The 72,089-nt window shown below is 38.4% G+C and overlaps 3 protein-coding genes across 4 annotated transcripts in view; 1 reads left to right on the plus strand and 2 right to left on the minus strand.

Moving 5' to 3' along the window:
• The window catches only part of rimkla (ribosomal modification protein rimK-like family member A), a 17,238-nt gene extending 16,635 nt beyond the window's left edge, over positions 1-603 (plus strand). Inside the window, exon 5 of the mRNA XM_017468599.3 lies at positions 1-603. This exon is cut by the window's left edge and continues 285 nt beyond it. Coding sequence (XP_017324088.1) covers positions 1-224 — 224 coding nt within the window. The 3' untranslated portion in view covers positions 225-603.
• Positions 604-2,585: 1,982 nt separating this feature from the next.
• zmynd12 (zinc finger, MYND-type containing 12) lies at positions 2,586-21,235 on the minus strand. 2 transcript variants are annotated; one of them, XR_001812765.3, is made up of 9 exons: positions 20,839-21,235; positions 14,515-14,656; positions 14,201-14,372; positions 11,988-12,157; positions 11,760-11,882; positions 11,592-11,673; positions 10,228-10,270; positions 6,084-6,259; positions 3,435-3,569 (listed from the first exon to the last, which is right to left on the minus strand). XR_001812765.3 is itself a non-coding variant. In XM_017468600.3 (8 exons), exons 1-8 carry the CDS (start codon positions 20,949-20,951, stop codon positions 3,432-3,434), a joined length of 1,116 nt encoding a protein of 371 aa, XP_017324089.1. In that variant the 5' UTR covers positions 20,952-21,233; the 3' UTR covers positions 2,586-3,431. The 2 variants fall into 2 exon arrangements, 1 of the variants encoding a protein (XP_017324089.1); XM_017468600.3 differs by lacking the exon at positions 10,228-10,270 and having other exon boundaries at positions 2,586-3,569; positions 20,839-21,233.
• Positions 21,236-27,085: 5,850 nt separating this feature from the next.
• On the minus strand, positions 27,086-54,282 carry slc16a1b (solute carrier family 16 member 1b). Its single transcript, XM_017468579.3, has 5 exons — positions 54,138-54,282; positions 38,692-38,984; positions 31,206-31,349; positions 30,183-30,977; positions 27,086-28,935 (listed from the first exon to the last, which is right to left on the minus strand). Exons 2-5 carry the CDS (start codon positions 38,906-38,908, stop codon positions 28,655-28,657), a joined length of 1,437 nt encoding a protein of 478 aa, XP_017324068.1. The 5' UTR covers positions 38,909-38,984; positions 54,138-54,282; the 3' UTR covers positions 27,086-28,654.
• Between the last annotated feature and the right edge of the window lie 17,807 nt (positions 54,283-72,089).

The raw sequence follows: 72,089 nt of genomic DNA on the forward strand, positions 1-72,089 counted from the left end.
GCAGTGAGCCTGAAGTGTGTATCCCCCCAGAGGTATGCGCACCTGTCCCACCCTGCGCCATCCCCGACGCCATCCCTGACGGCGTCAGCACCATGAGCACCAGCTCCACTTCGAGTGAGAGTGAGGCGGAGCTTGCCGAGATGAGCCACCCCCAGAGTGTTCCCGACCCCGCGTACAACATCAACTCCATCCTCGCAAAGGAGATAAAACTGTTGACTGAGTGAGCTGAAGAGAAAATGGCAACCACATGCACAAACGTGCTCATACACACACCGTACATACATATGCATACACATACAGTACATGTACACATGCAAGTAAGCATACAGTGGTCAAATGCGTACACACACACACACACACACACACACACACACTCACATTTGTGTTTTTGTACTAACCTATCCTGTAAAACCTGATGATGATGATCTGAGGCTGCTCCCCTGACAGGGACTGCAATAGTGCAGTGTACACTCTGACCGAGCTTTAGTACAGGCGTGCAAACAGTGAGTGAGTGATTGCCACTGTATTTCAGGGTGCATTGTACTGGAGAGTGGTTTTAGATTGGGAAAGATTTGAGAACACACACGCACGAAACACCCCCCCCCCCCCCCCCCCCCCCCCCCAGAAAAAAAAAAAACCTATAGTGAAATCCCGACGCTATTGGAAGGCTTCTTAAGCATGCAGTGCAGTGTGATGCATCGATTTAACATGAAGGAAGATATCCCAAACCCGTTCGTTTATGTGCGCTACGAATGGGTGTGTTTTCACCGTCCCAAACACACACGCACGGACATTCACACATCAGCATGAACACATGTAAAGAAGGACTGGAAAAGCTGTACATATTCTCTTCCCATTGCAATGGACTGGTACACAGTTGTACAAAGTAATGCGTTCACTGTTTTTAGCTTCAGCGCTTGTGTAGTAATAATTTAAAAAAATAAAACGTCTTGTCACACAAGCACAGGTGTCAATTTAGGTAATCAAGTTTTGACTCTTAATTACCGACCTGGAACAAGCCTTAAGTTTTTCTATTTTAGCTGTTCGATATAGAAGGTGGGTAGAAATCGGAGCAGGTGCTATATCAGCACTTGGATACACCAACACTTTGGCAGTTCACTTATTTTTGAACTCATTTGATGGGTATCGGGATGACTGACTTTGTACTGTCTCCTTACAGTATGCAGAAAGCAAAGTAGATTGTAGAAGATAACACCTAAATTGAAAATGTTTAACTGGCCCTTTAAGAAGAGCATCCTCCCCACCCCTCCCCAATTCAGTGGCTCTATGGGACAGCATGGGTAACGAGGCAGCCATTTTAGAGTACTATTCCCTGTTTTACACAGGAGTGTTGGAACCAGTCAGGGAGCGGCTGCATTGACGGACTGTGTGTTTTAAAATGTACCGCAAATTCTCTCCAAGTTCACACTCTCGTCTAGTCGATACCTGTACAGACCTGCATGTGCAGTATGCGCCACTCCCTATGTTTACTTCGCCCCTTCTGACCTTTAGCATCTGAGTAGTGAGCTACATAGAACAAGTATTATGTATGATGAATGCTTATTAGGCTTATGTGTACTGCACCGTATGACCACTTTTTTTTTGCCAACACTAAAACCTTAAAAGCTGTTTGAAATTTCTTTGTACGACATCAACAATAAAATGAACTATCAACTGAAATGGGTCCAACCCAGTGGTGTACAGACTGGTGCTTTGGTAAAGCTGGAAATGTCCTCCTCGTCTGCGTTTTTTGGAAGCAATTCTCTGAATTCAGATCCCATTTTCGATACCGTTTACCTCAAGAGTTCACCTTCACACTGAGTCTTAGCGTTTAACTCGTTTAAAATACGGACCAAACTCCTAGTCTGAACTCGGATCACGGTTTATGTTTACATGTCAGAATACGGACGAAGTCATTTACATTTACACAACAGTCAAAATCCTGATGAATTCGAAACATTTCAAACTTGAAGTAGAATTTTTGTTGTAGTAAACATTTTGAGGTGGATTTTAAACTCAGGGAAGCAGCCTGGATCAAATTCCTCCCCTGACCCATCCGAAAACAGATCTGCTTTTAGTGTGTATGAACCTACAACTAAAGAAATGCTTGTACCATTAATGTAATCATTTACTTTTTCTTTGTTTTCTATTGTGTTTTCATGGTTCTTTTTTTTAATGATAAAACTGGTTTGTGTGCACTAATCTCCGACTGCTGGTGAGCTTTAGTGGATTGCTTCAACAAAGCCATCTAACAGCTGAAACACACACACACACACACACACACACACACACACACACACACACACACACACACACACACACACACACACACACACACACACACACACACACACACACACACACACACACACACACACACACACACACACACACACACACACACACACACACCCCTCCCTCCATGTTGTGATTTGCTGTACCATGTGTGATGTGTTTCATCATCCATCAGCGGACCGAACGGTAATTAAGCAACCGGACATACTCGCTCGTTCCGTCTGCCATGCGAGCCAATAACGTGAGCAGGAGAGCTCCTTTTAGCTTTTTTTATTGTTTTTGTTTAAAGACCTGTCTGATTCCAAACCAATACATGTGATTAAAGGGAGTGGCAAGACTTTAGAGATGATCTAGTATTAAGTAAACATGATCAGAGAAATGTTGTGACATGAAAAGGACGGAGGAATTTGGTGCAATAATTTATTTGCCAAACCCAAGCAAGCACTATATTTTGGTACCACACCATTGCCCAGTTGACTAACAAGAGACATTTACTCACTACGTAATAATGTCAAATTGCTGCTAATGTTCAGTTCTGCTGATTTCCAGGATGTAAAAAAGGAAAATGAGCAGATTTCAGATGTTAACCACATTTCATTGCCTCGTCATCTGTTTGTTTGTTTGTTTTTATTATTTTTTTTCAAGTTAGACGTTCCACCTGAATGCCAAAAACCAGCAATGTTATATAATACTAGGGAACCTATTAGTGTTAGAACTCTAACATCAATGTTGTATGTTACGATATTCTAATAATAATAATAATAATAATAATAATAATTACGATAATAATAATAATAATAAAAAAAGACATTTAAAAAATGTCTGGAATATGAAACATGCATCAGAGGCTTGTGCTCTTCTTTAACGCCATTCTGACTTCCGATACACCATCAGCTACTAATCAATCGATCTTTACATCTACAGACACATGATTAAGATGTTTATGATAGTAATTTTTTATTGTGTTATTTGTATATTTGAGGACAGTGTGTGAATGCTGTGCACATCACATTTATATTGAGGTTATGAGTAAGCGTCGGCTCTATGAGGGCTATGTGCATTATGATTAGTCAGGGGTGTGTGTTGAGTGTACTGGTTATTATTAAGTGTTAGTATATGAGTGTTGAATGTATTAGTTAGTGGTGAATGATGGGTGTTTGTTCTGGGTTGAGGTGTGTTTCTGCTTGTTGTATAAGATCCTGGATGGACTCTGCCAAACTGTTGTGTTCACACTGCTGGCTAAACTCTGCTGCCTTCCTGCCAAACTCCAGTGCCTGTAAGCAAACACACACAAATGTTAATACTGGAAATGTAAGACATCCATCCATTTTTCATACTGCTTATCCTACACGGTCGCAGGGGGTTACAGGGTGTCCTTGTATCCCAGGGAATTGGGGGCACAAAGCAGGGGACACCCTGAACGGCGTGCCGACCCATCGCAGGGTGCAATTTCTAAGGTGGTCATATTGGCTTATGATTTGACTGAGATTAAGAGACCTAAAATTTGTATTGCATTTGAATTATCAGCACACCTGACCTTAGAAGTGTACATCAGGATTGGGATCCCATGGGGCCCAACAACAACAAAAAAAAAACCCTCATGGAAGCTTTAAGAACTGCTGCTGTAGTCAAAAAGGTTTTCCTGTTCTCATCCTATGACTCTTAATCACAATGTACTCATTGAACATAGTTTTAGCACACTTGATACTGTTTGACTTTACTCTAGTAAACCTGTATACTATAATGATTTATAATCACATTATCCTGTCTCCCAGAAGAGTCTGGTTCCTCTCATGGTTTATTCCTCATGTCGTCTAAGAGGTTCTCCTTGTCACTGTTGCCTCTGGTTTGCTCATCAGTGATCCAAATACAATTCTATATCCAGATGTCTGTGAAGCTGTTTTGTGGCAATGTCTATTGTTAAAAGCGCTATACAAATACAAGTAAACAGAATTTACTCTCGTCTGGGTGATCAGATATTAAATAGACTTCATGTGAAAACTATGATGAATTTCCTGGTTACACAATTGCACTATTTGACCACGTAACACAGTTATAAAAGGGAATTATTTATAACTGCATTATCCGGTGTCACCCAGATGAGGATGGGTTCCCTTCTGATTCTGGTTCTTCTCAAGGTTTCTTCCTCATGTTGTCTTAGTGAGTTTTTCCTTGCAACTCTGGCTTGCTCATTAGCGATACATTTTTTTAAAAAAGATATCCTGACTTTATATATTTCTGTAAAGCTGCTTTTTGACAATGTGCATTGTTAAAAGTTCAAGAAAGGCCACATGGGAGCATATTGGATGGCGCCCACGTTTTCCTAAATGCATTCATTCATCTTCAGTGTCTGCTTTATTGTTGTAACGGTCGCTCAGGTTTAAATGACTTGCTTTATACTATGGGAAATCTCAGTTTATTAGAAAATATCACAGGCGTCTACAGTGCAATATAAAAAACAGCCCCATCCATGCACACCTCTACAGGAAGTGGCCAATAGCTTCATCAATTGTTGCTAATCCCTACACTAGCCCAGGCAAGTTCATTCACAAAACATTAGATACAGCTACTGTATTAAACAAACGGACTTTTTGAACTGGGTGGATTTGGGATGTTTTCCTTGCTGTGTATTATGGAGATGCTTTCATTAATACTGCAACATGTATTTCCTTATGTAGAGGTTATGTTGGGGCATGAAGTCAGGAAACGTTTAGTTTGTACTTAAGAACAGCTCCAGACACAGAAGTCTGGGACAAAGAGGTATGTCAGTGAGTTCAGTGAGGTAGAGCAGAGGATTATGACGCCAAATGAGCTGGATATAGTAATGGTGTACAAGATAAGATACAGGACTACCAAGGGAAAGAGGCCACTTAAATATATCTAAGCTTAAGACAGTTACTCAGGGACATAGCACTGAACAAGTGATTCAACCAGTGTAAAAAAAAAACAAAAAAAAACTGCATAATTTGATCTGAAAAATAAATTAATTAATTTACAAAGGGAAGGAAAAAAATATACCTTTACAGATTTTTTTTTCTTCACAAAATCAGTAATACAAGCTAGGGGTGTTTCAGAACCTCTAAAAGCTATCACACGAAGGGTTACTGCACAAAATGCTAACAAATAAAGTGCATGAGGTTAAAGAGATTTGCTTGATTGCTCAAGTTTAGGATAAGGTTTTGGCTTTTCATTATCACTGCAATTCTCATGTTATATGCTTTTGAAAAACATGCTGCACAGAGGGGTACATGCAGTGTGAGAAAGTGTAAGAAAAATAATACATAAATTGATTATTTATTTATTTATTTTAACATAAATTGTCTTTTTGGAGTAATCCGGGAGAATTGGCAATTGAACACTGGTCATACAGCTTCATTCTGGATCAGTGACAGGGGTGTGATAGCACAGAGGAAAAGACCTGCTAGCTACATTAGTGCAATGTCAAGCACCTGAGTAGCCTATGTAGAGCCTTGTAAATTTGTAAGAGATGACTGAGTCAGCAACATGAGCAGAAAACGCCCAATAGGTCTAGAGTGTGTCACACACACTCTCCTACACATCACAGACCTGTCTATAAATGCTCTTCAACATGCTTATAGTTGTTGATTCATAATCTCTTTTGTATGCTTACCCTGTCAATATAGAGTATGGTTTATTGGAGAGAAAATAACAGGGCATGTGACTACATTGGAGTTTATATGAATATGCTGATTGTACAGGTGTGTGTTTGTTTATTCTAAGTAGAGGTGTGCATGTGTAAAGTCAAAAATGAATGGCCAGCAGTTTACCTTCTTGTGGTCGTTGCAGAGGAACCAGAGGATGGCGAGGGAGTGAGACAGCAAAGCCCTCTGACCTAGAGAGTTAAACGTGGTGGTGCTGTAAGCAGGATGTGTATTTACATCCTGCTGCTGAGCCTCCAACATCACACTCAACATCTGATTCACCTCTGCACATTGTGCCACATCTAAATACATAGAAACATCACATTTCTGCATAAGTGAAAGTGTCAGATGAAACACACACACACACACACAGTGATACAGTGTCTATAAGTCTACACACCTGTTAAAATGGCAGCTTTTTGTGATGTGACCAAGATAAATCATGTCAGATCTTTTTCCACCTTTAATTTGATATAGCATCTAACAGAATTCAAGTGATGAATTAAAAAAACAAAAACAAACGTACAATAACCTGGTAGCATAAGTATACAGACCCTATCACAATGGGGCAAGTGACTGTGCTCAGAATTAACGTATCACATTTCAAACTTGTGTACAAAAGTAATTATCATACATATCATAAATGATCATCAATGAAGTGATTCTGATGAACCCCAAATAAAGATGAGCTGTTTCTGTAGGATTTTTTTTTTTTTTTTTTGTAGGACTGCTGAAGCCATGATCCACAAAGAGCTTACAAAGCATATATAGGATATCATGGTCAAAAGGTATCCAAAAGAATTTCCAAAACTTTAGATGGAACACCATGAAGGCCATCATAAACAAGTGGAGAGAATGGGGCACTACAGTGACATTACCATGAATAGGACCTCCCACCGAAATTGATGAAAGGACAAAAAAACAAAAACAAACGTGTCAATACAAAAATATTACAGGAGCTGCAGGAATAATTTGGTACGTACTGGTCACTCCCTGCATGTGACAACAATCCTGTGTATTCTTCACATGTCTATGTTATAGGGGTAGGGTGGCTAGATGGAAACCTTTTCTTCAAAGTAAATAAATACAAACCTGTGTAAATGACTCTAAAACCATATGGCAAAATGTGTTATGATCTAATTAGACCAAAGTAGAACTTTTGGGCATAATTCTAAAAGAAATGTTTGGCACAAAAACAAAAAAGCTTATCACTCAAAGAACACCCACTGTGAAGCAGGGTGATGACAGCAACATGCTATGGGACTGCTTCTTTGCAACTGGGTCTGGGGCTTTAGTCAAGAGGGAACGAATTGATCGCTCCAAATACCAATTTATTTGGCAAAAAATTGCAGACCTTTCTTAAACATCTGAAAATGAATAGAAATTTCATCTTCCAGCATGACAACAACTCACAGCACAAATCAAGCCAACAATGGAATTGCTTCAGAAGAAAAAGTTCAACGTTTTGGAATAGCCCAAGTCAAAGCCCACATCTAAATCCTATCAAAAACCTGTGGAACCACACCTGACCCGGACAGGTTTCCTTCCGAATTTTATAAGAAATTTCATGTTGCATTGGCCCCATTACTTCTGGCTGTATTCAAGGAATCCTTAGAACTAGGTACGTTTCCACAAACATTGAGACAAGCACCTATAACACTATTGCTCAAAGATGGGAAGGACCCAACATTATGTAATTCGTATAGACCTATTAGCCTCCTCAATGTTGATGTCAAGATTTTAGCCAAACTTTTGGCCTCTCGTTTAGAGGGGATTCTTCCTAGCATTATTTCAGAGGAGCAAACCGGATTTATAAAAGGACGGCATTCCTTTTCTACTATTCGTACTCTACTTAGTATTTTGTATTCAAAACAAAACAGCGACTCCTCTGAAGTGGTCATCTATTTGGACGCAGAAAAGGCATTTGATAGGATAGAATGGGAATATCTCTTTATAGTGTTAAAGAGGTTCGGCTTTGGGGATGGACTGATATCACGGATCCGTTTATTATATGTGGAACCGCAAGCTTCCATATATACCAACGATGCTAAATCTGAATATTACTTTTTTTACTTTTTGCCATAGCGATTGAGCCTCTCTCGATAACGCTTAGAACTCTTCCTGTATTTCAGGGTATAATTCGCAAAGGAATTGAACATAAACTAGCGCTGTATGCTGACGACTTACTACTTTATGTTACAGATCCAACTGCATCTATTCCAGAGATAATACGCGTATTAAATGACTTTGGGAAATTTTCAGGGTATAAACTGAACCTACAAATGAGTGAATGCTTACCCATAAACCAATCTGGCCAAAAGATAAAACAGACTGAAATACCTTTTCATTTGGAGGATTCAAAATTCAAATATCTCGGAGTTAATGTCACCAGTTCCTATTCTGCATTAATGGCGGTGAATTTTACACCCATAATTTCATTAATTAAAGACTTCCTGTTCTTTTTAAAACTTGAAAAAATCAATTCAAATACAACGTCAGAGGCAGGGGTGACTCATTTTTGGGAAAATGGCAACAATTTATTAACTACTTCAACGCACCCTGGAGGTGGATTGAGGAGAGGTAGACGGTGAACACTGATCATCTTACTTTTTTTTAATGTGTGTGTTTTTCTTTGAATATTTGTTTGTTATTGTCTTTTGTTTCCCCCTTTCTCTTGGTTTTGGCTGTGATTGTTTTGTTGGGGTTGTTGGGTGTGGTGTTATAATTCTATGTATCGATATAAAAATTCTATGATCAAAAAAACCTGTGGAACCATTTGAAGAGTGCTGTGTACAAGAGATCCCCTTTGATAGCTCTGGAACCTTTTTGCAAAGAAGAGCAGAATAAAATTGCCAAATGAAGATGTACTAAATTGGTAGACTCTTACCAAAAAAGACTGAGTGCTCTATTTCAAGCAAAATATGCTTTAACAAAGTATTAGCTAAGGGGAGTACACACTCTTTTCTTAAAATGTTTCTTAAAACATTTTTTTAGATGATTTGTGTTGGTTGCTATATCACATTAAAGGTGGAAAAATATCTGATATCATTTAATGTTCACAAAACCTTCAGTTTTAACAGATGTGTGCAGACTTTTGACATGAACTGTACATGTGATTTTATTTTAGTAAGGAAATGATGAATCTATTTGCTGAACATGAATGCTTGGCCATATAAACACCATGAGATCGCTAGGCAAGCAAATACAATGTGACACAAGACAGAGCTATTTCCTGTTCTGGAGTTTCACAGGGTAAGTCATCTCTCTGTACTCTATCAACACACATGAGCCATGATTCTAAATAACACCAATAAAAGCCAATGGCAGTTACATAAGTGCAAAACTCTTGTAATTACTTACTATTGTCATAAAAGCTTTAAGAGGCCATGAATAGAAGAACAGATATGCTGTATTGTAGTACATTCTAGTATATTAGAGAAGTGGCAAACCCACGTTTTTTTCAGAATTATATTGATCAGAGCTCGGACTATTGGCCAAGACTTGATACTGATCTCCTCTTGGGAACCAGGCAGACTCGCTGTAAGTTTGGTTGCCACGTTATGCAAAATGTTGCAGGCGTGATAGCACCAGGCTTGATGACAAGTTGTGTCCTCTGTTCACACTCAAGATCTGGGTCATTTGCATCATCATCACATACTTTCAGGACAAAAAAACCCTGCAAAATACATTAAGCCTGATTCAGTGTAATTCAAGCATTTCAGGCCAATATCAGCCATAACATAAAACAGAGTATTTCTCATGTTTTGGGGTAAAACATCATCTCACAGTCAGGTAGTTCTGTTCTCATTAGAAATCAGTGAGGAGCTTATAGTGACCCTTTGAAAATTGGAGAGTCACTGTAAATATTTATACTAAAATATAAAATTGCAATTTATCCGATTTTCAGGTAAGGGTGGGTGACGACCATGTGGTACCTGATTGCTCGCAAACATTTTTCCTTTTGTTCTTTTTCTAATACTTCATTTAAAAAAAAAATATATTACTATTATTATTATTATTATTATTATTATTATTATTATTATTACTATTTTTATATTAAAATGGGACTTTTTAAAAATGAACTGTCATGCATGTTGAGTATCATGAGAACATGATGTCGCATGATATTGTATTGTACTATTATTTTTGGCACATCATCCACCCAAGTTCAGAGTGTGTTGAGTGTGTATTGATTGAGGATCAGCTTATGCAGTATCAGCAGCTCAGGGTATGCAGTGGGAGTGGTTGAGCGTATGGAACACACACTGACCTCAGCACAGCCTGGTTGTGGGAGGCACTGCACCACGCAACAACTGTGCTGAGAGAGAGAGAGAAAGGGGGGGGGGGAGAGAGAGAGAGAGAGAGAGAGAGAAAGGGGGGGAGAGAGAGAGAGAGAGAGAGAGAGAGAGAGAGAGAGAGAGAGAGAGAGAGAGAGAGAAAGGGGGGGCGGGAGAGAGAGAGAGAGAGAGATGGGGCAGGGAAAGACACACAAGGGACACATATTTGCATCCAGAATTAAGCTGTGTCAGGGTAGGTTTTGCTTATTCATCAGTATGGTGCTGCATTGCTGGGTTTGCTTAGGGTTATTGCATCAGAACGTGATAAATAGAGTCTTGGTCACCTTATTTTCACCCCGCTTTGAGGTTCAAATGAGACCAGGTGCTATGCTGGATGAAATCATTTAATAGTGGTCATCTGGAATGAGGTCATAGCTGGGATTGGTAAACACTTTCAGCCATAACCCTATAGTAATGGCAAGATACAAGTAATGTCAGGAAAGATTAGGAGTAGATACGCACTACTAGTACCAGGGCTGACTTCTGATCCAAAATATGGATGCATCTGATGTATTTTATGCTGTGGATGTATGTGATGTCTGGCATGACTCATGCATGTACAGAGGACGCAAACTGTCTTTTAGCAAGTCGCCGAGCATTGGGGCAACTTTTATTTTGGATTTGTATTACAGAAATTTCAAATAAAATGCATTTTAATAGTAAGGAGCTGCATCATTAATACTGCTGTATCAATATTGGTAGATCCTGGTTCTGAATGCCTTGAAACAATGCTTGCTACTTAGCTAAATGTCAGTTTTTAATTTGATCATTTTGTTGCAACATTCATAGCTGCTATATTGGCTTCATAGACTGTTAGATGCAAATATTTATCAATATATCCATTTCCTTTTTTTGCACAACCAACAAATTTAATAGTTAAATTAACCCTGTTCACATAATAAAACCTACACATATAACTAGTTCTAAAATTATTTCCATTCATACATTCATTCATTCATTTTATACTGGTCAGGGTCAGGCAGAATTATCCCCGGTATGGGAGGACAGTCCATCACAGGACCTTACGAACACAAAGCCGTACAGACACGGGTAGAATATGCACAGAAACTTGCTGCAACACTGTGCCATGAGCTGCAAAATTATGACACTATGAAAGGAAAAAACAAGCATTCTCCATGTATTTAGTTCAAATGAAGCACATTTCAAATCGTAAAAACAGATAAGAGAGAGAAAGTGACAAATAGAAATTGACCTAATGATCTCTGTGATTGTCTTGCTTCTGATCGGCTATTTTGAGATGAGCTTAGAGATTAGAGTGACGAGAGATCATGCTCACCAAAGTATTGAGCTCCCTCATGTTCCTTCTGACTGTAACACTCCATCAACTTAGACAGGTGAGCATGCCAGATACTGGCAACCTGCATGCACACACACACACACACTACAATAAGCAGAAGCGTAAAGGGAAAATGTTATGGATGGTTACCAGATGGTGTTGACATACCTCTGAGTAGAGTGAGTTTGTAATATCTGTCTTCTCCTGTTTCATGAACACATTTGCCATCAAGAAATAGCCTCGAGCTGTGACCACACTGTCCAAACCAAACTCCTCACTCGCATAGTACACCTGCATGCACAAACCTCTACGCAGTGCAAACTCCTCATTTACATAACACACTTGTATGTACAAACAAACCCACTATATACCATAGACACACAGGTGAAGACTAACATCATTGGCGAAGTGCAGTAGGGCAGTGCTGTAGTCTCCTTTGGCCGAATGCAGGTGGCCCAGGGTTCTGTGGAGCAGATGAAGAACTGTCCGACTGCAGCCCGGATTCTTCATTACCATCCACTCTGCCTGTGAGAGACAGCTTTCAGCCTGAGACAGAGAACCTAAACCTGAGGAAATACAGACACACAGACACGTTCATATACAGTGCTGTGAAAAAGGATTTCCTCTGTTTTTGTGTATATCTCATACAAAATCCTTTTAGATCTTCAAATGAAATACAACATAAAACAAATATAGTTTGCAAAATTATTTACAAATATAGAATGTACAAAGTTGCGATTGCATAAATATTCACTCCCAGTGCTATGAAATCCCTAAATTAGTTCTTGTCTATTACAGTCTATTGTTTACCTATGCAACTTGAGTGTCATGTGTATAAATAAACCTGTTCCTGGAAGGCTTCAAACCTTGTAAAACGTAATAACTAAACAAACAACTCCATGAAGACCAAGGAGCTATCAAAAAAAATTCCCATTGTGAAGCACGATGGTGGTAGCATCATGTTCTGAGGTACCCTTGGCCTCTTTGTTGTGTCTCTGATTAATACCCTGTGACTAACTTTTACTAAACAACTTCTTGAGAGGTGCAAAGAGTTGGTTGTGAATTATATATAATTTCCATTTTTTAAAAACATATTTAGCCCTTGTGTGTCCTTATGGACATTTTTGTCTTTTTCATAATTTATATATATATATATATATATATATATATATATATATATATATATATATATATATATATATATATATATATATATATATAAATTTTGTCTGTTAATGAAAACAGCATAGATTTTGCAAAAGGTGTATATTTTTATTGGTATATTTAATATTTCCCCCTCATTTGCTTTCATAAATCTATTTTAAACTAGCTACACAAAATAGTTACACTCAGGACCTTAAGGACAAGAATGTCCTCATTGAAACCCATTCAAACTACAATATTTAATCCCTGTGATGTTTAAGAATACAATCATGCATTCTGTATTAATAGGCTTTTATTTTGTTGACAACACATTGAATTTTTCATTTCATTTCTGAAATGTGTAGTATTTTCTCAGGTTTAGCCTCTGGGGAAAATACATGCTTTTCCTTTTTTCTGATTCTGCTGTATTATAGAGCGCTGCAGACAAACTGAATAAATGATGCAGCGATAATTGTGTGGGTGTTTCTGTTTGTATGGATATCAGAGTTGTGTGTGTGTGTGTACTGAAAATTTGATGTGTGTGTGAACAGTTTGAAAGAAAGAAATTATATTGAACTGAAAATCACAAATCCCACCCCATATATATGTCAAAGAAGGTTAATGAGTTTGGAAGATTTTTGCCTTATGTAATGTTTAAAGGGTTAATATTCTGAAAATGAATGAACACTTGGTAATTATGATCAGAACTGATGCTGGTAAAAAATCAAAGTCAATGACAATCAATGACAATTTTTGGACATGGACATTTTTGTCCTCTATGGACCTGTGTGTAACTTTTTTTAATTGACGCACAAGGGTTAATAGTGTCCCATGGGGTGGTACAGTTTAGGATATTTCTGATACCCAAACTCTAATTGATACCTTTCCTGAAGTTTTTACAGGAATTGTTTTGACCAATGGTGTTTGCTTAAGTATGATCGCTGGGGCCAGATGTATTTATATTGCAATCAAGTGAAACTTTAAATACACACTCCATTCAACTAATTATGCCACTTCTGATGGCAACCGGATGTACCAGAACTAACTTGGAGGTTTCATAGCAATGTGAGTGAATAATTACACAAGAAAACTTTTACATTTTAAAATTTTAATAAAATAATCAAAATTTAAAAATTTGATTATCGACTATTTTGTGTCGATTTGTGATATATAATCACTATTAAGTGCTTCAGTTCCAATGTGTAAAATTTCAATGAGTAAATATTTATGCAAGGCACTTTATAGACTTCTTATTACTAACACAGCTCAGACCATGACAGTAATCAGACACAGGCTGTAGTTCTGGAGAGCTCTATGTATCCTGGTTATAAACTGCAACCATGTAATTTGTCCTGATTAATTTACATAAGGAATAAGACAAAAACAAGCACAATTCACATTAAGTAGCGTCAGCTGCAGAATCGTGCTCTGTGGGATCAGGATGAGACTTGTGTGTGTTGGCTCACCTATACTGGCCTCGGCAAGCAGCAAGTAGGCTGGCACCAGTTCAACAACATCACGGCCGTAAATGTCAATAGCACAGCGCAGGGAGAGCTGAGCTGCTGGCACTGCCTCGCTGTACTTCCCTTCTGACACCCAGCTCTTAGCTGCAGCATGGGAGAGCTGTGTTATGTGCTCCTAATGTCAATCAAACACATGTCCAGATTAAAATGTGCCTTCTGCAGTTAGAAGCAGGGAATCACTACAGAGATACTGAGGGGACAGACTGTTGGTGTATATACAAATTGCAATCTGAGCACAGACTATTGTAACGGTGTACCAATCTTTTCAGAGTCTGCATATGATGGATGTCTCTGTCAGCCTGGAAACAGGAGAATGGTGCAGGGGTTCGTATAGAGCTCAGCAGCTCACACACTTTCTCATGGATGCTATTCCAATCTGCCTGCTGGTGAGCAACATCACTGCAGAGAGACACAGAATAATATTGCTTGTTAGGCAACAAAATATTGACCTTTGCAGTACTGATATCGCAGAAGGCTGCAAATGAGCCCATCACTAAATAATTTATTTTGTGCTAAGCATCCTGGGCAGCACAGTGACGAAGCAGAGGGTAGCACAATCACTTGACAGTTCCAGGGTCTGTGCAGAGTTTCACAAATTCTCCTCATGTCTGTGTGGGTTTCTGGTTTCCTCCCATCTCCCAGAAACATGACAGTAGATCTGAATGAGCAGTGTGTGTTGCCCTGTGATGGTCTGGTATCCCACCTGGAATACCTTTTACCCAGTGTTTCTGGGCTAGGCTCCACCATGACCATGACTAAGGGTGTGTCTCAATCAGCTCCTTAGTTCAGTAGTCAGGAGGCTGATCAGGGAGTCGGCCATTTTAAGGGCTGTCTCAATCACAAAATCCTTACAGTGCACAGGAACGTTCGCTCCTTAAAAAAATCCCACAATGCACTGATGAGTATCGATGTCCACTATGTTGCCTTACTGGAAATGACGTCATGTTTACTGAAGCCTCTCAGCTAAAATAAAATGGGGGACGAACTCAGCCAACTTCTGGCTGCAAATGTATGTACTGTTGCTTGTTATTGTTGTTGTTAACTTTATTTGACTATTTACGGTTTGTTTGAGTCTAACGACTTTTAAGTGTTTATATATATATAAAAAAAAATCATTAGCTAGGCTATGATCCTACTTGACATATAATGACAGAAAAGCATGTGATTAAGCTAACAAATTTGTAACAATATTGTAACAAACTTTTAAGTTTTTAATTTTTGATGACATTTTACAATGTAAGTACATACTCACGTCACCAGAAATTCAGTTATCAGTGATCCAATATGTAGCGAGCCGGGGTGCTTACCAGTGCCCGAACAATATACGATATACTGATAGCCTAGAATAAAGCAGATAATGCAGATGAATGAATGAAGGTAAAAATCTTGACTCTTAGATGCTCCAGATGAATGTTTCTGTGGGAGGTGCATTACAACAGCTACATGATCCAAAAAAGGTAAATACATTACATTACATTACATTTATTCACTTAGCAGACGCTTTTATCCAAAGCAACTTACAAATGAGAAAGATACAAGCAAAGCGATATCAAGCAGAGAACAATACAAGAAGTGCTACCATACAAGATCTATTAATTGAATTCCAGAATAAGCAAAGTGCAGAGTAGAGGTGTAAGTGCATTTTTTTTTTTTTTAATTATTATTATTTATTTATTTTATTTAGTGGTATTATAAATACAACTGGATTGCAGAAATGCTAGAAAGTAAAAGTATTAAGCAAAAAACAACAACAACAACATTTTTTCTCTCTGCCACCAGCACTTTCTCTGACTGTTTCTGAAAGGCTACATAATATCTAGCTGCATATTTTGTGGTCAGACAGGTGTTTATAACTGCATACAGCAACTGACAAGTAGACACCTCATAAATAGGAGGTTAGGATAGGAGAACCAATTCTAGTCAAAGTTTCAGAAAACTCCTGGTGGTTATGTTTGTGGTTCGACGAAGGAAATGTTTTTTTCTTTGTTCTAGCACACCTTCCAGGTAGTTTGCTGCATCTAATTGCAGATATAGAGACTTGGTGATACAAAATTCTGCCATCTTCTGCAAATCTCCAACCTTTGCCTCCTCAGTGTGTGTTTGGGTAAAATACACTCACATCTTCTTCCAGGCAGGTTCACTGCAGCTCTGGTTGTTTTAAACCTCTTAATAAACAATTACTTTTATAAGTTAACTAAGCACCGATGAGGACATTTTTATAACCAGTGCCTGAATTATGAAGGTAAACACATGTTCACCTTATTTCCTTTGTAAATTCTGTAATCTTCCCCATGTTGATGAATGACTAAGGAAATTGGTGTCACCTTATATGTATACCCCAGTGAAACAAGAAGTCATGGTGCACTCAGCTGAGCTTTAAAAAAGGACATTATTAATGGAACATGCTTCAGATACATTTTGTTCATAAGAAATATTAGTTTATAAGATTTTGTATATGGATAATCGCTGCAAATTGTTATTATTTTGACTTCTGGGAAACATATCTTGTAGCTTCTGAAGGGCAGTACTAAATAAAATGATAAAAACAAACAAACAAACAAACAAAAAACAAGAAAACCTTTAAACAAAATAATAACAATTTACACTGATAATCCTGTCCAAACCTTTACATCCCCCTGGCTCTTAATGTTGTATGTTGCCTTCTTGCGCATCAGTGAATGTTTGCACCTTTTGTAATAGTTGTGTATGAGTCCCTTGGTTGTCCTCTGTGTGAAAAGCCACTGTTAGAAAGGGGTAAAATATGCAGAAGATGCTGGAAAAACAAGGAATGTGCAGAATCTGGAGGATTTTTCTGAAGAACAGTGGGCAATTTAACTGCACAAACAAGGGACTCATGAACAACCATCACAAAACATAAAAACAATCGTTGATCATTCAGGTAACAACACACAGTATTAAGAATTAAGTGTATGCAAACTTTTGAACTGGTTCATTTGTGTAAATTTAGTTATTGTTGTGCCTTGTGGACTATATGTAAACATTTGTTATGTGGAATAGCGTATTCAGGTGCAGTACTACATAAAAAAACAACAATACATTTTTATGATCCGTCTTATTTAATTTTTTATCAGATTCTGCAAAGCGTATGTAAACTTATGAGCTCAACTGTAGACATATTCTCATGCTACGCCTGCAGTGTATTGTAACAGAACAACAGGATCCAGACTTTTTAATTCAAAGACCCGCAGAGGAACTATTTCTATGATGCACACACCGTTGACTCAAAAGAGCCTCACTGACGTCAAAGGTGTTCTGTGATTGGCTTACAACAGCTCACGTGACCAAAACCAGTGGCACCCCAATTACGTTATTTGCCATTTTGTAGCCACCCACTGCACACACTATACTGTTTATTATCGAAATGATGTACCATAAATGATGTAAAATACTCACAGTACACATGGCCTGTATTTATAGGCACCGTTTCAGACACAGAGAGTGAATCGAATGTTTTCTATGTATAAGAAAGCATGTGGTTTTTTTTCCAATGTAAAAGGTGTTTCAGTAACGGTTCTGGCGCATTATTTTCTCTGATCCACTCCCCCTCATACTGTCTTTACTCGTTATGCACAGAAACATCGAGCACACATACTGCGGGTTTAATGTCAGTCCCGTTTTCCCCCTCCTATTTAAAAGGACTCAGCTCTCAGCAGCTTCCCGCCCCTTAATTCCACCCCCGGCTGTTTGAACTAAATTGACCTTCCTGTGTCTGGAAAGGAAACGCTATGCATTGAGACTGTAAGAGGTAAATAAATCCGCATGGATATGCCGCCACCTAGCGTCCTTCACTTCACCTAGGATGCTGATTATGGGTGTGTCTCGATCAGCTCCCTAGGTCGTGAATCAGTATATAAGTGTATATGAGTTTGGGCACTGGTAAGAAAACTAGCTCACTACACACTGGGACACTGATAACTGAATTTCCGGCTACATGACTACTAACGTAAAACGTCACCAAAAATGTAAGTTTTATATGCCATATAAATATGTTAGCTTAATCAATGGTTCCCAAACTTTTCCAGGGCAAGGCCCCCCAAATGGCATTAACATTTGACTGAGGCTCCCCTTTTGCAAGATGTCTTTAAAACACATTAAAAATACAGACTTCTGAATATATTCCCCTTTTTTATTATTAATAATTACATCTTACATGTTTACATTACATTAGGAATTGATTGTGTGTGTGTGTGGTTGTCTGAGAGTGAGAATTTATTTTTCACACCAAATTGTTGAGGCCGCAGCCCCCACTTTGAAAACCACTGAGCTTAATCACACGTGTTTCTGTCATGGTACTTCAAGCAGGATTGTAGGCTAGCTAGTGGATTTTTAAAAAAATCATTAATCACTTAAAAGTCCGTATGACAAATAAAGTTTTTTTTTAAAAATGCTAACATAAGTGATCAACAATGATGACAAGCTGCTTACATTTGGCTTCAGAAAACATGAGGTCATTTCCAGTAAGTGAACACAGGCTGTTTCTCTTTTCTATGAACAGACTTGTGTTCTCGTGAACACTGGTCTTGCCAGGCTACCTTGAAAGAACGAACTCGGAAGGACAGGAGGACACTGAACGCATCTTTGCGAGAATTGAGATATGCTGTGCGCTTCCTGTTGTACAATGGACCGTCCCAGCACATTTCTAATAGTGGGACAGGACCATCGTCTCTTCCGTGCTCCCTAGATAATATGTTCCAGCTGGTTAATAGATTTACTGTTAACTGACTGATTAATCAAAAGTTAATTAAGCAGGTTTTAATGTAGTAAGCTCTCTGTTTGCAACTGCGACCTCACGCTAACTAAAAACTATGCCAACGAGTTTACCGTTACCTCAGGATGGAAGATAGCGTAGTTTAATTAAAATACTTCTGAGGGATAAATTTTACTTTTCTACACGCTCATATATATCTCAATCTAAATCATATATTAAAATCCTTCGGTTTAGATGCACATTTCAGATTTGTTTAGATTATTGTTGTTAGAAAGATAAAACTACAGGTATGGGCCAAGCTTCGATCATCCGCTATTATTTTGCCATAATGACTTCTGGGACTTCAAGCGGGTTCAGTGTGCTCAGGTCTGCATCCGATTCATCCTCGATATCACATGCGTAGAACACATCTGGGTAATTTCATGCGTCCCCGGTACTTGGTTTCTTGAGTATTGGAATTGAACTGGATGATGACGTAGAACGACTTCACAAGGACATAAATCACATAAGAACGCATACTGAGCCATACTAAGCCATATTGAGTATCGATTCTTCTTGGTTTTTACGGTGTGTTGTGGGATTTTTTAGGGAGCAAATGTTCCAGTGCACTGGAAGGATTTTGCGATTGAGACAAAATCCTTAAAATCCCAAAAAAACCTTAAAATGGCCGACTCCCTGATCAGTGCCCAGAGTACTGAACTAGAGAGCTGATTGGGACACACCGCACATCTTCTACTTTGCACTGAAAACCTCTGACAAAAATTCATTGTTATTTTACCACCTGGAAGATATGCTAACATGGCAACAATATCCTTAACAACACATATAACAATAACAACGCTTATCCTACACGGTTGTGGGAAATCTGGAGCCTATCCCAGGGTGCATTGGGCACAAGGCAGGGGACACCTTGAACAGGGTGCCAATCCATCGCAGGGCACAATCACACATCCACACACTACGGAAACTTTGGACGTGTCAATCAACATACCATGCCAGGAAACCAGAGTACCCGGAGCACGGGGAGAACATGAAAACTTACACACACACACACACACACACAGGGCCACAGCAGGAACTGAAACCCCAATTTTGGAGATGTGAGGTAAATGTGCTAACCACTAAACCACCATGCATCCAACAGCACAAAACCCCCACAATTCTGAATTGTTAATGAACACCACATTGTGGTTTTTTTTTTTTTTTTTAAACCCTTTATAGTTACATTTAATGTTGTCTGTGAAACAAGTGAGTTCCTATTATCGCTTATGTTACAGCAGCTATAGCAGATGTCGTAGGCTATAACAGTCGTTCCCTTACCAGCCTCTCTCTTTTTCATTTTAGTGAGAAACCGGAAATTGAAGACTTTCCCGTGGGGGAAAACTCACTGACCTGACCAATATCTAGGCTACTTACAGAAAACTTCGACATATCAATGAATATACGCTTTTATTTGCTAAATACGGGGTTTAATCAGTTATTTATTAGCCTTATGTACAGTGTACATCACGTGAATAAGCTGTTACTATAGAAACGATAATGCAGCAGAACAAACGCAGTAATATAAACCTGTGATTTGAATAACAAACGGTGTTCTCACCTCTCTACGGAGTATCTGCGCATGCGCACTTTACTTTCGCACTCCATGAAGTCATAGTTCGCGTATTTGAATTTCTGGAGACGTTTTCTGATCATAACGATAACCTATCAAAATCTTTGATCTATAGTTTTATAACGCAAGCATTTCTACAGTAATAGATATTTTTACAGTAATAAAGTAGGCAAAGCATCACAAACTACCCGTGCTGTTACAGAATATTAATGAACCTTCAATATTTAAGCTCGAACTCACCAGTAGAAAGTGACTCGGCATTTTGTGCACTGGAGATAAGCTGGTTTCTGACAAAGCTCGCACAATTTCTTCGTTCCTTTTGGGTTTGCAAGAGGAGAAATGGACATGGACATCTTGTCTAGTCATCTAGTCGAGTAAATAATCCGTAGGCTTAACTAGTTCCACTAATTTCTATTGCGTTTCTAACCTAATAGCTACTGTTTTTTAACTTTACTTTTATTTTACTTTTTACTATCTATCAATCAAGATATACAGTGTTCGCCAGCTAATTTAATACACCCCAAAACAACACAAAAGTGTACAGTGTCCTGACAATCTGTCTATCTATCGAGGGAAAATTGCACTCATGCTTTAGTTGATACTTTGTTTCTTCCGCCTCTTTAAAGTTTCTATGGTAACGACATTTAACCCGGGGAAAGCGGAAGGACTACATAGTGACGTTTGTGTTCCAGTGATGTATTACATTTATAAATGTGCATGTAAAGTAAAGGTGAGGGATATTTTAAACATTGGAAAGTGTCTTTCTTTCAACAACAACCTATGTACAACTTTAATAAACATAAAAAATAAAAATCGGAGCATTACTTGTCCAGCCCACATCTTACCTTGAAATATAATCAACACAAATAACACAAATAAATATATGCACATAAATTAGAATGAATCATTAAATAAATCATTAGCGTATCTCTAATGTCCTCAAGACATTCGTAAAGATGTAAGTTAGCCATATTTTGTATTTGATGATTCTATGAGAATTCCTAACTTTCATACTTGTTACTCATTTAGGAGCAAAATGCAGCCACTAAAAAATTAAATAAAAATACATTGGTGCTTGAGATGGGTTAAAATAGTTTTTGAGTACTTAAAAAGCATTTTTTCTTTGATTCAACATAGAAAAAGGATTCAAAATAAGCTTAAAGCATGACAAGAGCTAAAATGACACACCGATTGTTGAATCACTCAGCTTCATTCTTTCAGTTCAGTTTTTCTCTGGGTGTAAATGATTGATCCTTTCTTGTTGTGATTAAGTGACTCTTTATTCTGCATTTAAAACATCCATCCATCCATCTTCTATACCACTTATCCTACTGGGTCACGGGGAATCTGGAGCCTATCCCAGGGAGGGCACAAGGGAGGTACACCCTGGACAGGGTGCCAATCCATCGCAGGGCACAATCACATATGCATTCACACACCCATTTACACACTACGGACACTTTGGACATGCCAATCAGCCTACCATGCATGTCTTTGGACTGGGGGAGGAATCCGGAGTACCAGGAGGAAACCCCCGCAACACGGGGAGAACATGCAAACTCCACACACACAGGGCCACTAAACCACTGTGCGCCCGCGTTTAAAACATTTTCATGGAATTTTTTTTTTCCAGACTAATGGCATGGTGGTGTTCCACTGAGGTACATGTATTAGTCACAGCAGCAATGCTGGCATTATTAAATAATTTGGTGTCACTGCTGGGTAGAAAAATAGTCCTCACCAACCAAAAATATCACACCAACAGCAACCCTGTGGTCAACAAGTGATCTTGATGAATGTTGGGAGGATGATCAACACAAATCATTCATACCAAAAGATGAGCTATCATCTCCAACTGTACACTTACATCAGGGTGCTGGAATTTTAAGCAGCACGCATGTGAAATGCACCATGACACCACACCCAAATGACAGTCCAATCGACTTTTCTTTCAGCATAGAACGTATGTTGATTACAATGATATACGTACACTCACTATCTACTTTATTAGGGACACTTGCATATGCATGCAGTTATCTAATCAGTCAATCATGTGGCAGCAGAGTAATGCAATTTTTTTTTTTTTTTTTTTTTTTTTGAAATTCATGAAGATACAGGTCAAGCTTCAGGTAATGCTCACAAACATCAAAATAGGGAAAAAGTGTGAGCTTTGCAACTTTAATTGTGGCGTAATTGTTGGTGCCAGATAAGTTGGTTAGAGTATTTCAGAAACTGCTGATCCTCTGGGATTTTCACACACACACACACACACATACACACACACAGTCTTTAGTGTTTATACAGAATGGTGTGGAAAAACAAGCAAACAAACAAAAAACATCCTGTAAGAGGAGGGTCTGCACGCTGAAACACATTGTTAATGGGAGAGATAAGAGGAGAATGTTCAGACTGGTTTGAGCTGACAGGAAGTCTATAGTGCCCCAAATAAGCACTTGCTACAACTGTGGTGAGCAGAGAGGCATTTCAGAACACTCAAAACATTAAACCTTGTGATGAATGGGCTACAACAGCAGACCACCAGATCAGGTTCCACTAGCCTCAGATAACAAGAAGAATCTGAGGAAATTGAAATGGAAAAGAAACTGGACAGTTGAAGACTGGAAAAAGGGCCCATTAAATTGTTCATTATGATGGTCGATATGAACATTAACTGAAGCTCTTGACCTACATTTGCAAGATTTTTTGCATTGCACTGCTGTTACATGATTGGCTAGTTAATTAACTGCATGAATGTGCAGGTGTTCCTAATAAAGTGGAAGGTGAGCGTATGGTGAGGTCCAAAAATCAGACCTCTAGTGAAAATACTTCTATTGTGCATTCTTTAATAAAATAATAACATTTTCATTACAAATTATATTATTGACAACTTGAGTAAACAGTAGAATCTTTTAAATATTTACATGAATTTCAGAGATTTAGTATTTGGTGCCTCCCCTTTTTGCTTAAACCCTTAGATCAAATCCATCAGTGTGTTGTCTGAACACATGCTTCAAAAGAAGTCATTAGACATGAGGACAATCCGACCTTTTGTACAAAGCAGTAAACATGGTCAGTATCACTAATTTGCTTCCATTTCCATTACACAAGAAAAAGTGCAGAATCTTGAATATTCAAGATATTGAACATTTACTTTGTTTTAAATATTAAAAAGTTTTAAAACCTTCCGTTTTCAATTTAGGCTCACACTTTCTGACCCCACAGTATGGCAATGTTACAATTTAAAGGAATCAGTATTCGATACTGCTTAGACTTTAGAGCTAGAAATAAATTGAAATATCTTGCAGAAACATAATTAGCATATGCAGACAGGAGAACGCTACATTGCGACAGCACAAAAAAAAAAATAAAATAAAATAAAAAAAAGGGCACAAAAAACATTTTAAATATTTTAAAATTAAACAAGTTAATGGTGGCACTCCAAAAGGTGGTGATCACTGACAAAAGCTCAAAAATTATTCAAAGCACTGGATTTTCAAGTTTATATTATATTATGGAATCACAAAGAATGTTCAGAGTTTTTTAGTTTTTTACTTTGTAGCAAATAAACAAGTCACAGATATGGCACAAACCAATTTTTGTTTCATAGTTGAACACTCTGGCTTCACGAAACAAACAAACAAAAAAATATGGAATCACGTTGTAATTTGCATTTCTAAAACAAATACCAGCACAAATCTAAAAATGAGAATTAGTTTGCCGTTAAGAGAGTGCTTACAGTCCTTAACCTTGAACTTACTGAAAGGAAACATGGCCCCAACAAGAGAGAGATCAATTGAAACAATGGAAAGGATTATAAAATTGCTTCAAGAAGGAAATCGGACATGGAGTGTGGCAAAAGATGTTATTTTTCTCTACTCAGCTAAAGTGTCTAAAAATTGGTGCACATATAAACAAAATGGGAAGGTTATAAAAGAGCGCATATGGGTAGACCAAGGAAGACGGCAAAGTTTTAGGATAGAAAATTCAATTCAATTTTATTTGTATAGCGCTTTTTACAATAGACATTGTCTCAAAGCAACTTTACAGAAATATCAACATAGTATACAGATATTAAGTTGGGAATTTATCCCAACTGAGCAAGCCACTGAGCGGCGACGGTGGCAAGGAAAAACTCCCTAAGATGTTTTAAGAGGAAGAAACCTTGAGAGGAACCCGACTCAGAAGGGAACCCATCCTCATTTGGGTAACAATAGATATTGTGAAAAAGTTCATTATTGACTTACGTGAAGTCTGTATGGCCTTAGAAGCAGCCGTAGTCCCAGTAGTCTGGAATTGGAGTAGCTTAGAGCTCCATCCAGAGGCAGGACATCCGAAACGAATCAGGCAGGTCCGGAGATCAGAAAGGATCAGGATCTCTAGTATCTCCATAAAATTGCGTGTGGCTCGGCAGAAGGAGAGAGAGAGAGAAAAGATTATTAGGACTGGGAATTAGCATTATAGAAAGTCTAGTCAGGGTAGGCTTGAGTAAACAAATACGTTTTAAGCCTAGACTTAAACACTGAGACTGTGTCCGAGTCCCGAACACTAATTGGAAGACTGTTCCATAACTGTGGGGCTCTATAAGAGAAAGCTCTTCCCCCTGCTGTAGCCTTCACTATTCTAGGTACCGTCAAATAGCCTGCATCTTTTGATCTAAGTAGGCGTGGCGGATCATAGAAAACCAAAAGGTCGCTTATATACCGTGGTGCGAGACCGTTTAGTGCTTTATAAGTTAATAAAAGTATTTTATAATCAATGCGAGATTTCACTGGGAGCCAATGCAGTGTGGATAATATCGGTGTGATATGGTCGTATCTTCTGGTTCTAGTTAGGACTCTAGCAGCTGCATTCTGGACTAACTGGAGTTTGTTTATATTCCTACTGGAACATCCAGACAGTAAGGCGTTACAGTAATCTAATCTAGAAGTAACGAATGCATGAACTAGTATTTCTGCATTATGTAGTGACAATATGTTTCTTATTTTAGAAATATTTCTGAGATGAAAGAAGGCTATCCTAGTAATATTATCTACATGAGCATCAAATGATAGGCTGGAGTCAATAATCACTCCAAGGTCTTTTACTACTGCACATGATGAAACAGAAAGTCCATCCAGAGTAACCATGTGATCAGAAAGCTTATTTCTAGCTACACGTGGTCCTAATACAAGTATTTCTGTTTTATCAGAATTAAGTAAAAGGAAGATAGTTAACATCCAACATCTAATGTCCTTTACACAATCCTCAACTTTACTAAGCTGCTGTTTGTCCTCTGGCTTCGCTGAAACATACAACTGAGTATCACCATAACAGTGGAAGCTAATTCCATGTTTACGAATAATTTGACCCAGAGGTAGCATATACAAAGTAAAAAGCAGTGGGCCTAAAACAGAACCCTGTGGAACTCCAAAGGTAACCTCAGTATGCATGGAGAAGTCTCCATTTACATCTACGAATTGATTACGATCGGTCAGATAAGACCTGAGTCAGGAGAGGACTGTTCCCTTAATGCCAATAACATTTTCTAATCTATCAAGGAGAATAGTGTTATCTATAGTATCAAAAGCTGCACTAAAGTCGAGTAACATAAGCAGCGAGACACAGCCCTGATCAGAGGCCAGTAGTAGGTCATTTACTACTTTAACTAACGCTGTCTCTGTGCTATGATGAAGTCTAAATCCTGACTGATACATTTCATAAATGTTATTCCTATCTAAGTATAAGTGCTTTGCTACAACCTTTTCTAAGATCTTAGAGATGAAGGGGAGATTTGATATACATCTATAACTGGACAGTCGAGAGGGGTCAAGGTCAGGTTTTTTAAACAGGGGTTTAATAACTGCTAATTTAAGTGATTTAGGTACATAGCCAGTGATGAGGGAAGAATTGATTATATTTAAAAGTGGTTCAATTACTCCTGGACAAATCTGTTTAAAGAAACATGTAGGTACGGGATCTAGTATGCAAGTCGACGAATTGGCTGAAGAGATCAGTGAAGCTAGTTGAGTCTCGCTAAGTGGAGCAAAACACTCTAAACATTGTTCTGATATTGCTACATTATCATCTAATGGGTTTGATACAATACTGTCTGGTTTTAATTTAATAGCCTGAATTTCACATCTAATATTTTCAACCTTACCAATGAAAAATTTCATGAAACCTTCACTGCTATGTAATGGTTGAGTGTTTCTCTCTGTAGTGGTTTTATTCCTAGTTAATTTTGCTACTGTGTTGAAAACAAAAGCAATATGCCTTAAAAATAGGAAATTCACAGAAAAAAAATAAAATAATAAATGACAGAAAAACCAACTTGCTGAAACAGGAGCCATTTCCTCCTAGTCTAAAATAATAATAATAATAATAATAATAATAATAATAATAATAATAATAATAATAATAATAATAATAATAATTAATACAAAATGTCATGTCCAAACTAGCAGTGGAAATTACAAATACATTTCATATTAAAAGCACACATTTCATGTGAAATTTTTAAAAACAGTTTATTGGTACACTACTCCAGGTCAAACATACAAAATCTCACACCCACATAACATTTAAGCAACTATATAAAATTAGATTGACTAAAAAGCAAGAGAAAGTTTGAAATCGAGGAACTAAAAAGTGTATCTACATACAACCAGAGTCTATAAAATCAATGGGCATTTACAAACTCCAACGCTGGACATTGATACTATATATAATATACTTCCATTTAGGTTTGGAATGAAGAAATACATGGAAGCACGGTATATTGGCCTTGTAACACAAATGCCAGCTAAAAGTTGATATTTATAAATTCGTGCCTCAAGTTTAATATTGTTCAGCCTCTCTTTTTACACTGCAAGTTTACACAAGGCTGAGAAACCGTGGCGTGCAACAAGCTTCTTTCATACTCATGGCCTGTGTGTCCTGAACACTAAAGTATACACAGTTATTCACACTGGCATTGGGGAGTACACTGAAATTGAAATGAATGTCCCCCTAGTGAGCTTTTACACCCAGTAAAACACCTAACGTGGTATACTGATGTTCAGACTATACTGCACGTCAAAGATTTTTTTTTTTAAATTGTAGTATTTTAATAAGTTGTGTTAGATTTCCAAAAAAAAAAAATAAATAAAAAAAAAAAAAAAAATAATAATAATAATAATAATAATAAAATAAAAACTTCGGGCTCAGTTTAAAAGAGGCCTTGACTAGTAACGCACCTCAAAAGGCACAAGCGGAATAGTACCACCCTGCAGAGACTCATGTTATTTATACTTGTATATTAAAACACAGATAAAGAACATTAAATGGGTCATCTTTCTGAAGATCCTAGACACTGCAATGCAGAAATCCATAACAGAGAAATAAAATCATGCACAATGTGACGAGGTCATTCCTTAATTAAAAAAACAAAACAAAAAACCCCTACAAAAACTCATTACATTTGGGTGAATTTGTGTGTCAGGCGTGTGCTAAAGTTGTGCTTCTATTTGATGCAGTATCTGATCTCTGGTAATCATTGGAAATCAGTAAACATAGGAAAATAAGTGAGAAAAGACTAACACTATTAAAACCCAAACAAGTGAGAGCATCTGGTTTTGCAGAGTTCCTGCAGTCATAGTCATAGGATATGGTCCAGTATTTTAATTAAATGTCACATACAGCTGACTTTGTACAGAGAAGTGTCCTGAATACCGTGCTCAGTCTCACACAAGAACTAGAAAGCTAACTTGAACTCCAGAGAGAGCCATGAAACATCTGTAGAAGGGGGCGGGGGAGAAACAAACCAGTAAACTACAACCCAAACACTGCGCTGGAGTGTTTGTGTGAACTTTCTTTGGTGGAAAAAGCAGACAGGACAAAGCAGGAGAAATGATCTGGCAGCTGTAATCCAGCATGAGAGACAAGAACTGAAACCAGGCCCTGGACAATAGATAATGTGTGAATGAACACAGACGTCAGCATGTGTGCGTGCAATATGACTGGCTAAACCTTTTTACAATTCTAAAGTGTAAAATAGCCTGCTGCTCATTTGGACGGTCCCTAATGAAACCCGTGCATGTTACACAGTGTCCTCGTCCAGTTTGGCCACGTCTGCTTTTGTGAGCGTTGTAGATGCATCGTTCTCAGCTTCCTTCTCTCTCTCTTTCATGGCACTGTCTATGTTAGTCTCTTGTTCCTTGTCTTCGAGCCCTGCTTTCCTCTCCTCCTCTTTCCTCTCTCGGTCCAGCAGATGGTAGTTGAGGCCCATCCCGACGAACAGAAACACGCTGGCTACGACTAGGACGATGCCACAGCCAATGTACGTGTATTTGTAGTCATTGTAGCGGTCTTTTAGTTTTCCTGCAAGAGAGACAAAAAAAACAAAACAAAACAGGATTGTGTTATGTATAGGTATGTGCTGATATCACATAATTGCCTACTATTTTAATCAGTATAAGATAAAAATACATTACTGTTTCAAGTAGGCCACTTTATTTATTACAATAAACATTATGGCATAATAATATGGCTTTTATCACATAATAAACCTATCAAGGAAGTGGTCAAACATGCTGTTTACTTAAGCAGCCTCTTCATAATTGTAACAGAGTTTGTGATTATATTTTAATGTGTCGTGTGTGTGAAATAGGACTGGCAGAACTCATTTTACTGTTCAAATACTAACCAAAACATTTATATTTACGGTTTGTGTGTGCAACCCATTATATACAAATATGCGTTCACACGCGCTTTAAAGCACACATTTATAGTTGCTTACCACAAATCTATCAAAAAACATTTCATGTATGAAAATGGCTTCAAGTACATGTCATTTATGCCCCATATTCTTTTTGACATTTTCTAAATCGTGTTTATTAGAAAATATTTAAATCAATATTAATTATTAGAAAGTGTTTACTAACTATATTTGTGTGTTTTCCCCCCACAAATTTTATGCCGATAGATATCCATAAGTGCATCCACTCTATGACCAAAAGTATGCAGACACCTGACCAATCAAAGCCATATGTGCTTATTGAACATCCTATTCCAGCTTTAGTTCCCCTTTGCTGAAATAATAACCTCCACTCTTCTGGGAAGATGTTCCACTAGATTTTGGAGCATGGCTGTGGGGATTTTGTGCTTATTCAGCCTCAAGAGCATTAGACAGGTTGGGCATTGATGATAGATGAGGAGACCTGGTGCAGAGTCAGTGTTCCAGTTTATTCCAAAGGTGGTGTACAGTGTGGCTGAGGTCAGGGCAGGCCACTCAAGTTCTTCCACACCAACCTGGGCAAAGCTGGTCTTTATGGACCTCACTTTGTGCAAATGGGCATAGTCATGCTGGAACAGGTTTTGGACTAGGCCTCTTAGTTCCAGGGAAATCATAAGGGTACAATATATAAAGGCGTTCTATACAATGAGCCATAACATGTATAATTTTTTTATTATTATTATTATTATTATTATTATTATTATTGATGATGATGATGATGCAGCAATTCCTGCAAACATCTGCACTTTCAGCTCGCATTCATTATTTATTCAACTCCAATATACTGTGGTAGACAGCTTAAGTAATAACCCTAAATACCCTACACACATACCTAGTAAAGGGGGTCCAAGCAGGACTGGTATACACTCCACAATGGTGACGAGGCCCACGGCACTAGAGAACCTCTGTGCCCCCACCAGGTCCATGAGCGTTTCGAAGAGCACAGAGCTGAGCCAGCCGAATGCCACGCCGAAAAACACTGCATAGATGGAGAAGCCCACATAGTCCACGGACATTGGTGCCAACAAGTGACATACACCGTTATACAGCACTGCTGCTGCAAAGAAATACTGAATGCGTGGGCGAACCCAGCGGGTGTTAGCCACCAGGCCCATAGACGGCCGCGCCACCATGTCTGTGAAGGCCAGTATGGACAGCAGGAAGGCTGCCTTGTCTTTGGAGATGTCCATGCTCTTTGCATAGTTGCTGAGGAAGACAAGTGGTGCGAACAGACCGAAAAACATGATCACGTTGCCCAAGAGGTAAAGCAGGAAACCACGATGCATAAATAGAGTCAGGTCGATGAAGCTGTTGATGGTCTGCAACACGGTTTTCCTCTCCTGCCTTTTGGTCCCTCCCTCCTGTACATCAGGTTTGGGCTGCGGTTTTGGTCCGATGGGTCGCATCAATGAGCCGGCCACACAGCAGTTAAGCAGTGCACCACCCAGAATCAGAAAACTTCCCCTCCAGCCAAACTGATCATACAGCCAGCTGTTCAGAGGTGCCAGCGTAGAGAGGAACACGGGACTGCCTGCCATAGCAATGCCATTAGCAATTGGACGCTTCTTGTAGAAGTATTTCCCGATCATTGTTAATGCGGGATTCAGATTGAATGCCAATCCAAGACCTACAGGAAGAGGAGGACATGCACATTTACATGAAGCACAAGCAAGCAGTTATCAGATTGCCAAATAAAGCACTGGTTTAATTAAAAAGCATGAAGCATTTGCAGAATTTGTCATTTCTAAATACTCTTCAGTAAAACAGACTGGCAGCATGTTCTCTATGCCTCACTGTCTTTAGCAGTGCACAATATCAGTCACCCTGCATGCGAGAGATCAGCATCAGTACTCACCTCCTATGACTCCCACACAGAAGTACAGTTCCACCACTGTGTTACAGAAGGATGCGGCAATCAAGCCTGTGCTGGCCAGACAGCCTCCGACGAGGATGACTGGTCGGCTGCCATACTTGTTCACCAGGATGCTGCTGATTGGTCCTGTTTCAAGAAAGAAGAGAAGCCTGGTTAAACACTGAACAAAAAAAGCAAAAAAAAAAAGCAATGTAGGTCAAATTATTTCCATTTCTCCTGGGACAAAAGAACATCCAAAAGCAATATGCTTTACAATAAAGTGTGTGTGTGTGTGTGTCCATGCTAGATTTAAGCTTAGACTTGGTGGTGCTCGAACAAACTAAATTTGGGCAACAAACTACAGCTACAAGAATAAGATAATGTTACATATTAAGCAGTATTTTTATGATGTTGCAATTTTTTTTGATGTTTCAGTATTTTTATGATATTGCTTGGCTCCATGGCTGCAACTAATGATTATTTTGCTAATGATTAATCTATCAATTATGTCAATCAATCAATTAAAAGGCCAATTTTCATTTTCTGTACTAAAATAAAAATTTAACATTACATTTTAAAAAACAACTGATTGTCCACAAGCTTTAAAGCGGAAGTAAAATCACTATATGAAAAAGGAAAAAGCACAAACTAAGTGTTAACTGGTAAGAGATTGAATGTTCTGCAGTAACACACATTCACTCATTTGAAACACAGTAAGATGTTCCTTTATTCTGTAAATGTATGACACTTACTACATTTATACTCAATAGCATGTTATAACCCCATTACAGTTACTGCGCTCATAAAAAAATAATTTTGTTTCTAAATATCACATCAAATAACACATTTGATTAAAATTAATATTTTAGTCAGAGTTATCGCATGCTGTTTGATGCGTATGCGTGGACTCGCATTCATTCAGTGAAGTTTAATGGAGGCTCACCTGCTGTCAGGACGAGGCTTTATGTGAAATGGAAACACTGGTATGAGTTCCTAACATTTACAGATAAGGATATAAAGGTAAAAATGTCATTTCTGTGCTGAAGAAAATGTGTCTGGAACACATTAAAACAGCACACGCATCCGTCGTAGCATCCGACACGACAAGCCACTTTAATACACTTCCGAGTTTGTTTGAGCGCCTAATATAAAACGTTCTCATGTGCTGGACGAGCTGGATCGTGCACTTTTCCTGCAGCAGCTCACTCTGTAACCGTCGCTGTTTCTCAGATGTATTTTATTCATAGAAATGTGTTTTTCACCATTGTGAAGTGACGTCACTGACAGGGTTATGCACAGTGACGTCACAGACCCAACTAATCCATAATGAAAATTGTTTTTATTTTAATTATCGATTAGTTGTTGCAGCCCTACTTGGTTCAACTGTAAACATTTAATCATCATTTATTAACTGGCAATTTACATTCAAAATAATGCCAAGCTGCTGGTATGTTAGAAGAATAAATGCTATTGCTAATATGCCAAGTCCATACATAGAGCCTTTTTGAGGCCATTAATAACTCCCTGTTTGACTTCAGAAGAACTGTAGAATCACAGCAGAGCTTCTCAGAGGTTACCTTAGTTCACAACCCCAGCAGTGTAATGACTGCTACCTCTAACTAGGGATCCCTAAAAATACACTGGAGGTGTTCGTATTGGTCTGGCAGGATGACCAGGTCTCTTGGAAAATGTTCATATAAAACTAAGATTTTTCTCCAGCTGTCTCCACTAGATGGCGGTACCGGACAGCTGTAGTGTAATGAACACTCTTTCAAGCTGTTAGTGATGCAAGCGAGTGCAAATGAGTGCAATATGTTCTTCCCGTGCGTGGGCTTGCATTCCTGCAATGCTTCTTTATCTATTACCCCAAAACACAAAAATAACCATTGCGCCACACAAAGAAAAACATTAAATATCTACAGCATTTCCACATTCTTATCAGGTTTATTTCCAGTCAAGTTGAGAGGGAGGCATGTTCTCGGTCTGTGTAGCGATGTCTTTGGGCTCAGACAGACCGCTCATTTTACAGTTCCAGCCTGCGAAGCAAACCACTCAGAGGTGCCTTTGTGCTCAAACGGCTCTTAAAACCTCCAAAGGGCATAACTGGTCTTAGTTTAGCAAACTAGGACAACCTCTAACCATTAGCCAGTGAGCAAAAAGGAGCTGGGAACGCAGCCAATCACAGGCAAGGAAGGTTTGGTAATCCTCCAATAGACCAACAGAACACTAATGTATTCCGACAGGCTTCTGGGGCTCTGTATTCTACCACACAAACGGTCCATTACCAACCAGGACAATGGACACACAGATCAGTGCAAATACGTACAAACTCTCCCTCCCACACACACACACACACACACACACACACACACACACAACTTTCAGACATTTTGGAAGGCGGTGTGTGGTAGTTGAAGACTCTAAACTATAGTCAGTAAACATGAGCAGTGGGTCATTCATTCATATGCACACAAATCCTGAGTGTCCACCTCATTACAGGCACCATGTTCTAATCCTGCTCTAATACAAGTGTCAAATTAAATGAAATCAAACCATCCCATTTGCTAAATTATCAAGGAATTACATAGAGCGGGACACTTCTAGACTGATGAGGTCGAGCCACCATTACACCAGAACTCGCTCCTCTAAGCAGTTCAGCATGTAGGAGACACTGGCCTAAAGTTCTACAACAAATACCTTTCATGTTTAGAATAAGCGTGTTGTCTTGTAACCGTTTCTAACAATCAAGAACAATAACATGTAACTGCTGATGTTTACATGTCAAGCAAAGACATTTGTATCATATAATATATGCACAAGCAAAGTGAAGTGAAGCCTGGGAGGCCCAAATTAGCCTTGAATTGATTCTGCGGAGTCTCCTGCAGTCTAAACGGAAAAGCACTGTTGGAAAGTGTAGACTAACCTATTATGTTAAAGTATCAAATGAGCCGATTAGATTTTAGCTGTTTAAATCCTGTGATCGGGCTAGTTTAGAGAGAGATTTAGCCATATACAGAAGTCAAAATCTGATCGGATAACCTGGGGGACTCTGGAGCTGCTAGGCTGCCAAAGGATATCCCCGCTGAGACGGTATCTACAACACAAACGTCTGAAGAACGAAAAGGAAATAAATTAAAATTAGTGGGTTTCAACAAAAACCATATCATAACCTCTACCAAAACCTGAGGACAGACCTCAGGACACAGGGCTGTTATTCAGACATTTCTCCTCCCTATCAGGCTGGACAGATTCCACACCACTCCATTCTGACGAGCTTGCGTTTTGGCTCAGCTCCAGTCTCCTAATATAAACCACCTGCTTCAGTGCTACACACACACACACACACACACACACACACACACACACACACACACACACACACACACTCTCCTTACTCATGTCCACACATTGTCCTCCATCAAACTGGCTGGATTACTCATGCCTGGTCAGGATGGCGGTCAAACGAATACACCAATACAGCTTTCAGTGGGAGCGCGCACTCAAAGCGGAGGTTTAAAGATTTCACGTAACATCAGTGTAAACAGGGTACAGTTGGTGAAATGGAAGCAACAGGAAATAAATAAGGAACTAGTTCACCTTATGAAAGTACCATTGGTTACCCGAGTCAGTTTGTGGTTTCTTTTTCCTATTAACTCGCACACATTTCGGTGTCCAGCCCACAATTCCTTTGGAGAGAGCCGAGCTCATAACCATCATACGTGCAGACATCATAGGAAGTTTTCATACTATCCTGCCAAATCTGCCAACATGTTCAATAAAACAGGGAATTCATCACAAGCAATGCACTTAACCTGATGGATGTGGTAATGCATATATTGAACTGCTGTATTCACTTCCCAACATGCAAATAGCTCCACTGTGGCTTGGGCATTACCAAGCTACTCATGCGTGTGAAGCAGTGTAGAGGCTACGTGCAGGAACTTGCGTGCGCAAGTTTGTACAACGCTGCCAGTGTGAGTAATCATGTGTGTGTGGGAAGTGATCATCCTGTTCCTCCTCACAGTTCAATTCATGTTGGTCAGATTAATTCAGTGACACGAACATGCAGCCTTTTCACAAATGGAGCAATTTAACAAAACTGCATCCTTTTTCCAACATCAGACTTATTAACGAAGAACCCACGTCACATCCTGGAAGACCAAACTTATTCTTTTATTCCATAAAAATTTATCATGGAAATTGTAAACCACTTGAATTCAGAGGTAGAGGTGTAGTCATTTAAATATTAATCTTTAGAAATTTAATGATCGGTGACTGAAATATGTGATTAAGTGAATTGACCATTTGTGTTTTTCTTTGAGTGATTCGACATGGAGTGTGTACGTGGCAGTAAGCACACGAGGTTCTCAAAGATGTTGCCGGTGCTATGAAGATATGAGTTACATCCAAGGCCATCCATGCTAACCAAATCTTCTTTTGTACGTCTCTTCCGCTCCTTGCTCCAACGGTAACTTTCCATTCCGTATGTGGCCATGTTTTATTAACAATGAGAAGTCCTTTGTTTTCTATGTACACAAATGTGCAAGTCTTGAGCAATAAGATTTGAGGAAAACTCCACTGAAAAATCTGAATCCACGACAGCGGCAAGGTACATCACAATTTTTACCTTAATGCAAGGCAATACCAGAGCAGGAAACCTGATAGCCAAGTTTTTTGATTAGGCAAATAATACACGATGGATCGTGACATTACTGAAAAATGATCAATAAGGGGATGCTGTGATCAGATACAGAGTAAAGTTACTGATACCTAGGGCTGGGCGATATAGATATTGTGATAAGCTGATTACGTGATGCACTTGTACAAATTATCTTTGGTATGTTGATCTATTTTATTTATTTATAAAATATTTGTAATAATTAAAAAAAGGTACTGAATGCATGCTGTTGATTTGACTTTTTTTTTAAACTTTATCACCTTTATTTTTTTGTAAGCATTAAAAAACAAGTATAGTCAAACTCAGTTTAACTTTTTTGGTGTTTATTTTATATATATATATTTTTTAGATATTTTTGTCTCCTCACCCAGCCCTACTGCTACCACTCAAGTTTATTTTCCTAGGACATGAGAGCTTGACACAAAGGGGCTTAATCCTTTTCCAATTCAGAAGTTTTACATTTCAACCACATTTTCAACTGCTTAATGTTGTGGAATGTATGAGAGACAAGCAAGTTCCTGTCATCACTTACGTTATAGCTGATATAAAACAATTAACACGCACACAAAAAAACCCCCCACAAAATGCAAAGTGCTCTGTCCTGAAGACTTCCAGGGATTGACAATTAAAATGTGCCGACACCCGAGACTCCACCATATCAACGATTACACATTTTTAATTGCGGTTACTATAGAAAAAAAAAGAAAAAAAAAAATGAACTAGTGTTAGAAAGTTGCTGTTACAGAAAAGTAAAAAAGTCAACAAATTCTGACCAATCAGATTTGAGACTCGGTGGTGCAACTGAATGACACCCCCTCCCCCCTTCACAAACACAGTATGAACTGGCCTTTACATCTTAAAATAAACAGCCAAGAAAATATTATCCCAAATAGGTTTAGTTAAAAGCCAGAGAAGCGTTAAACATGCTGGGAGAGTCGAGTATGACTGAGGAATTAATTGTTCTCTGTGAAAGACATACAACTGTAGTCCAACGCTCTTCACATCTGAAGATATTATAGGCAGTGTTTGAACCAACTTGAATCCAGCACACCTCTGACACACACCTCTAGACTGAGTCATGAACACCACAGTGTGTTTGAGAAACAGGCTTATACTGGAAATCAGGATAATGATCTCAGTAGCTGTACACTTGGCTTACTCAAATGCTTTCCCTGCTCCTCACAGCCACCTGGCACCAACACCAAAACCAGATTTCTCACAGGAAGTCCTCGTTACCAGGACAACAGTCATGACACCTGTATGCCTCAACTCAAAACACACCAGCACTTCCCTTACACCAGAACAACGAGACTGCTGTAGTTTTGGAGAACATCCATGTCTTCATTTGTCTCAAATTTAGCATTATTTAGCATATAAAATATGCTGCATGTTATACAAGTGCATCTCAAAATTTGAATATCGTGGAAGTTAATGTTTTTCCATAATTTAATTAAAAACGTAGAACTGTCATATTCTAGATTAATTACACGAAGTGAAATATTCCAAGCCTTTTTTTGTTTTAATCTTGATTACGGCTTACAGCTCATGGAAATTAAAAATCCAGTATCTCAAAATATTAGAATTAAGAATTTATAATACAGAAATGTCGACCTTCTGAAAAGTATGTTAATTTATGCTGAGGTGTTCCGGAAGCCCAGGTTGCTTTGATAGCGGCCTTCAGCTCGTCTGTATTGCTGGGTCTGGTGTCTCATAGATTCTCTATGGGGTTCAGGTCAGGCGAGTTGGCTGGTCAATCAAGCGCAGCAATACCATGGTCAGCAAAACAGTTACTAGTAATTTTGGCACTGTGGGCAGGTGCCAAGTCCTGCTGGAAAATGAAATCAGCATCTCCATAAAGCTTGTCAGCAGATGGAAACATGAAGTGCTCTAAAATCTCCAGGTAGTCGCTGCATTAACTCTCGACTTGAGAAAACACAGTGGACCAACACTAGCAGATGACATTGCACCCCAAATCATCACTGACTGTGGAGACTTCTCACTGGATTTCAAGCAGCCTGGATTCTGTGCCTCTCCACTCTTCCTCCAGACTCTGGGACCTTGATTTCTCTTCCGCCTGATTGTGGTTGTGTGTACTGAACCAAGCAGAGATTAAAGGCTCTTTTGGAAGTGTTTTGAGTTAATTAGCTGATTAGAGAGCTCTTCTCAGATTGACATTTCTGTATTATAAATTCTTTATTCTAATATTTTGAAATATAACGTTAACCACAATTAGACAGATAAAATAAAATCATAAAAAAAAACAGACAAGTCACCATTTTATGACATGAGCCCTTGCAACTGTAAGCTTCTACTCAATCTTCAATGTAGGTCATAAACAGGTCAGTCAAAATTGGCTGTTCCTTATAAACCAGAGATTACACACTACCTAATTTGAAAATGACTCATGATTCACAGTGCCAGCCAGAGGCAGAACGTTAGTTCATTCTAAGGCATTTTCCTACTAAGATTTTCCTCGTCACAGTCACCTTTGCCTGCTCATTTGGTTTAGACACCGATGTAGAGCTGTAGAGAGGTTTGGACACCTCTCTCATGATCATACAATCAGTTAGCTGATGTTTACATCACCTCAAATATTACATGGTTTAAACAGGATATAGATAAATCTAAATGTGCTGGAATTGATCAAAATAAGGGATTAAAAAACTTTTGATCTCCGGTCACGTCATACATGATATTCTCAGTAGCACTTCAGAACAAAACAGCAGTCGACTGCTTGCTTACTTTACTTCAGGGTAGTAGAAAGCCTGAGGAGAACGTGACAGAGCAACCAAGCTACCAAGACCCACTAACCTCCTGCATACATGACGGCCAACATGATGGAGGAGATCAACGACACCTCGCTGCTGGTGGCGTTGAAGATCACCTCGATCTCTTTGAAAAACACTGTGATTGATTTGGGGAAGGCGTAGGAGAAGCCTATGCTGATGAACGCTCCGACCACTACGGCCCAACCCCAACCACCTTCTGGAGGGGTGTACCCCACCGGCCCACCCGTCGCTGGAGGCATCGCGACACGTCCGCTTGCTCACAACAATCAGGTGCGGGAAAAACAGTCAGGTGAACGGCACTCACACACGGTCAGCCTGTGAGAGAGAAGAGTAAGAGAAATCGTTAGAGAACATTTTCACATCCATCGCAAACAACTAACCATTGACTATTTTTTTCTCTACAGCAAAACCTGACCTGATTTATTATACATGTTTATTTGATTGTGAGACTAGGATTGGACAGGCAAGCAGACTCCCATGGTAGATTGTCATTTGGTTGTAGTGTTATTTTAGCACAAGATATTGGCTAGTTATTTGACGGCTACAACCTTTGGCAGAAGCCTCATTCCACTGGACACTACAAACCCAAGCACCTGTGCGGATTTGGGTTGCCCCTTTTACCCAGGTACTATGCAAGCTTTAAGCTAAAAATAGAGCACTGACTGATCAGAGTCACACAGAAGTCCTGATTAATGCCAAATTCTTGTGCATTTCAGAGGCCAGCAACTTTAAAACAATTTTAGCTGTTTTAAAGGAAGTTGCATCCACAATATTTTCCTTTTCACTATTTAGCTTGATTTTTTCCCCCCTGTGATCCAAGTAAAATCCACCATATTCAAGTTAGGTCAGCTCCTAACGCACCTTATTCACTTTGCTTGAACCTTACATGGAATATTCCATAAAATTTATTTAAGTTTCCATATTTGGTTGGCCCACCTCCTTAATTTGAGAGGAACTTTATTACAAATTTTTTTAAAAATATATATATTTTACAAAGTTTAATATGAGCAGCATCCAGATAATGGAAATCTCAAAAAGTGACATTTTATATTGTAAACAAGGTGTACCTAGATCACGACAGGTGCATCTCCTGACTGTTTAACCACTCAGCACAGCATACTCAGCACATACTGTAACTCTTTAACCAGCGCTGACAGCTCATTAACTCCTACGGTCCTCGTGTGCATTGCACTGCACTGTATTGTGAGCATGAACGCTGTAAAGTGGTGTGGCCTGTCTACTGCAACACCAGGAATCATTACCTTGTTAATCGTGTGATTACAACATTACCTTTAAACAGCATGTTGGCTCATCCTGTACTCAACATTCAGACGTCATTAGACACACATGCATACACCTACAAACCCAGACCAAGTCTCTCACCATAAAAACACTTGCAGCTCCTCTGATTTGAGGTGAATACAGTCAGTATGGGACTTGTGACTGGAGAGATGCCAGAGGACATTACAGGGGGCAGTAAGCATATCGCTGCTCATTGAGCTTCAACAACCCAATTCACACAACGTATACCGATCACTCTAAATCGAGCTTTCTACATTCTCAGCGTTTCTGGGCCTGAACAGTGAAGCAATAGAGGTCATGGCTAAGCCTTTAGAAAAGGTCCATACGTTATACAGACACGGAGGGAAAATAGGTCTCTGGTGCTTTAATGAAACATGTCTGAGGATTCTCAACCAAGCTCTTAGCTCCCAGGATGCATCTCGCCTAAGCAGAAGCATGTGAATTAGCTGGTAAAAGTAAAAGCTCCCATTTGGTTTAGGCACGGATGTCGCAGGTGTCTGGCTTTTAAATCAAGCTTAAATAATCCAGCTAGTGACTATTTTCCCCTGACAGATACAAGGTGAGGTGACTGCATGTTGTGCCAGCAGGAGAGTTATAAGAGTTTATTACCCTTGGCTGTGTCAGTGTTTCCACATACCTGCGTGTTCCTGATTCGGAAAAGGTCATTCATGCATGCTAATTATTCAGGCTAATGAGGGGAGGAAAAAAAAAAAAAAAAACGAAACATTTTACAGTCAGCCAGAGGCATGTAATGTAGCAGACATTCAGATTCGTGGGACACGGAATGAGCAGTGTGCTATAGTTACAACATCAAGGTGCGTCACACCAACACAAAGCACATTATGTTTAAAAACACACACCAAATTAAAGTTTCTGTTTTGCAGAAATAAGGAGTAGGGCTTTTTCTTCTTTCTGGTTATTGAACCTACTTGTCCATTAAGCAACTATAATTAAAAAATGTCTGGACATAAAATCCTATCCAAGGGGCATGGGATACTGATTTTCCCCATCTTTGAACACTAAGGATATGATACCAAGGCCAATTACGTTCTTATATATATATATATAAAAAAGTGTTGCAGATAGTTTAAACTACTATCTTACTATAGTGCAGAATTCTCTAGGATTACCTACATGCAGAAACGATCAGTCATGCTTTTAAGCCTCCACTAACATATGCATTTGTATGTACAAGAGTACACATGACTTTTGACCTCCCCACTATAATAATCTCTTATTTAGCCATCATCAAACTGCACAAACATTCTCTGGCAGATCCTGTACGAATGTTTTAGGAATGTTTTGCTGTCTTTTGGAACGCACATTTCAGGACTCCACAATGCACAAGCAAGGCTTTTACAAAAATGAGCGCCAATAAAAAGATGACCAAGTGAGTGCAGCTTGTATGAGAAAAGCAGAATTTCAAAAAGGCCTTTAACTCTGCTAATCTACTTCATTTGAGAGCTATTTGGGGGAAAATAAAAATCAATCATGGTGAGATTTAAGAGTTCCCCAGGGCACTTTCTGGATGGTCAACTTTATTTCATTTAAGACGTAGCAAGCTATGCCAAGTAGACTAAATTTGGTGAACATTTATGACCATTCTTCACTATTAATTAGCGGTCGACTGGTTGCTAAAACTATCAGGTATCGGCAAAAATCCACACCAATAATTTTTTATGGTTGCGTATGTTGCTGAAGCAGCTGAAAAGAGTCCGCCCTCATTATACTGTACAAGAGAGGCCTCTAGAGGTGAAATAAAAGCTACCACAGAAACTTTGTTATGTTTAGTGTTTTTTGATGTCTCTATTTTTATTTGTAATTTTTGTCACTTTTTGGTTCAGTTTGGATGTACAGTGCCCTCCACCAATATTGGAACCCTTGGTAAATATGAGCAAAGAAGGCTGTGAAAAACTGTCTATTGTTGGACCTTTTGTTAAAAATATTCACAAAAATACTCTGCTCTCATGTATAAACAATTGCAAACAAAACCGGCTTATGAGGGGAAAAAAAAAAGTTTAGGTGTGCAGTAATTATTGGCACCCTATGAATTCATATGAGAAATACACTTGAAGTATATGCCCATTGATTTGAAACTTTTTTTTTTAGTACACCTGGGTGACTAGGAACAGGAAATTGAATTTTTGTGGAATTTGTGAATTTCTTTAACAGAAAGACAATTTTTCATGGAATTCTTTGCTCATATTTAACAAGTGTGCCAATTCATATGTGCCAATATTAGTGGAGAGCACTGTATTACTTATTTACTTTAATAATTTAATAGTTAATATATCATTAATAATTATTTCTTTTTAAAAAAAGTACAGTACATTCATCATGCAGCCAGTACTCTATTTTTGTAATACATTTATTTTTTTTACTTTGAGTGTTATGTTTTCATTTAGTATCAATTTTTAAAAACTACTGGTTGCTCAATCTGCCATCAGCAGGTACTGCCCAACTAAGTTATCAGTAAAATCCACTATCAGTCAACCCCTCCTATTAACATTACTCATCTAGCTGTAACTCCTAAAAAATTCCTGCAACAGTCAGTGTAGTTAGGATAACTAGATCAGCCAATCAGCCAATCATCATCATCATCATCATCATCATCATCATTCCCTGAATGGGCCTCAGAGAACAAAGCCACTTTCTTGCAGAAAAGCTGGCTCACCTATTGCATGGCTTCTAGTTACATGCATCCCATTTGTGCTGATCTGGACCAGCAGAGATTTCGCAAATATCCAAACAAGGCTGGAAGTCTCAGGAGATCTAGTAAAAGGATTCTTTCTTTCAGCTCCCCATGGTGCTCCCTGAAGACTTCCATGTGTTGAGACCACACCAAAGAATGTACTCAGCTGGTCAGTGGGATGCACCATTTCTCAAAAAACAGCAAGCCAGAGTGGGTGTAGGTGTCTAGTACCATGTAAATAAATCTAATGACCTTTCTCCCAGGCCTCAACTCCAACTGACACACATTAGCTAGGCGTTCCTCCCAACAATTAAATTTGAGCTCCACTGCAACATCGTGACCGGTTCTTCAGCACATTCTTAAGTCCTGCTGGGCAGAGGTCCAGGTTTCATCTACCACGAGGTGAGTCTAGGCTCAAACATGTGGCGTAGGGTTGATAAGGTTTCAATGACTTATGCAACGATAGGGTTGTTTAACGCGTGTTCAATTAGGACCAGTTTTAAAAAAGAAAAAAAAAAGAAAAAAAAACCCAGGCAGAGGAGTTTAGTTTTAAGAATATACATCTTGAAAGTATGGACTGTGTATAAAGTGTAAACCTCTATAGGTAGCCAAGTCCAATGCTATAAAGAAAGAATTAGGGTTGTGTGCCATGCTACTGCCAAGTTTCTCTCAGCGTAGCCAATAAACAGCACTAAATTAAAATGTAAGTGCACCAAGCCCAACTAAAGGGCAAAATTTGAATGTGTTTTTCTAGAGCTGCAACAACTAATCGATTATGAAAATCGTCGTTGACGAATCTCATTATCAATTAGTTCGCGCACGGCACCCACGGCACGGGGGTGATTTACTCATTACGTTACTTCGGTTCTGAAAACACTCGGAAAGTAAATACTACACTTGGGTCCCAAATGACACTTACACTGTGGACAGAGTACTTAACCATCTAGTGTGTGAATTTTAGAAAGGTAAGATCATCTCAAATATAACATTAGCGGGTTTTTACTAACCAGAAGCATAATCCACTTCCTAGTCAACGGCACTTGACGTCACACGCACGTAATGCGACACCGCTAGCTTTAGCCTCAGACTCACCGGCACTGACTTTCTTCATAAGTCAAAACATTATGATCAAAAGTAAAATAATATATCTAAAGGCAGTGAGTAACAGAAACCACAAGGTGCAGTGAAAGTGGGTTTTTATTATTAATTTAGGACTTGAGTTTAATTCAGTGCTTTTTGGGCATCCATAAAAAATAATTCTATCTATCGATCCAATTTAGTTTGTTTATACACACACACTTATGTATTTTTTTTATGGATTCACAAAAAGCACAGAATTAAACTACAGTCCAAAATTAATAATATATATTCGTGTGTGTTGGGATCTTTTCTGTTTTGGACAAACAGTTGTGTACAGTTTTAGTCTGAATTAAAATTTGTAACACTCAGTTTGTGGATTTTATTTTACATAAACAAACAAAAAGGCACTGAAAGTTTGTCCCATCCCATCTGATTAATCATATATATATATATATATATATATATATATAATAAATTAAAAAAAAAAAAACGGCCAACTAATCGATTATGGAAATAATCGTTAGATGCAGCCCTAGTTTTTTATTTATTTATTTATTTATTTACATATTCAATTTTGTAAACATGCCAGTTCAAATTCATTTCGATAGGCTGAGTGTTACAGCTGAACTAGGCTTGCATGGTCTTGTTCAATATTGATCATTTTAAACCCTGAGCTGAATCACACACAAGCAACCAGCTTCTGGCCACTCACTGAAACAAGCTAAAACAATTGCATTAATTCAATAACTGTCAAATGAATCACAAATCTAGTACGATTTCCTGACTAATTTAGTACCCCCTTAAACTAATCTGCGAAAACAGAAACCCCCACTCATGGATAACACTGAGGCAGCATTAAAAAGAAACCAATAGATAATCATATAAAGAAATTGTGTGCATCACATTTATTATTTAGCCTCTCTTACTGTTTGTCAGCCCATGCAGAATACACCACATTTCTGCAGTACTATAGCTCTCTCCTCTGGCTTGGGTTGCACCTCACAGGTCAGTATCTCAATTGGCACCCCAACATACAAGGCACGCTTGATTCACTTCCTGCAGTTGGTTCAAATCGCTTTTGAACTCCAGATGAAGACCACCTCACTCAGACACTTTTGGACCAGTTGTTCTTCAAGCGTTTAAATAGATTGTTATTTATTAAGGAACCTTTTTTCCTTTTAAAGAAACAGAACATGCCTGAAAGTTCTATAATGGAAACTTCCAGGACTATTTCCCCCAGTATGATTTATTAGGTATAATATGGAGAAAATTCTCATTCTCAGTATCCTGCTCCTCAGCTCCAGAGACATGACTGGGAGTGTGTGTGTGTCAGCAATGACGTGATTCAGTCTTAAATCTGCTGAGTACAGAACAGACGGGGTCCTCTCATGTTACTCACACCTAGACCCCTACCAGAGGGCACATCCAAATTAACAACATGGGGCAACAGTTACAACCAAATTACAAACCAAGTTACAACTACTATATTTCAATGTTTATGCAAGACGCACACAGCTAGATCTTTCGTTTGACACCATTTAGTTTTACAAACTAAAACTAACGTTAGCCTGATATTATATTAAATGTGGATTGCAATCGCCACAAATGATGAAAAGTTGACTCATTTTGCAAATTTCCTCAACTGGAAAATTATTTCAAAATATCTAACGTCATCAAGGGTTACCACGTCATCGGATTACGATATTAACAGTGTTTCCGAGGTCCAGTTCAGGATGCTGTATTTCTAATGACGCTGCATTAGAGTGAAAAAGTGGAAGCTAGAAAGAAATGACCGACGTTGCAACATCACAAGAGATGGAGAAAATGATGCGCTGTCACCTTTTAGATCACACCCTTTTAAAACATTCAATAAGGTACAGGGGTTTTCAATGGAATGCCTGCAATGATATTGGATAATTATAATGTTTGTTAACAGAAATAGCCATAAATGATCCATAGCTCCACGAGCTGATTGGGCAATGTTCAGGAAAAGAAACCCCACCTTGGGTGAGGTGGAGCATTTGTAAAAACATGCGCGTTGTACCAACTAACCAGATGTGAAAACATGTGCAACACTACAGTCGCAGAAACAGGAAGTCCGCACTTCCTGTTACGGTGATCAGCCTTTTTACATTAGTATTAACGCTTCCATCATAAATACAGTGTGAGCGAATTAAGATACATGAGAAGCACCCAGACTGTCCATCAAGCAAAGGGCAACTTGAGAAAGGAGGCTAAAAATGTACTTCCTACTTAGGTTCATAAGAGGTCATACACAACATTTGCCTTTACTCCTGTAATTCAGTCAAAGAATAAGGCACAGTTTATTTAATAATAGTAAAACTAGAATAAATGAAAAAACAAACAAAAAGGCGTGGCTAAAGATAAAAAAAAAAAGAATGTATTTAAGCCCTTCAACAGCCTCATTTGAGTCGATTACATTCGCAGTGATGCACCTTACTCCATTATAGGAGTTTCTACACACCTCATTTCCTGCAGCAGTTCCTCAGAACATCACAGACAACCGACACAGCCAGTATACCAGACCAGTCTCCTTCACGAGTCAATCCTTCAAAAAACACGTGACATGACTAATGGCCCCACAGCTGGAAATGTCAGCTCCTGACACACCGCACTTTGCCATGTGAGCAGAGCGCAAACAAGTCAACACTGCACCTGCAATGTTATGCAACCTGTCATGTTAGATTTACATCTAAGCATAAGAAGCAGCACAGTTCAATTACAGGGCTTCTCGATTTTGACTGTCTATGTGTACGAAATAACCTGAAACCAACTTGACCAACACTTATTCACGCGTATAGCAGTTCCTTCGGGATTTTGTAAATCACAGAAATGAAAGCAAAAAAAAAAAAAAAAAAAAGCAAACTACACAATATTCGGAGGAGCCTGAGGCACATCATGCGACATCACAACACATTGTCAAAAGCCTCTTCAATTCACGCATGCCAACACAAGTACAGCTAAAAAGGTCTCATTTACCAACAAACACCACTGCAAAACAATTTCGTGCAATAGCATTTTTTCCAATTCAAGTAGGTTTCTTACTTTTGTGTATTTGTCCCTCTAAAAATCACAAAAAAAAACCAAACAACCAACAACAAAAAAAAAAACGGACATTGTCCCAAAGCAGCTTCACAGAAATATATAAATTCACGACATAGATTTTAAATGTATGATTTCATCCCTGTACAGGCTGGTGTAGACTGGCACAGCTGATTTACATTTAGTGACACCCACAAAACCTCAAAAGATACAAACAAAATGACTAAATGGTGAAAGAGCACCCCCTAACCATGTCCTGCGCCAAATCTTCCAGTAATGCAGCTAAGCCAATGCAGTGTGTCCGTAACTCTTTTCACACACTAACTCGGCCCAATTCATCAGTTTGAAGCTCATCAAGCAGGGTCTACACTGGCGGGTCTTCTTAAACAAATTTACACAAACTCTCGATTGGACACGGATATTTTTACAAATGGAGCCAACCTGACTAAAACCTCAATACCAAGCTTTAAGTAAAAGCTTTTGCAAGCAATCTATGAAAACATTTTTTTACAAATGAGACCGAAAAATGTTATTTCTTTTAGGAACGGTCAAGTAGTATAGCTATTAACCAAATAACATTCGTCACCTGGGTGGTAGCATTGCTATTATTCAAAATTGTAAAAAAAAATAATAATCAAAAGTTAAATTAAAAGTTAAATTCTCTCATCAACATAGAAGTGATGCTAATAGCCATAATGTTTTCTTCACACACACACACAAAATATGGTCTTTAATCAATCATTTATCAGACCTCTTGTGAGTTGGGAATCAAAAGTGACTCGAGATTTCTGCCTTTTAAACAAGTCAGTTTAAAAGTAAATATTTATTTGGGAGCTTTGTGTACATAATACTGTTCTTTCTTGAGCTGCTGCTCAGCGTCTCGGATGTACACTCTGCACAAATGTGAAGAAAAAAAAAAACAACGAAAAAAAACACCACACTGGCTAACTGTTTACATGCAGTGAATAATCTGATCATTTGGCTGAACTGCAGGTGTCATTTCTCAATCTGATTCATTTTGTAATACTATTTAAAAGATATTATGGCATATAGTGTACATGATCAACTGAATGATCTGTTTAACTGATTAAATGATCAGATTGTTATTGTACATGCGCAACAATGGTCTGAAAAACTAAGAGCTTGTTTGGAAACTATTCTTATTCTTTAATGGCACACTGTACTGAATTATATTCAAACAATGTTCAGGAAGTTTGAGAGAGAGATTTAACACAAGGTCATAGAATGTTCTCTTAACATGGACAATGAGCATTAGCAGGCCAAAAATGGTATTGCACTCAGGAGGCCATCCCAACCTCCCTCTCCCTTTCACACACATACAAACAAAGCCACCTCCATTCTCATTTGAATTTCTTTTCTTATCCACCTCGAATACAAAACGTCTCTCCTCGCCTCCCTCCTCTCTTATTGCCCCTTCATGCTTTCCTCCTTCCATCGCTTCCCATCACGCTAACTGCCTCTTTCCCTTCACCCCATCTCTATTTCACACTCTCCCCAACACCCATGCAGCCACAGATGTCCCAAGCTCTGTAGACTGTTATTCGTAGTTACTCATATGCTGGAAAAAAAAAAAAAAAAAAAAAAAAAAATCCCGAATTCACAGAATACTGACATCAAAAATAGACCACCCTCACATCCAGCTCTTTCATTCCACATCGTTGATATAGCAAAGATCACTACCTCTAAAGTGACCTCTTATGATCTGCGGCTTATGACCTCTGGCACACACAGTGCTAACAATAGCCTAAACTTTCCATTCACCTGACATCAGCCTCACTGTCACGGCACAACATGGTGTTCTGCCATGGCAGTGGTTACAACACAATAGTCTGCTTCTTTCAGGTGGATACAAACAGAAATGGTCTGAGGAGTGTATTCATATTAAAGCAATTCACGGGCACAAATCGAGAAAATCAACAAACTAAAGCAGAGATAAACGAAACAATCAAAATATAAGTACTTCTGAGAAATACAGCACTAGCTAATTCATTCAGAAGTCCATCCCACTATAGAGGGGTGCTGAAGAGCAACTGACATGTAGCACTGCTGCTCTGCTGAAAAGTCAAAAATCTACTTCAGTGCGCTTCTCTAAGCAGGCTTTCAAACTGGCAGTTTAGTTCGAAACAGATCACAGTTTGCACGAAAAATTAATAAAGTGAAAGCTCTCATGCGGACTAGAAAGTGCATGGTGGTACAGAACCCGAGACTACCTGAAGGAGGTGGTCCGAGTTTGGCTGCATTGCAACGGTGCCGCGATTCGTCAGCGTGAACACAACTCGTACTCGGGTCCGCGCTTGTTCAGGAAGTAAAAGTAACCGGCGCATGGGTTTTAGCCAATGACGACGGCATTAGTTTCCTGCTATGCATAATAGCACCGAAGTAATCAAAAAACAATTTTTTAAAATAAATAAATAAATAAATAAATAAATAAATAAATAAATATTTTTAATGGTGAGTCAAGTTGTGTTCTCCATGCACATTTGTGATGCAAGATGAACGTGAGCACACCAGGGCTCGATACAATCCAGCGAGTCTAAATCCAGACCAACGCTGCGGGGGGCGCTGGAAACAATCACACTGATTCAGACCTCAGCAAACATGCCCAGTGTGAAAACCACCTAAATGGTCATTACTGATGGAAACTAGGCTTGACAAGAGTATTGGGATTCGCGAATCGACTCAATCTGCTGTAATGGCTATTAAATTTCAAAATGACCATTTTAAAGGGTCACCATCACAGAAATCCGAAATAGATTCACGAACATAAGCCTACTTGTGTTTCAGGAGGGTAGCTCCACCCAGTTACACTGAAGACTCATTGCAGGATTACTGTAGAGAAAATTATTTACAGCATATTAAAATTTAAAATCAAAGTGAAAAAGGAAAAAAAAAAAAATGCATCTAGAGAGTCCACTCATTAAGCAACAACTATTTAAATGGTTTAATTTTGCTTGTATTTTCTCATTTGTAAGTCACATTGGATAAAAGCGTCTGCTAAATGAATAAATGTAACTAATTTGCATTTAATGTTATAAATAAATATAAGCATGGAAATAATGTCTTTATACCTGCAAGTATTCATAGCCTATAGCTCTTTTGGCAGTCAGATTTGTTCTGTTCTGCATGCAGAAGGGGGCGGATAGCACTTCCCTCAGTGTGTGAAGCAGCATGAACAGCCAATCAAAAAGATGCACTTGGTTGGCTTCATGCATCTGAGTGGAAGCAAGTGAAACCTTCGCTCTCCCCGGTTGCTAGCCGTCGTATACAAGAAACCTAACTGATGGGTTGGAATTTGCACTGATCAGTTTCGGTGTAAAACGGTCCAATTGTGTTTCCCATATAATAATATTAATAATAATAATAATAATAATAATAATAATAATAAACAATAATAATAACACCACCACCACCAACAACAACATCCTTAGATTTATGTAGCACTTTCCTATATAGGGGAAATCTCAAGGACCTCATCCACCTGGATGATGCGACGGCAGCCATAGTTCGCCAGAACACCCACCACTCACCAGCTATTGGTGAGGAGGAGTGTGATTTAGCCAAATCAGGGATCGAGACTATTAGGGGACCATGATGGATAAGGGCCAATGGAGGAATTTCACCAGGACACGGGTGTTATACCCTTACTATTCATGAGAAGGGTCCTGGGATTTTTAACATCTCCTCTGAAAGACGGTGCTGTTTTTACAGTATAGTGTCCCTGTCACTATACTGGGGCATAAGGGGACACACAGACCACATGGTGAGCACCCCCTGCTGGTCTCCTTAATACCACTTCCTGCAGCAACCTTAGTTTCTCCAGGTCTCCCATCCAGGTTCTGGCCAGGCTCAATCCTGCTTTAGCTTCAGCGGGAAACCAGGCGAGAGCTGTAGGGTGATTTGGTTCTGGCCATATATGTATCTCAAACACAACCCCACACCCACTATATGGAAGGTAAGTCAAAATCAGCTAGCTTACTAACTTTTGCTAACCATAGCTGTATCCCAAATGACATTCTATACACTAACATGTAGTGTATGAATTTTAGAAGGGTAGTATCATCTCAAATGGAACAGTACATTTTTTTAACTAACTGGTTATGGCAGTTGATGGCACACGATGTCTCACACGTAATGTTGACACCGCTAGTGTTAGCAGAATACCAGTGTCCGTTTCTGGCTTCCCCTCTTCCGCTACGTAAGCAAAGCTACGACCCTTCAGTGCATGAAGTTTCCAACACACCACGTTCGTTTTTTCCATTTGAATCAGTACACATATTCTTGTTGGAGTTTTCGGTCTGAACACACTACTCACACTATATGACAAAACGGTGTAGAATGGTGCATGAGTGCACGATTTGGGACGCAGCTACCGCACTGCTTCCTGATGTAATAGACTTCCCAGATGACCAATAACATAACTAGCTACCCAACATGGCTATGAAGCAGCATGACAGGAAGACCTGCTACATTACTTCTTGTTGAAGATGTGTTATAGGTAGTGAAGTGCATTAGGGCAGTTGATTATCAGTACAAGTGAAAAGTAATCTTCTTAATGAACCACAGACACAGTAACATTGATGCAGTCACCTAGTTGGTGCCCAAAATGTCACCATTTTGGGGGGGGGGGTGGTGGGGGGGGGGTGTAAAGGAGAAAAGTACATATGAAGACTGGATTGGAAAACTCTGCACTATCCTTTATTTGCTTAACCCTTCGAACACCAATTGGAGAAACACATGAACTTTGTCCGAGTGGCATAGAGAAAAGGTGTTGGCCTTGCTGTGCATTGCGAGGTTAATAACAACTGGATTAGCTTTAAGGGCAGCTTCCTGATCTAAAAAAGTATAACAAGCCGTATTCACTACACTCCATAAATGATCACTTAATTATGAGAAAAACCCTTTTATGAGGTGTCAGATTTTACACTAGACCAGTTCAGCAGGCATAGCAATAAATACCCAATAATTCCTTATGAATCTCCACCCAATGATGTGACATTTTATAGTTGTGGGCATAACTACACTCGGGCACAATACAAGTTCAAGCTTTGGGAAGACATCAAATAAGTAAAAAGATGACTGAACTGAGTTCCACTGACTTTTTCCAACCCCCCCAAACAAAAGAAAAAGAAGAAACTTGCTTCAAGAATCTTGGGAAATAGCACCAACTCGAGATTTCATCACGCCAATTGTCTCATGTTCACTAGGTTTTAGGTTTGAATGTTTAACTTCTTGACCATTTTTCTTGTGTATTTTTCCATCCAATTGTGATGGCAGCAACGGTGAGTAGCAACAAATCACATGCTGAACTACTGACATTTACAACAGCATGATGATGGTGATGCATTAATATTTAAAAATCCATTTGTATGCTTCAGAAGTAATACCATTTACATTAAAGATTGAAATAGAGCATGTATGTCTCATTCCATCTTAAAATTTGAGGCCATTATTTAACATGTTCAAATTCTTTCTTCAATTGAAACTGATTGACAGGAACATAGAATAATAGCTTAGACTATCAAAAAAGTTAAACTTAGTTGAGGAACTATTCAATTCAACAAAAATAAAGAACAATAATAATAACTTGCCACAGCCATACTTATGGTATCATTTAGTCAGGTTCTGAGACCTGCTATGTAGTGAGCATAAGTAATGAATAAAAGGCCAGTGGGATTTCAGGACACATTACACAGCATTCACATTGAAAACAAAATCCACATGAATTGACTTTTTAATTAAATCGGATGGAAAAGGATGCAGGATGTGAAGTCATTTCTGGTAGCGGTTAAGTTCACATCCACCACCTATACATTTGCGTCATCTTGAGTTCAACTAATAAACTTTATTCCTACCAACCCAACAATCTTGTAGGAAAACAAGTGCAGGGTTGGATCACATCTTTCTGCAAGATGCAACATGGAGGAACTGCTGATTATTACCATTGCACTCTTCTGTCCGTCACCAACATAACGTCTTATCACTCAGAAGCAAACTAACTAGTTGGCCAACGTTAGCCATTCCATGAAGCACCACTTTAACTCCAGAAACATATCACACCAGGCCTACAGATAAGCGAAGTCTGAGAGGCGAAATTTAGGTATGACCACTCATTTAGCATTTACATTACTAATGGGTTCATCTTTTCCCTGACCCCCTGCAGCTGGATCAAAAACCTCCAAAACCCTGCTCGCCATTTCCTGCATCATGCGGACTGGGACTATACCTGGATGGGGTCTAGAGATGTGCTAGAGAAAACCAAAAATATAAAACACAAACTAATTTAAAGCTGATGACTTAAAGCACCGTGAGGTGTGCGAGACAGCCAGTGTTTCATGTTCAACTTATTTTTAATTGTTAGTGCAGTCTCCTTATAATGAGATTACCTAAAATGGTGGAAGTGGTAGCTCAGTGGTTAAGGTTTTGGGTAAGTGAATTGGAAGGTTGTGAGTTCAAGTCCCAGAATGGCCACATTGAACAAGCCCCTCAATGTTATTGAGACCCTCAGGGGTTATGAGGCAAGCTTCATCCCTCTACCTGCATCTCAATTAGAAGTCACTTTGTGTTTAAAAAGTCAGCCAAATGAGTAAATACAATGGAGGCTCATTCTTGAGCTGAAGGGAATGAGAAGGAAATTTAATGCCTACAGCATTAACCTCAAACACTTACTGAAAAGAAATAAATACGGGCTGCATGACGAATTAGGACACATTCACACACAAAGTTCACCTTGTAAGGGCAAAGTTAGAGCAAGGTTCTACCGCTAAGCTAGAGGAGACGGTGAGACAGGATATAAACTGTAACTTATTTTACTTCTTTGAAAGTTCGTTACCACGAAGGTCATGAACACCACGGTGCTGCACAAACACACAATCCGGGTTTGAGCACGTGAGCCACTCGTGCACACACGAGAAGAGGCTCGCGGGAGAATTTAATGACCTCACATCTGTTTAACGGCGTTAACATCCACTCAGTTCCGCAAGCACAAGAAATTAGCCACGTTGCTAAATTAGCTAGCTACCAACAATACATCTGACCCCGTATGATGGCTAATTAGGACATGCGTACTGCGGCGTCTAATGAGAGACACATAAGGGGTATATTTCGTCACTGGTTAAATAAATGTGCCCAGATACACAGCTAGAGGTTAAATATAATGGGGAATTAAGAGAAAAAACATCGACCCATTCATAGAAGTAGTGCCGCCTGTACAAAGAAGACGCGAATGATGCTGAGCGCTAACGCTAACTAAACTGGTCGGTTAGATAGCTAATCAAAAAGCAGGCTGTTTCTCAGTGATAAATCTCACTCACCTGTTTGTTGAGTCACTACTGCCTGTAACGGTTCATCGGAGCCCCCGACAGACCGCGCGTGCTCGCCTCCGGGTGGACGTGTACATAGGTATGCAGGAGCCAAGCGCTTTCACACTGGAGGATTGGCCTGTGCGCATGCGCACTACTCGCGCCACTTTACTCGAGTGTCCAATTACAACAGCCGGCCTTTTTGAACTTCCACAATTTAACTTTGAATTAATCTGACTTTTAAACGACTTTTATGGGTTCACCGAGAGCAACGGATTTACCCAACCCTGGTCTTGCGTCACTGACAGAAGTAATACTGGGTAATACTGATTTAAAGCCCAGTTCCTTGAAAAGCTTTCCTCTGGGATCCGTTCGTTTACTTTTTAACTGTTGTTTTTTAAGACCTCTGTGACTAGTAGCTATTACAAGTGCAAGACTCAGAGTACAGAACATTTCATTCCAAGTTTCTACTTTTCTTTTACAAACTTTGTGTACACTAAGAAACATTGGATTATTATTATTTTTTTTAACCCTGCAGCTGGTTAAATATAGGACAGAACACATTTGGGGTTAAATTAGCCCAGCAAGTTGGATCGTTAATTTGAACCCAACAAATGGGTTGTTTTTCATTCCAAAGTATAGTTTCATTTTTTACAAAAACGCTGGGTTAATTTTTATTTCATAAATCAATGGGTCAATATTTTCAGGGTTATTTTTACCCTTTGAAAATGTCAAATATACCACATATAAACAAATGTCAGCATGGTATCTCCTTTATTATTATTATTATTATTTTTACATACGAAGGTGTTTAGAAATGTATTGCAGAGCTGATAAAGTGATGTTTATATTTAGACTTTGGAGTAAATGACTCCACTAAATCATATATTTAAGACAAAAACATCAGATTTTGTTCAAAGTTGAAACATCCAAAACATCCAAAAAACTGACTAACCACCTTATGATCCATTGGGAATTACAAACAAGTCAAAGCTAACAAAGATTGTGGTGCATTTAGTGTCATGTAAACTGGACGGTTATCGCACATTTTTGCTTTTTCTAGTGTACAGTAATGGTTTTATGGATAAATATATTGATAAGAATCTTCACTCAATTATGTGTTAATTTTTAACACACCTCTGTGTCTAGTTAAAGACAACACATTTTGTGTTACTTTTAACACAATCAGTGTGCTAGTATATTTAACATATGCTGTGTGTTAAACAGTTCCACACAAATGTGTTAAAAATAACACAAATACCACAGAGATGTGTTTATACTCCCCCCTACAATTATACTAAAATTCAATTTGTATGCTAAAATTCTACAAAAAGCTATTAAAATAAACAAACAATTGCATGAAATGCATTGCATGAGCTAGCTAAGTTCTGTTAGCCACTGACTGTCTGCAACTGTTAAACAACATTAACATTCACCAAATACATGAAGAAACAAGATGGCCCTAACCCATCCTCCTTATGCTAATTATTACAGCTTGCCTTGTCCAAAAGACTTGCTAAATGTAGTTACCGTTAGCTCACTGTCTGTATTACATCATGGTGAACGGCTGTAATGCTAGGTTTTCATTAACTATCAAAAATGGAATGGGAATAGCTAACATTACTGTGAGCTGTATGCTAAAGTAATGTTATTAACTCAGGGTTAATATCACTCACCCCTACTGGTGATGGCATCCAGCTAGCTAACCCTAACTAGCCTCAGATAAGATACAGACTCGGAGAATTATACAATAACCTCAGTCCATATTTCACAGCCAATATAAACACAAAACTACCGGAAACTGAGAAAAGAACCCAATTAAATGACCCAAAAAGCTTAACCCAACTTTTGGGTAGAAAAAAATAAGCCAATATTTTTAAAGTGTAGTTAAACATATCTTCTTTTTCATTACTACACTAATGAAAATCCCAGAACATCAGAATACTATAAGAAAAGTATATGATGATAATTAAACATGTTGTCCACCTTAATGCAGTGGTTCTCAAAGTGGGGCCTGGGGACCCCCATGGGTCTGTTAAACATAGTGGTAGTGGTAGTAGTAATAAATTAAATTATTTATTTTAAACCCTGATGAAATCACAACACAGTTTCATTAATATTTAAAGTTATTAGCCCACCACTTGACTGGTATCTTGAAGTTAATAGGTTTAATCCACACCTTCATCTATCCATTTTCTGTACCATGTATCCTACACAGGGTTGAGGGAACCTGGAGCCCATCCCAGGGACCTTGGGGCAGAAGGCAGAGGACACCCAGGATGGGGTGTCAACCCATCGCAGGGCACAATCACACTCACATTCACAATCTACAGACAATTTATAGATGACAATCAGCCTACAATGCATGTCTTTGGACTTGGGGAGGAAACCAGAGTACCTGGAGGAAACCCTGAAAGCGCAGGGAGAACATGCAAGCTCTGTGCACAGAGGGTAGAAGCAGGTTCAACCCTGGAGGTGTGAAGCAAGCGTGCTAACCACTAAGATCCATGGCTTCCATTTCCCATAAATAGGCAAAATACACTCCCTGGTCACTTTAATGGGAACATCTGTACACCTGCTCATATATGCAGTTATCCAATCAACTAAATCATTCAGATACAGGTCAAAAGCTTCAGGTAATGTTCACATCAAACATCAGACTGTGGAAAAAGTGTGATTTCTGTGACATTAACTGTGGCATGGTTGTTGATGTCAGATGGGCTGTTATGAGTATGTCAGAAACTGCTGATCCTGCTGGGATTTCACTGGGAAACTGGAATTTTCACACATAACAGTCTCTAGAGTTTACTCAGAATGGTGCCAAAAACAAAAAATGTTGAGTGAGTGACAGTTCTGTGGGAGAAAACACCGGTTGCGTCTGAAATCGTTTACTACCCTATTACTCCGTAGGCGAAAAGCAGTACGCCAGAGAAGTAGTATGTCTGAATTCTCAGTAGGAAAGAAACAGTAGGTGAGAAATACCCGGATGGTGTCCTTCTTCCCGTGAGATTTTGCACGACACTATGCAAGTCAAACAATCCCATAATGCAACGGGACTGGTGCGGACAAGCTCAGAAAAAAAGAAGACAGCACGTTGGCTCTTTTTAAGTATTAAACCTTGGTTAAACAGGACTTGTTTAACTGTACCTGAATAAATTGTTAACTTGTTGGTTTAAACAAGAAAACAGTTGTCATTGCATTTGAAACATTTTTTGTGAGCATCTGCATATAAACAAGACAACAGAGAACAAAAGAACAGACTATGGAACAGAACAGAAAAGAAAGTGTGTGTAGAGAGAGAGGGAGGGTTTGTTTGTGTTAGTGTGTGTGTGTGTGTGTGTGTGTGTGTGTGTGTGTGTGTGTGTGTGTGTGTATGTGTGTCCTGCCTCCCTCAACACACTTGCTTCTTCCCCCTCTCTAGGACTGAGCCACTAAAAAAGTGAGCAGTTGTTGGGTCAGCATTCAGACCAATGACTCGTGACCTCATTATACGTGATATAAACAAATTATTAAAATTACATATATTCATTAACATTTAACAGTAATGGAGGAAAGCCACAGAATGTAATGAAGTAAAATTACATTTCTGTGATTAAAAATGAACTTGAGTAAGAGTATAAGTATGGCAGTTAAACCTACTCTTAAAAGTAAATTTTGTTTTTCAAAAAATTACTCAAGTAAATGTAACAAAGTAAATGTAGCACGTTACTATCCACCTCTGGTCATGGTAGATACAAACACTGGGCCTGAGGAAAGAATACACACTGGAGAGGATGCCAGTCCATCGCAGGGGACCATGCACACACATTTACACCTAGGGGACATTTTGCATAGTTGTGACATGGGCAATATGATATACAGTGGTGCTTGAAAAGTTTGTGAACCCTTTAGAATTTTCTATATATCTGCATAAATATAACCTAAAACATCATCATTCCTAAAAGTAGAAAAAGAGAACCCAATTAAATAAATGAGAAAAAAATATTATACATAGTCATTTATTATTTACATGTATAACTTTTATGTGATATTGAATCATTTTTCTCAATAAATAAAGCACCAAGTATAGTATTTTCATCTCATTTGTTTAATTAGGCTCTCTTTATCTCTTTCTATAAAAACACTGATCATGTTTTAGGTCATACTTATGCAGAAATGTAGAAAATTGTAAAGGGTTTAAAAACTTTCAAACACCACTGTAGTATTGTGGGTATTGTCTGACCAACTCCATTGTTACTCACTGCTACTTACTCCTTCAACATTAAAATGTTTCTGTATTAATTATTCTATTTTAGAACATTATATGAAATATGTTTTTTATATGTCACTACTGTTTTGTTGCCACTTTATATTTTGTTAGAAAATCATTATTAAAAAAATGTTTTCAGGTATTGTGATATAACATGTTTACCATATTGCTTGCATGTAATCTGTAATGATAATATATTATGTGAAACTGGTGGCCAAGGCAATAGGCAAAGGAAGGTAATCCAGGGCATTGATGGAAGTTGCAATATTATATTATAGTCAGTATAATGATGGGTGTGGAATCCATAACTACCAAAGAAACATAAAACCTTATGGCAATAGAAGTAAATCATTGGGCAATGGTGTCATCATGCTTAAAGGCACTATAAACCCAGTATAATCCCTTGCTGAAACTGAGATTTAACACCATCTGTAGAATTCCAGTTATTTGATTATTCTCAATGAATGACAAGTATTTTATTTTCACTTGTTGATACTTCAGTGTATAACAGACTATCTCAATTTTGACCATTTTTATTCTTTCATTAACTGATTCTTAATCTAAACGATGACTCAGATTTGGTTGGACAACTACTGAGCTAAACAAACATGAAAAATAAATTATAATGAAATATTTGAATTAAAAACTTCACAAAACACAAGTGCACCCCTTAATGCTTATAAAATTTTTATATACACTACCCATCAAAATGTAGACACACTCATTCTTTATTTTTATTTCCCCTCCCCCAGACTTTTAGAATAATAATAAAGGCATCAAAACTCTGGAATAACCCAAATGGAACTATGGGAATTATGTTGTGATAAAAAAAAATCCAAAATAAACCAAAATAATTTAGTATTTTAGCATCTTCAAAGTAGATACATTTCCAGAAATGTATTCTTGGCATTTACTTAACCAATTTCTTGAGGAATCCCCCGAGATGCTTTTTAAACAGTATTAAAGGAGTTCCCACCTATGCTAGACACTTATTGGCTGCTTTTCAGAAAAGTCATCCATTAAAAAAATAATGAAAAATAATTTCTTTCCAATGAAAGAAATGCATTGAAATGTTGGCACAATTATATTTTTGTCTATAACACCGATTTCAAACATTTAATCATAGACCTTCAGATCAAAAGATTTTTAAGATCACGAGAAACATGATCTTAACAATATGAATTAGTCTCTAGGTCTCCCACACCCAAGCATAAATTATGCTACTTATCCCACAAGTGTGTAGCCTCATCCCAAATACTGTAGTAAGTAAGTAGCTTAACTGGGTTTGGGAGACAATTACAGCTAAAGACTGTTGTAATTACCATTATTTAAAGCAATTCCCCATTAACGTGTTAGTCTCTCTCTTACTCTCTTTCTTTTTTGTGGTATAGCAAATGATTAATGAGTTTTGGGTTATGAGCATGGGGGGGGGGGGGGGGGGGGGGCACTGTGGCTTACAGTGGCTTACAGTAGTGGTTAGCACGTTTGCCTCACACCTCCAGGGTCGAGGGTTTGATTTCCGCTGTGGCCCTGTGTGTGCGGAGCTTGCATTTTCTCCCCATGCTTCAGGGGTTTCCTCTGGGTACTCCGGTTCCCCCCCACATTTATTGTAGGCAGATTGACATGTCCAAAAAGTGTCAGTAGTCTATGAAAGGGTTTGTGAATGTGTGTGTGATTGTGCCCTGCAGTGGATCCAGGGTGTCTCCTGCCCTCTGCCCCCTGCCCCCTGGAATAGACTCCAGGTTCCCTGCGACCCAGTAAGGATAAGCCGTATAGAAAATGAATGGATGGATGGGTTATGAGCATGTGTTTCTGTAAGGGGAACACAGGAGGATACTTAATAAAAGAAGATTATTGAAAGAAAATATATTTAGAAACTGAATTATGGAATCATGATGATAGAAAACATGGCATTAGAATATGATTATAATATACAATTAAATAAAGCTCTGATCTCATCTCATGCCACATGGCGCACATCTGTTTGTCTTGTTGAGGAAGTGCTGAAACAGGAAGTGTGTTAAGAATGTGAAGAGTTGCACATTCTCCAAAAAACTTTATAACGACAGTATAGCAGCATAAAAAGTGTTTAGATGGGTTGCATTATTTGTTGATTTTTGAAACACTGAGCTTTGAAACATTGTATTACTGATTAATTAAATGTGTTAGATATTACACCCTTACAATGATCTGTGATAAAATGCTTTAGTAATACTAGTAAGCAGGGGTGGAAATACTTGAGTAATTCTATTTTGTTACTATATTTAAATATTATTTTGGCTTATTTATAAATCTAATTCCTACATTTATTTAGAGCTTCAAAGCACTTGTTATAAATCTCGAAGCTCTCTTCTTCTCTCATTCAGTCAGTGACTATATGTATACTTGTATATCAATTGAATGGGCTCAATTTAGCATCTAGTCATTTCAGTTAATCGTGCAATTAACACTGTATAAAAACACTGTCAAAGGTCTGTAGTGACCTTTTCCTGCCACACAATCTAGTTAGCACTACAGCTATCCATGTACAACTAAAGATGGGTAAGCCACCAGACTGCAGTTTAGAACTTCAGGATAAGCACCTCTGGTCCTACCTCATTAAAAAAATTCAATATGGTGGAGTGAGCAGACTCAAATAAAATGGAGTGCCTCCTTTGCAACCATAGAACACATGAACTCCATCTATAGCCCTCTTCGGATGTGATTAGTTTTTAGGACATATGGCTGTAAAGTAATTGTTCCTGCGGACATCTGTGATATTTATCGTCAATTTGCACGGTATAAGCAATTTCTGTAGAAATCGCAGAGATGGGCATGTCTTCATTGACTCATCACAGGAAGCCTGTGCGTCGTATATAACATGGTGCTGCACCTCAGTGTTTGAAAATACATCATGGCACTGGCGAAGCAGAAGAAAAGCTGCAACTGGACGAGAGTTGAAACTTTGTTTCATTTAAGTTTGGGCAGAACGATGTTATCAAACATTCTTTGACCAAATGATACATAATCATTCCATTTGGGAGGAGATTTTTCAGGAAGTTTGCGATAAATGTCCCTTTGTCAAAAGAAAAAGCGTTTGGCGACTGGAACTGACTACCTAAAAAGAAAATACAGAGAGTGCATTCGCATAGGATTAGTTATTTTTACAGGCCGTTTTATGGAAGGTAAAAGACTCTGTAATCTTCACTGGCTTGGGAACGTACAGTCCAGGAAAAGTCCAGAGTAACACCCGACATGACCAGTTCGCACACGGTTAAAATCACAGAGAAGCTCTGGTAATCATAATCCCACCTCCCCATATAAATCTAGTCCTGCCCAAATAGCCCTTGATTTGAAAAAGGGGTACGGTTTGCTAATTTGCTCACAATAAATAAATAACTGACTGTTTTATTTGCTAATCCCAGGTTAGACTAGCACCGATTCGAGTAGCTAACATAATTCCAGCTAATGAAATTTTACTTCTGTAACATTAGTCATGCATAAAAGTAGCACACTTGCAGAGATTGCATGACATTTTCAGGAAAAGCAGCGTAGTTGCTTTAAAATCGAAATCACGAACGGTTTTAAAAGCAATAAAAGTTACTTTTACATAATAGAAACATGATTTTCCTTTAGCTTGAGTACATTTTTTGGCTGAATTCTTCCACTTTTAACTGAGCTTTGAACACATTAGCTATACTTTCAGAACTGTATAATTTCTTAGTACTTTTTCTGCCCCTGATAGTAAGTCTCCATTACTGGTAAACCAAGAATTTCATAATTCAATCAGTACTTGTGTAATAAGAGCACTTGTGCAATGTGGGCAGCAGCATATTCAGCGCATAACTTAGTGCAAGTTATAACACATATAACAGCTCAGGAAATCGGCTACTTAATGCCAATTGAGAGCAGGTTTGTGATTCTGATTGAGTTTACCATTCAACAAGACAAAACATATTTTCTCTGGCAGTTAGGAATTAGACATTGTATCCATGTTAAAGTTAAAGGCAGACGGTTTCTGCCTCTCTGCCTTGAACTTTAGCATAGCTGCATGTCCTGTCTTGACCTATCAGAGTGCAAAGTTTGCAGACAGACTTTTCAAAAGACACACCTACAATTTATATCCTCATATCCTTTATCTTTTGAGACAAGGATATTGCTTTACCTGTGCTTTCCAGACTGCTTTGATCAGCATTTTCAGCATTTTTCCTTGTTCTTTACCTGTCATTTTACTCCTCTGTGCACATATAAATTTACTCTTTGTTTTATTCTATTCCAAGCCTGTTTACTGCGTCTTTAAATATAACTGATGTATTTTCACCTGCCCTTTATCCTTTACCTGTCTTTTACCTAGCTGTATAACTTTTACATGCTCTGGAATCTACCATTTTATATATAAAGTATATATATTTTTTTATAGTTCTTGCAATATAATTGTTCTCATGACACACACACACACACACACAAAAATAGAATATAAAATCACAATATTTTATGATGTTTGGAATCAGTAAACTGCGAGAACATTTACTGCCACTTAAAGGTGAAAAATAAGTATCACTCAATCTCAGAACTACAATATTACACTAAGATTAGATAAGAAAAATGTGTCAGATAAGAAACTGCAAGAAATAGCCTGGCAATTTTGATTAAATGCTGTCGAAGGATTAAAAAAAAAAATCTTTATTTTTTAAATAAACCATGCAGGTCACAAAAGAAGCAAAGATTTGTAAAATTTCACAACTAGACTTTTTGGGTCTAAAGATATAAACAGTATTATAACATATATTATATTTTTCATGATATTGATTTAGAGGTAGATGCAAATGCAGAATACAACTGAAACATTTTAATAAGGTGCAAACAAAACACAAAACAAGACTACATGAAACTAAGACTAGAATAATGTGATACAGATGGACATACAGTGGCAAGAAAAAGTATGTGAACCTTTTGGAATTTCATGGTTTTCTGCATAAATTTGTCATAAAATGTGATCTGATCTTCATCTAAGTCAAGGGTATTGACAAATATGATGTGTCTAAAATAATAATAATAAAAAAAATTCTGATCTTTCATGTCTTTATTGAACACACTCATTCAACATTCAAAATGCCAGTGGAAAAAGTAAGTGAACCCTTAGAATTAATAACTGGTTGACCCCCCTTGGCAGCAATAACCTCAACCAGGCGCTTCCTGCAGCTGTGGATGAGACCTGCACATCGCTCAGGAGGAATTTTATCCCATTCTTCCTGGCACAACTGCTTTAGCTCGGTCATATTCTTTGGACATCTCATGTGTATGGCTTTCTTCAAGTCATTCCATACCATCTCTATTGGGTTGAGGTCTGGGCTCTGACTTGGCCACTCCAAAAGGCGGATTTTGTTTTTCTGAAGCCGTTCTGTTGTGGACTTGCTCCGATGTTTTGGGTCATTGTCCTGTTGCATCACTCAACTTCTACACAGTTTCAGCTGACATACAGACATTCTTACATTATCCTGAAGAATTGTCTGATATACTTGGGAATTAATTTTACCCCCAATGATTGTAAGCTGCCCAGGCTCCACCATACTTTACGGTTGGGATGATGTTTTCATGAGGATATGCCATGCCCTTTCTACGCCAGATGTAGTGCTGTGTGGTTTTTCCAAATAGTTCAATCTTAGTTTCATCAGTCCACAAAACATTTTGCCAATACCTCTGGGGAGTGTCAATGTGCTCTTTTGCAAACTTCAGGCATGCAGCAATGTTCTTTTTAGTAAGCAGTGGCTTCCTTCGTGGTCCTTCGTGGTGTTCTGCCGTAGATACCCTGCTTGTTCAATGTTTTACGTATTGTAGACTCATGAACAGAGATGTTAGCCAGTTCCAATGATGCCTTCAAATCTTTGGCTGTCATTCGGGGTTGTTTCTTTACCTCATTGATGGGCCTTCGATGTACTCTTAGTGTCATTTTGACTGGGTGCCCACTTCTTGGTAGAGTAGCAACAGTCCCAAAGTGTCTCCATTTGTAGAATGTTTGCCAAACTGCAGACTGGTGAATTTCTAAAGTCTTTGAAATCACTTTGTGACCCTTGCCAGCTTTTTATAAATCAACAGTTCTTGATTGTAGATCTTCTGAAAGCTCTTTTTGGCAAGGCATGGCTCACATAAGCATGTGCTTCTTGTGCAGAGCAAACTCCAAAAGTTTGAGGGTTTTTATCAGTCAAAGTAACTGTAGTCCACCCCTCCAAACTCATTTTCTTAATGAGACTCCAGGTGTGCAAAAAAAAAAAGAAGCTTTTTTGTGGTCATTATCTCAAGGGTTCATATACTTTTTCCATAAGCACTATGAGTTTTTTTTTGGTTGTTCTCAATAAAGACATGAAATTTCTTTTGAATTTTTTTTGTGTTCTTATTTTAGACACATTATATTTGTCAATACCCTTGACTTAGATGAAGATCAGATCACATTTTATGAGAAATTTATGCAGAAAACCATGAAATTCCAAAAGGTTCACATACTTTTTCTTGTCACTGTAATATATATATATATATATATATATATATATATATATATATATATATATATATATATATATATATATAATATATATATATACTCAAATTCTATAACATGATAATATGATATGATATGATATGATATTATATTATATTATATTAGAACATGTACAACAACCATAAGACTGCTTTGTCTCTCTCAACAACTCATAACCCCATAGCTTTATTTACAGTACACAGACATATGGCTTCATCCTTTTTCATCTGTCTCTGACTTCTAAAAGTCATTTCATGGCCCCAGACTAAATCATTGAGCTTGTACCACACAGTGCCTATGAAAATATTATTGCACAGGTTGAAATAATACAGCCCTGTGGTCACAGAAATATATCTCCTGCAGACCTCCTGCAGTCTAGCAATAGAAATGTCAGTAGAAGGGAAGAAAGACAGTCTTTATTACCACACCCATCGTGGGTGTAAAGTAACGGAGTAATTTCTCCTCAGGAATGATACTTTATTAAATCGTTTAAAATGGGTGTATGTTTATGTTTACATTTACATTTTAAGTGCTGTAACAGTACTTTTACTTTGCTATGTGTGCTTGCTACTTTCCTCTGGCTTTGATACATTTGTTCATTGTTTTCTTCAGTAATTGGACCGTTTATTCAAACCAATCATAGTTTATTGCATAGAAGACTTGAATGTCAACAGGAGATCTGTCGCTAACTCCTAATAATCATGGCGGTTGTTAGTAGAGATGTGGAAGATCCCTCAAACAGTGCCAGAATATCCATGACTATACTTACAAGAGCTTTTCATGAGCAAGAAGGGCAACTGCATTCTCATGTCATTTCAAAGCCCATGGAAATATCAGCATTCAGGATTTCAGCTTCTAATTTTATAGAAATATATATATATATATATATAGCTTTCTGGTTTATGCTTTTTTTCCCCCGTACAACAGCATGATTGTGTTATGAGTGTGATATTGATTTCATAAAACAGTTCTGTAAACATCCAACCCTTCATTTTCTATACCCCTTATTCTACACAAGGTCATAAGGGATGCCTGGAGACTATCCCAGGGGACTCAGGGCACAAGGCAGGGGACATACCGAAGTACCCAGAGGAAACATGTAAACTCCACTCAAACAGGGCAGAGGTGGAATTGAAACCCCCAACCTCAAAGGTGCAAGGAAAATGTGCTAACCACTAAGCCACCACGCCTCCCAGTTCTATAAACATGAAATTGATATCAAGTAACTGACATTTCAGACACAATATGGCCATTCAATTTTATATTTAATTTTACTCTGTCTATGAAAATATTTCCCAAAGAAGCCACAGGTGGATAGAGTGTAGCGTGTTGCCAGGCTGACTGACAAACTATCGCTAACTAAAAATGCTAACTAAAAACGTAACAAACTATCGCTAGAAATTAAATTTTATGTACCAAACACGGACAAGTGGAGTGATACAAACACTGAAACGTACCAGTGCTGTTATACAAAATATCAGCCCTCTTGGAGTGCAGCTTGTCCAGTCAAATTAGTGGACCGGAACTAACTGCTGTGTAAGTGGAAATAGCATTCAAAATGAACCACTTCGCTGAGTGCTTTTAAACAAGCTACTCTTTTACTTTAGCCATTTTTAGGATGAGTACTTTTACACTACTTGTTTTTTTTTTTTGGAACAATAGTTTTACTTGAGTATGATTTTTCCTTAATCTTTCCACCCCTGCCATGGCCTGTACATTGAATTTAGAATATTCCAGGAAGGAAACTGGGGTCAAAGCACTATTTCAACTGTTAAACTGAACCCTTGGACCAGAGAGGGCCTTGTGTAAGCACCCCCCCCCTTACCCCCCTCTCTTTTCAATACTGTAATTACAGTCTTCCATTTCATTTCACCTTCCTGTCACATACACAATAGGATTAGATGAAGATCCAGGGTAAAAGTATTTTTTCACACACCCAGTCACGTACAGCATTTCCAACACTGCAGCTCAAGTCTTTTCAGAAACACTGAATCAGTGGAAAAGGAAAGATCAAAAAGCACCCTCTAACCTCTGTCTGTATGTCTGTGGTTTGTGCAGTTTGGAGCATGTAAACATATCACTTGGGAAGTGGAAAAGACCGTGGCGGAGACTGTGGAGTGTCTACATACACCCTCATGGCGTTTATATGGAGGCGCAACAAAACCCTTGCTGTAAACAGAATAGCTATAACTGTGTAACTGTGACAACGACTATAAACAGACCTTCTCTCTCTCTCTCTCTCTCTCTCTCTCTCTCTCTCTCTCTCTCTCTCTCTCTCTCTCTCCCACTCTCTCTCTGTCCTTATTTCTTTACTACAGAGAGGTAGCATGTGACTGGCGTTTTTGGAGCATTAAAATAGGGACCAGAATAAGAACAGTATATGAAATCTAGGCGAAGTAACAACTTTTCTGAAGGATAATCATTTGACTGGTGTGACAACCATATATGGAATTCTGTATATCTGTATACAGTATAGAGGATCGTATATTTGTTATTCATTATTATATGGCTAAAGTATAACATGCAAAGGAAGTTTCATAATGTTTGTCCTATATAAACAATATAAGTCTGCTTGATCTTCACGCATGCACACAGATGCTCCACCCATAAAAGGCATGGCTTCCAATCCACCCCTTTTCTGATTGGATCACAGCACCTGATTATCCCATTCAAAGAAAGGAAATAGAAGAATGAGGGAGGAGAATGAAATAAATAAGCTGTCTCTGGGTGTTTCTGAGGCTTGGTGAAGGAAAATGGAGTCTGGACAGTTTTATGACCTTAACGGGGTGTGTGTGTGTGCGTGAGAGAGAGAGAGGATTCATTCATGAAGAGCATTGTAGAAATGCTTGCTGTCTATTGCTGTCGTTGTTACTCTCACCACATATTCATCTACATCACAATTGAAAAGAAGAGGAAAAAAGTATTTGCTAGTCTGCTAACTGATCTACCTTCACTGGTGATCAGCTAGATCAGATATCATGTACAGCTGAGTGCAAACGTGACCTTGGAGTGAAGATGAAGTGAAGATGAAGTGAAGATGGCAAAAGACAATATCTCTACATTTAAAAAATGAAAGAAGGTATTAAGATAAGGTTTTACAGATGCTCCTCAGCTAACTGCTGTAAAAATGATTACATAGTGTATTTCTGCTTATGGGGGCACGGTGGCTTGGTGGTTAGCATGTTTGCCTGCCAAACGTTGGGGGTTCGAATTGTATATTCTCCCAGGGGTTTCCTCCAGGCACTCTGATTTCTTCCTCAAGTCCAAAGACATGTGCTGTAGGCTGATTCGCATCTCCAAATTGTCCGTAGTGTGTAAATGTGTGTGCGATTGTGCCCTACGTTGGGGTTGGCACCCCGTCCAAGTTGTTCACCGCCTAGTGCGTTGGGATAGGCTCCAGGCTCCCCACAACCCTGTGTAAGATAAGCGATACAGAAAATGAATGGATGGATGGATGGATTTCTGCTTATATAGTGTATCTGAGGAATGTCTTCCATTGTCTTCTTCTAGTTGGGTGTGTTAGAGTTTTTGCTCTGGTAAAGCATTTTTTTCTGTTGAATTTGCTATATCATTTGGGTGGTTTTTGCCGGATACAAAACACATGTCTATTCTATTAGATTTACTTTCTTCTAGAAATCATGTGGGTATGCCTTCAAAAACATTTGTATTCATCTGTGTGTGTATTTGTGAATGTCTGGAATACTCTTGGCAGGTTTGGAAGAGTAAGATTAATAGTTTTTTTTATCTACAGAGTGGTGACATGTTAAAAGAAAAATCAATAGTTTTGTTATACTGTGGAAGCATTTAGTTTGTATTTTGGCCTGGTTTGGATCCACTTGTCTACTCTGAGTGAACCTTCACTGCAAATCAATACGATGTACTTTGGACTGATCACCTTTATCCTACTATGCTGAAACATTTCTACCCTGATGGGAATGGACTCCACCCTCTTCTACAAGGCATGATACACTATGATATGTATGATATACTATGGCCTCCACAGTCACCAGATCGCATCCTAATTAAACACCTATGGGAGATTTTGGACTGATGTGTTAAATAGTTACAATCTGTTGCAAGGCACAGTGAAGCTGTTTTTGTGTCACGTGGTAGCCAGAGACCTTAATCAAATACTTTACGTTGTTTATCCCTGTAATTTGTCATCTGTTTGTAGAATCAATTGCCCAGTGGGTTAATAGAAATGATCAAACCATATAGTGTATTATATCTATTATCAATGGATATGAACAGTTTCATTTAAAGGAGCGGGGTGTCACAGTTCAACCTTTAGAAACTGTAAAGCAAACATTAAAAAGATTACAAATTTGCACTAAGTGAAAAGAGAGATAAGATGCTATTTACACCAATGCCACGATTAAAGTCATGGAAATCACACTTTTTCTCCATTCTGATGTTTGATGTGAACATTAACTGAAGCTCTTGACCTGTATCTACATGATATTACACATTGTGCTGCTGGAACATGATTGGCTGATTGGATGACTGCATAAATGAGCAGGTGTTCAGGTATTCCTATTAAAGTGGATGGTGTGTGTATATTCTAATAAATATAAGAACATTACATAAACAATGGACTAGTTCTGTAATTGTACACTTACTCTAAGACACAAAATACTGTAACTGTGGGGCCTGGAAATGGTATTTTGTTGAATTTTGTTGGGGAGCAAATGTCAGTTTTTCCTTGCTGAGGATATTAAGCTGGTCCCCATGGGGAAAACGGCTCCATTTTTGTAAAGTTAGGGTTAGGCTTAGGTGTAGGCATAACATAAATTAACTGCATTAATAGTTATATGAAGGGGGGCATGGTGGCTTAGCATGTTTGCCTCGCACCTCTGGGGTTGGGGTTTTGAATCCTGCCTCCACTTGTGTGTGTGGAGTTTGCATGTTCTCCCCATGCTTCAGGGGTTTCCTCTCCCAGTCCAAAGATATGTGCTGAAGGCTGAAGGGCATTTCCAAATTGTTTGTGGTGTGTGAATGTGTGTGTGATTGTGCAATGCGATGGATTGGCACCCTGTCCAGGTTGTTCCCTGCCTTATACCCCGTCGCCTGGGATGTGCTCCAGGCTCCTCTGTGACCCTGTGTAGGAATAAGCGGTATGGAAAGTCTTCACATGGATAGTAAGACAAATGTGTGTGTGTGTGTGTGTGTGTGTGTGTGTGTGTGTGTGTGTGTGTGTGTGTGTGTGTTCTAGCCTCAGCATAGCTGAATGACCCCACCTGACTCCTTCTTTACTTGTTTTCAAGCATGTATATTGGTGTCTGATGCTATGCCTACCAAATTAGAATTGCTTAAATATGTTTTTTTTTAAATTACTTACTTTGGCAGATACTAACATTTGTGCAGTACTTAATCCTATGCATGCTGTATGCTACAGTCAACATCTCAGTAAATTGCAATTGGAGTAAACATAGATCATTTCACAGATCACACAATATGGCAATTTTTTAAGAAAAGGGGGCAAAGTGAAAACCTGTTAAGGAAACCTTTTAAGAAAGCCAGTGAATAGGTTGGTGAAATATTTATGGATGGAAGAATGACATGGAATGGGAGAAGAAAACAATGGGAACAATGACAGGAAGTGTACATACTTTTATTAGGTCAGCATAAATGAAATGAACTCTTTAAAGAGAAGGAAAGGCCTTTTCATGGCACAACTCAATGTTCTTGGAGAGACAGTTAGCCTGAAGCCATCCCTAATAATGCTAAACAGTTGTTTACGTGTGTGCACAAAAATGAATAGCAGCTTTAGCAAGAAACAAGGAAACAGTGAGCACTCTGGTTTATTTTAAAATGTCTCCATCTAGTGGTTTATAGAGGTAAGTGCACTACATGGTGTGCTTCAGTGTGAAAAGAATGCAAGAAAAAGAAATGGATTTACGTCAGCTTCATGCACAACAACAGCTATTTTATTATTTAAACACATACTATCTCAAACCCACAAATAGCACATCATTCAAACACAAATGTTCGTCTCAGTGAAGAGAATTGACAGACAGAACTAGCTTTACGTCTCTCTCAGCATCCTGGTGTGGTTTCATAAGAAGATGAGATTCCTGTCAAAGCAAGAGTAAATATTAGATTTAAAAATAGTAACACAGAGGAAATGAGGAAATAGTTGGGAAACAAACCATTCAGTTAGGCACACACACACACACACACACACACACACACACACACACACACACACACACACACACACACACACACACACACAGGTATAGTAGGCACATTTGGTTGCATTATTTATATGTGCCACAGGTGGGCAAATGGCATGCAATTATTATGTACATCCAGATCTGATTGATCATACACCAAAAAAAAAAACAAAAAAAACAAAACATTTCTGTAACCAAAACAATATTCACATTGTTATATTCTGGCTCCATTTTTGTCCAAATGCATTTCTTGCCATGCATAAACAAAAAGCTGACACCTAAATAATACAAAGCATTGCAGTTTCATTTCATTTTGTAAACCAGTGCACGCACACACACACACACACACACACACACACGCACACACACACGCACACACACACGCACACACACACACGCACACACACACGCACACGCACACACACACACATATATATATATCTTTCATTTTGACCTTCCAAATACTCATTAAAAATCTCAATATTTTTCAATTGTCCATTTTCTTCTCCAATCAATTGTTCTTGCTTTTCCCCCACATTTGCTGTTGTTGTTTTTTTTAAAGGCACCAAATCAAATTCCCATAGATGCCAAATGAATGGACACACAACTATCATTTTACACACGACAAAGGCTAGTGCTCTATTTTGCAGGATTGACCAACAATTCCCACAGGATGACATGCCTCATACATAAAATCGAAATAGACGTTCAACTTTCATCTAAAGAATGGTGTTGATGTAAGTTAGCTTGAAGATAGGTAAATATGCGAGTGTTGTTTTTCGTCCCTAATGTCACCTCAATCATTCCAACAGGGTTATTAAACATGAGCTAACCAGAAAGAAATTAGAACAAATAGAAATTCATGTCTGAACTGTTAACCTTTGACCAGTTACAAATATTTACTTTTACTCTTGAATACTTGAATGTGTTTAAATGTAGATACTTTCTACATTTAGAAAGTATGAAAGATCATATTGCATTTTGTTTAATAATTAGAAATGATAAAAAAAAAAACTTAGCTGTAC

This window comes from Ictalurus punctatus, chromosome 5 (genome assembly GCF_001660625.3).
Source record: "Ictalurus punctatus breed USDA103 chromosome 5, Coco_2.0, whole genome shotgun sequence".
Lineage (NCBI taxonomy): Eukaryota > Metazoa > Chordata > Actinopteri > Siluriformes > Ictaluridae > Ictalurus > Ictalurus punctatus.

Excerpts from the sequence above, each read along its gene's own strand:
- zmynd12 (XM_017468600.3), bottom strand. The coding sequence starts at position 20,951 with ATGTCCATGTCCATTTCTCCTCTTGCAAACCCAAAAGGAACGAAGAAA. Across the intron at positions 11,674-11,759 it reads CAAACTCACTCTACTCAGAG|GTTGCCAGTATCTGGCATGC; the intron begins GTATGTCAACAC and ends GTGTGCATGCAG. Across the intron at positions 3,570-6,083 it reads TCTGCAACGACCACAAGAAG|GCACTGGAGTTTGGCAGGAA; the intron begins GTAAACTGCTGG and ends GTTTGCTTACAG.
- slc16a1b (XM_017468579.3), bottom strand. The coding sequence starts at position 38,908 with ATGCCTCCAGCGACGGGTGGGCCGGTGGGGTACACCCCTCCAGAAGGT. Across the intron at positions 31,350-38,691 it reads GGCCGTCATGTATGCAGGAG|GACCAATCAGCAGCATCCTG; the intron begins GTTAGTGGGTCT and ends TTCTTGAAACAG. Across the intron at positions 30,978-31,205 it reads CTGTGTGGGAGTCATAGGAG|GTCTTGGATTGGCATTCAAT; the intron begins GTGAGTACTGAT and ends CTCTTCCTGTAG.